The 72089-nt window shown below is 32.9% G+C and overlaps 3 protein-coding genes across 7 annotated transcripts; 2 read left to right on the forward strand and 1 right to left on the reverse strand.

The window, feature by feature from the left end:
- Window positions 1–4331: 4331 nt before the first annotated feature.
- LOC130934713 (uncharacterized) lies at window positions 4332–5888 on the reverse strand. The gene has a single exon (XM_057864255.1). It carries the CDS (start codon window positions 5886–5888, stop codon window positions 4332–4334), a length of 1557 nt encoding a protein of 518 aa, XP_057720238.1.
- Window positions 5889–11127: 5239 nt separating this feature from the next.
- Window positions 11128–16427, forward strand: LOC130932963 (wax ester synthase/diacylglycerol acyltransferase 11-like). 4 transcript variants are annotated; one of them, XM_057862436.1, is made up of 8 exons: window positions 11128–11350; window positions 12196–12426; window positions 13992–14579; window positions 14693–14762; window positions 14860–14954; window positions 15172–15381; window positions 15480–15617; window positions 16049–16427. In XM_057862436.1, exons 2-8 carry the CDS (start codon window positions 12223–12225, stop codon window positions 16229–16231), a joined length of 1488 nt encoding a protein of 495 aa, XP_057718419.1. In that variant the 5' UTR covers window positions 11128–11350; window positions 12196–12222; the 3' UTR covers window positions 16232–16427. The 4 variants fall into 4 exon arrangements, with proteins under 4 accessions (XP_057718419.1, XP_057718418.1, XP_057718421.1 ...); XM_057862435.1 differs by having other exon boundaries at window positions 11129–11350; window positions 14857–14954; XM_057862438.1 differs by having other exon boundaries at window positions 11132–11350; window positions 16067–16427.
- A 320-nt stretch (window positions 16428–16747) lies between these two features.
- LOC130935944 (wax ester synthase/diacylglycerol acyltransferase 11-like) lies at window positions 16748–28601 on the forward strand. Of its 2 annotated transcripts, none has more exons than XM_057865881.1 (7): window positions 16748–17148; window positions 20353–20937; window positions 25980–26049; window positions 26154–26248; window positions 26469–26678; window positions 26775–26912; window positions 28206–28601. In XM_057865881.1, exons 1-7 carry the CDS (start codon window positions 16960–16962, stop codon window positions 28368–28370), a joined length of 1452 nt encoding a protein of 483 aa, XP_057721864.1. In that variant the 5' UTR covers window positions 16748–16959; the 3' UTR covers window positions 28371–28601. The 2 variants fall into 2 exon arrangements, with proteins under 2 accessions (XP_057721864.1, XP_057721863.1); XM_057865880.1 differs by having other exon boundaries at window positions 16749–17148; window positions 26151–26248.
- Window positions 28602–72089: the final 43488 nt, after the last annotated feature.

Raw genomic sequence — 72089 nt, forward strand, 5'->3', positions numbered from 1 at the left:
GATGAATATAAAGAAGAGTAAAGTATTGTTTTTGTCCCCAACGTTTGGGGTAAGTCCTAAAATTGTCCCTAACATTTTAATAGTCTTATTTAAGTTCCTAATGTTTCAAAATTGACTCAATGTTGTCCTACCGTTAGAGATCCGTTAACAGAATTGACGATGGGACAAAATTGAGACGATTTTAAAACGTTAAGGACTTAAATAGGACGAAAACATTGGAGACAAAAACGATATATAAAAATAAATTTTAATTTTATCCTTTAATAATATTAATTTTTACTGTACATAATATTCAATTATTTTTTAAATTACAGTTAATCACATTACTTTCATTCTAAATAAATTAATTTTTTTATAATTTTATTCTTAAAATAATGTAATTTTTTATAAATAAATAAATTTTACACTTTCATTCTAAATAATGTAATTTTACTTTTATTATTTAATCACATTACTTGTAATTTTTTTTAGTAATTTTACACTTTTATTCTAAATAAATTAATTTTTTTTATAATTTTATATTTAAAGTAATGTAATTTTTTTCTATAAATAAATAACTTTTATATTTTTATTATAAATAATGTAATTTTACTTTCATTACTTAATCACATTACTTATATTTTTTATAATTTTACACTTTCATTCTAAATAAATTAATTTTTTTTATAATTTTACACTTAAGTAATATAATTTTTTATAAATAAATAAATTTTACACTTTCATTCTAAATAATGTAATTTTACTTTCATTACTTAATCACATTACTTGTAACTTTTTTTAGTAATTTTACACTTTCATTCTAAATAAATTAATTTTTTTATAATTTTACATTTAAAGTAATATAATTTTTTCTATAAATAAATAATTTTTATATTTTCATTGTAAATAATGTAATTTTACTTTCATTACTTAATCACATTACTTATATTTTTTTTATAATTTTACATTTTCATTCTAAATAAATTAATTTTTTTATAATTTTACACTTAAGTCATGTAATTTTTTTATAAATAAATAAATTTTATACTTTCATTATAAATAATGTAATTTTACTTTCATTACTTAATCACATTACTTATAATTTATTTTTTTTATAATTTTATACTTTCATTCAAAATAAATTAATTTTTTATACTTTTACACTTTCATTCTAAATAATGTAATTTTACTTTCATTACTTAATCACATTACTTATATTTTTTATAATTTTACACTTTCATTATGAATAAATTAATTTATTTATAATTTTACGCTTAAAGTAATATAATTTTTTTATAAATAAATAAATTTTATAGTTTCATTCTAAATAAATAATGTAATTTTATTTTCATTACTTAATCACATTATTTATATTTTTTTATAATTTTACACTTTCATTCTAATCATATTACATTATTTATTTAGAATAAAAGTGTAAAATTTATTTATTTACAAAAAAATTACATTACTTTAAGTGTAAAATTAAAAAAAATAAATTTATTTAGAATAAAAATAACGTGATTGAGTGTAAATGTGATTAAAAATAATTGAATACTATGTATAGTAAAAAATTGATATTATTAAAGAATAAAATTAAAATTTATTTTTATGTATCTTTTTTGTCCCCAACGTTTTCATTCTATTTAAGTCCCTAATGTTTCAAAATCGTCTCAATTTTGTCCCGCCGTCAATTTTATTAACGAATCCCTAACGGCAGGATAACATTGAGTCAATTTTAAAACGTTAGGGATATAAATAGGACGATTGAAACGTTAAGGACAACTTTGGGACTTATCTCAAACGTTGGGGACAAAAACGATACTTTACTCTATAAAGAATTAGTCACACATCCAAGAAAATAAAAAAAATAAAAAGTTTATAAAGATAAAAGATTTATTAATTTGATACTTTAAGTTTCGAATTTGATGTTAAATTTTTTGTATTAACGTCTATGTTTGACACCCAAATTTAACTGTAACCAAACTTATCAAGCCTTTTTTTTTCAGTCTCCAATTAATTTTAGTCCGCATTTCCATTTTTTTTGAAGGATAAAACCAAAAGAGTTAATAACGTGGCACCGAAATATACATTAGAACGCTAGAGCAAGAATATAAAGAGGAGGCACATATACATCAAGAGCATCTAAGATGAGTCTCTACTGGAGTCGAGAAGTAAGAGATTCGACAAATTGGTGTTTCAGTCGCACAATATATTCGAATTTGCATCCGAGTCCGAAAAGTTGATCGAAATTTTTCACCGAACGTTTGCAAAAGTCATGGCCGAGATGCAAGAATATTAAGAGAGAAGCAAAAGAAAAAGTTTGTTATCCCTCGAAGAAGCGACGTTGAGTGATGTGAATGACCTTCAAAGCCCGCCACGTGTCAAAACAAGAGGCCAGCCCAAGAATAGACTTGGATCAAACCTGAAAAAAAAAGATCTCAAATGCCATGAAGAAAAAAAAAAGACATCTTCAAGCAAGGTAAAATTTACTTGCTTTCGATTAGGTAAAAATTTAATTGTGCATTTTACTAATATATACTTAATTATGTTTTTTGTAGTTGAACCTTTTAGATGCCGGATCATCGATTCAGTCAAGCTCATCTCTTTACAATGCACCAGATATGAATTATCCAAGAGGATTATACGAGTTTTAGTTTTTATTAATATAAAGTTTTGTTCACCCATGAGCAAATTTTTGTTCACCAAGGTTATAGGAGGGTTAATTTCTGATTGTTGTTAGTCTTTAATGAATAGTCATTTTTTTGTGAAATCCTTTATTTCAAAAATCTATTTTTTCTTTATTGAATAGCCAATTTATTTTGCTATGTCAAAGAGTTCAAGTGTTTCTGAAACTGAATACTGATAGAAACATTTTTTTGTAATTAGCTCTCTGAATTTTTGTACAGTGTGTTTGCAACTTTCGATTCGACCAGTGTATTAATTTCGATTCACTGTGTTTTTTGGTATTTCTAATGTACTAGTAAATACACTGATTGCAATCACTGAGAATCTGGAATAAAATAGCAGGCAGACAGTTCCAACAGATATATAAATTAACATCCCAGACCGACAGGACAAGGAGTAATCCATCTTGAATCAGATATAAATATTAACATTTGATATATACATTGATATTAAGAATAGATATATACATTAACATTTACATTAATATTGACATATATACATTTGAAAGAAGCATTGTTTGCTTTTTTAACAAGTTAATCAAAATATTATTAATTACAATCAGTCAATCATAGTATATGCTATTTACTATCTAAATCCCCATATGTACATTTACAATAAGGGCAGTAGATGGCAGTAGATGATTTTGGGAGTTTTATTGCTTCAGATTCCTAAATCACTTGGTCTCTGATTTTATTCATTTCATGCAACAGAATATTCGGACCATATTGGTACCTAAAGTCATCAATCTCATCTTACATTTCAATTGAAAGGAATTAGTTACATAAGAAATGAATCTAACTGAAATAAGAAAAGAAAGAAGTTTATTAATTTAGAAAGTACTTACTTGTGTCCAAACTTTATATTTATGTCTTTTCCCACTTTTGATCTTTCGTGGATCAATTGTTTCGAGTCATTTCATGACGTATATGTCACAATTATAGCTAAACTATAATTGATTATAATACGATTAATAGTATTCAAAATAAAACACATTAAAAATAGCACTATAGAAGACAAAGATTCTTACGCTATATGTTGACCGTTTAACATGATATACTCTGCTTCCTCTCCCAATCCGTCCTCCAATAAGGATTCCGCTCTAACGTACACCCTCATCTGAAAAATTATTAAACTTTGAAAGGGACACAAAAAGTAAATAAAGAAAAGCAACAACAGTGAACCGAACTCCTCTCATGTACTGAATAATTTGAATAATTTACAATAAATTTGTTCAGTTTCACTCTTGATTTTTTCATTTTTCCGGTTTTCAATTTTAAAAAATGAAAAAAATAAAAAATATATATATAAACTCAAGGTTGCAAGAATTGGACTGGTCAATAAACCGATGAGGTCACTGGTTCAATGGTTCACTGGTTCGACCGGAGTTCAACCGGGATTCAACCGGTTTAATTAAATATTAAATAAAATTATTAAAAAAATTAAAATAATCTTAAGTATATAAATTCAATAATTTCTAACTTAATAAAATTTAATATTTCACATAATAAATTATCCATTACTTAATATTAGAGGTTCACAAACAACTTCAAACATCAAAGTTTATAACTAAACAAAAAATAAAACGTACATAATGACAAACCCATAATGTTCTACATTCAAAAGATACAATTACTAGCAAGTTTTCAACTAATCAAAGGTGCAACTCATCAAAAATCATAATTATCATTAAGTGTTCTAACATCTCCATCATAAACAGGTAATCCAAAGCCACCATCATCAGAAGTACCACCAAAAGAAGCTGTATTTGAAGAATCAGCAACATAAATAGGTAATCCAAAGCCACCACCATCATCTGGATTCAAAAAGTATGCTGCTGCATGGAGGTCACGCTTCAAATGCTTATCCCACCGCATTTTCAAGATACTTGTATATGGTGTGTATGCAGATTTCCTATTTTTAAACATTGTCTTGATATTAATTTTGGCTCTTTGCATGCCCGCATACACGATACCCAGAGAAGGTTTCTCATCAGCATCAACAAGCCTCAATAACTTAATTAGAGGACCAACAAGCATAACAGTAGTAAAACAATCCTCCCAAAACTTACTATCCAAGATAATTGAACTAACCATCTTCCCATTGACACTCTTGGATAATTTATGAGAAGTGAAATATTTGTCAGTCACCAATGATTGCAAGTCTTCTTTATGATCATATATACTTTTCAAAGTAATGAAAACAGTAGCAAAACGTGTTACTCCTGGTCGAACAATTTCTTTCCACTCTTTTCTTTTTCTAAGCCATGACAAGAAAATCATATGATTGTAAACAAACACAGTCACTTTTGAAGCACGAGAGGCAAGGTCAGCTATGTGAGGAAGACTTGCTATGTCTTTCAAGATAAGATTGATGCAATGAGCAGCACAAGGAGACCAAAAAATGTTTGGATACTTTTCATGAATGAGTTTTTCAGCAGATATATAATTCGCAGCATTATCAGTAACCACATGCACAATGTTACTAGACCCAACCCACTCAATAACCTCAGTAAACAATTTAAACAAGGTATCGGCAGTTTTTATCATATCAGAAGCATCAACAGACTTAACAAATGACATACCAGCAGGATAATAAACTAGAAAATTAATTAACGTACGCTGCCTTTGATCAGTCCGGCCATCTGCCATCAGTGTACAACCAGTCCTTTTCCACGAGCTCCTATAACCTTCAACAAGCAACTGACACTCCTTCTTAAGATCGGTCAGCAAATGAACTCTCATTTCGTCATACGACGGTCCCTTGAAACCAGGTCCAATTGCAGCAACGCCGTCCAAGGCAGGTTGAAAGTAAGGCGATTGAATTGCATTGAGTGGAATCCGTGCATCAATGATCCATCTTGCAAGCCCCAACTTAACCTTGTGTTTAACTTGTTTACTGGCCAAGACACTTTTCAAAGCTGGTTGAGAGCCTGGCGTAGTCCTTTCCTTAAAATAACTTCCAATTGGAGTAGCAGCAATCGCTCTTCTCTTTCCTTTGTCTCCCATTATTGCAGGAGCCGGAGGTTGTACAGGATTAGGCGCTTCACCCTCTTCTTCCGCTTCTCTTTCACTTTCCACATCATAACAATCAGATATAAATTTTCTTTTTTCTGCCTTATTTTTTTTGTTTTCCTCCAAAAGCCTTTTGAATTGAAGTTCAACATCCTCTGTTACTTTGTTACAAACTTTAATTTGTCCAGGAATTTTTGCAAGATGATATTTCATTCTATATATCCCCCCTCCATTGTAAGTATTCAAGCAGAAAATACATGTATATTGAGCCTTGTTATTTTTGTCATACTTCACTGTAAAATACTGCCAAGCTGGATCAGATTTACCTCTGGATGAACCAGTTTGAGAATTTTAAACAGCATTATCTTGTGGCTGTGAGTTACTTTGTGATTGTTCCATCTATAACAATCAGAAAATCAAAGACAAGAAATCAACTTCAGAAAACCATGAAAATAATGAAACAGCAAACAGAACAGGCAGCATAGAGAATCAAAAACTATTTTTAGCAAACAGAACAGGCAGTATAGATCAACTTCATGCAGCTTGACAGTCACAGAAATCAACTGAGAATCAAAAACTATTTCCAGCAAACAGAACAGGCAGCATAGATCAACTTCATGCAGCTTGACAGTCACAGAAATCAACTGATTCAGGTAAAATAAAAATTTAAAACTATTTCCATTCAGAAGCAACAAAAATATTCATGAACCAGCAAAGAGAAGTAGCAAACAGAACAGGCAGCATAGAGAATCAAAAACAAAAATTAAGATCAGAACATATTCATGAAGCAGCAAACAGAAGTAGCAAAAACAGATTGAAGATTCATGAAGTAGCAAAAACAGATTGAAGATTCATGAAGCAGCAAAAACAGAGAATCAAAAACAGATTCATGAAGCAGCAAACAGAAGCAACAAAAGTGTTTGAGACTCAACACGACTTGAAAAACAGATTGAACCTGAAGCATATTTAACTGGATTAATATGTTATTTTGTTTTTAACTCAGATGCCCTGTTATTTTTTTTTCAAACAGAACAGGCGAGCTCAGAATTCAGAAGGAAGCATGTTCAAAATCAAGAAGACAAAAAAATCAGTCTTACCGGCGAATGAGAGGCGGGCTCGGCGAGGTTCGGCGATGAGGAGGCGGGCTCAACGCGGTGGTGGTCGCGGCTGCTGTGGATTGGTTTGGGTGGCGAATGAGGAGCGCTGCTGGGTGGCGAATGAGGAGCGCTCTGGAATCTGGAGCTTGGTGGGCGGTGGCAATGGTGGCCTTGGTGGGTGAGGGGGGAAGAAAGGGGAGGCTGGGAGCTTGGGTGATTGGTGGCTAATTAGTGATTAGGGTTAGGTTAACGCGTACGCTAGTTTCTCTCTTTTTTAAAAAAAAAAGCCAAAACGACGTCGTTTGGCATCTGAATTTCCAAACCACTAAACCGCCAAAAAATCGGACGGTTCTTTCGATTTGTCGGTTAACCGCCGGTTCAACCGATTTTTTCACCGGTTCTTTGCCATTCGGTTTTTGAGGTTATCTGGACCGATTAGGTAACCGGTTCCCGATTTTCCGATTGAACCGGCCGATCCGGTCCGATTTTCAGAACCATGATTATAAACCCTCTCCCATTTTCTCTCTCTTTCACTCACGCACAAGTCCACGTAACCCAACTCCCCCTCTCTCTCTCTGCACTTCATGGAACTCTAGCCCCTTTTTCTTTCTCTCTCACAGCCAACAGCAACAGGAGGCCAGGAGCCACCGCTCAGTGCCCAGCGCCGACGTTGCCGATGAACTCGTCTCCTCAGCCAGCGTCCAGTCTCGTCGTCGCTGATCCTCTTCTTCTAGATCCCATCTCCTCGTATCGCTAGGTCTTATTGCCGAACGGGTGGAGGGTGTTGTCGCCACCGGGTGGAACTGACCGTGGTGGCATCAGGAATCATAGCTAAGCAATAATTGAGTATAATACGATTAATAGTATTAAAAATAAAACACATTAAATATATCATTATAGAAGAGAAAGATTCTTACTCTATACGTTGACCGTTCAGCATGATATACTCTACTTTCTCTACTAATCCGTCCTCCATTAAGGGTTCCGTCCCAACGTATACCCTCATCTGGGAAATTATTAAACCCTAAAAGGGACACACAAAGTAAATAAAGAGAAGTAACAATAGTGAACCGAACTCCTCTCATGTACTGAATAATTTGAATAATTTACAACAAAATAACTTACAACAAATTTGTTCAGTTTCACTCTTAATTCAGGTATATCTTTTTTTTTAGCTTATTGACTGGGTCAAGGACATAGAATTTCTTTTTGTTGACATCAGCAATCCACAACCACCAATGCGCTCCATTACTTATTTATAATGACTTTCTTTTTATTTTTAACATGACTAAATATTATTTTTTTATATATGTTCTTAAACAATTATTTTTTTTATTATCTCATATTTAATTGTCAAATCTACTTATTATAGTCTTTATAGTATAAATAAATTTTTTAACCAAAATAATTACAGTATATTAATATATAGATAATATGTTTTTATCTTAAACAATTTTTAGAAAATTACTAATAATTTAAGTTGTATTAATTAAAAAACTAAGTTTAATTTAATTATTAATTAATTAACTAATATAATAAAATTAATTATCACTAGTTTTTGAATTTATTTATTTATTTTTCATACTAAATCAAATTTAATAATATAATTTTATTATTACATGTTAAGTTTAACAAAATATTTTTTAACATAAAATATAAAAAAATTATTTATATTTTATTTTGAGACAAATATAATATAATAAATGATATATATAATAGTATTAATTTTTTTAAAAAAATTTGTGGGGTTAAATGTGGGTTTGTCCTGCAATAAACAGATGTTGCATCGACGTTTACAGATGAGAGAGAGGGTAGAAGTAGTGACATGCAACCATACCTTTAATCTTTTCTTTCTACATTTTTTTATTTTACTTCTTGAATTTGAGTCGTGCGTTCTTACTTTAACTCCAAGTTTAATTTTTTATAGTTGATAAGCAGCAAAGCACCATTGAGTCTTCATAGTTTTTAAAATGGTGCTTGTGACACAGAGAATTTTTTTAACAATCCTTAACGAAACATAAATGTAAAAATCTCCTTTTGTAATTTGTCCTTGGATGTGATCTTGTCTTTTTGTTATAGTCTTTTTGACATTCTCTTCTTACTTGAAATCGAAAACTTGCTTTTTGAACTTTGCTTTGTCCTAACTTTTATAAATTTTCTCATTCTTTCTTTTTGTTTGAGAGTGATGTGATGTGAAAAAAAAAAAGAGAAGATAGAGTTTTGATTTTGATGGATGTAAAGTGTGGTGTGTTTTAAATTGAAGTGAAATTGAGTTACCTTGTTAGTAATTAAGTGGAGTGAATAGATTTGTGTGTAGACCATCATTTGGGTTTGTGATGATCTTGGGCCAGATTTTTTTTTTGTTCTTTAGACTAGATATTTGTTTTTGTTTCTAATAATTGAAGGGATGAGTATAGCAAATATCTTCTTGAATTATAGAGTGTTTATGTGGGCTTGACTCAATTTAAACTCATTTTCATACTTTTTGAGCCAAATTTAATTAAATTAATTCTTGCACATTTAGCAAAACTAATTACCCAAACAATTAAATAATATTCTAATGGGTTCTGCTACACATACAAGTAAAAAGACCGTACAAGTTTTACAAGTTATCAACCCAAACTTTATTAACACGCACACTAACTCATTTTGAATGGAGCGTAACTACACGCGCCCCACTCAAACGGTTCCTCTTCTTCTTCTTCTTCGTCTTCTTCTTCTTCTTCTTCTCTTCTTCTTCTTCTCTTCGTCTTCTTCGTCTTCGTCTTCTTCCTCTTCCTCTTCCTCTTCCTCTTCCTCTTCCTCTTTCTCTTCCTCTTCTTCTTCTTCGTTTTTTTTCGATTTTCATGGTTTCTGAAATTCTTCTTCTTCTTGCTGCACGTTCTTCTTCCTCTTGCTCTTCTTCTTCTCCTTTTCTTTCATTTCTGCACGTTCTTCTTCCTCTTTTTCTTCTTCTTCTTCTTCATTTACGTCTTTTCTCTCTGTTTTCTCGTTTTTTTTTCAATTTTTCATGGTAAAATCGTTTTTGAAGAAGAAGAAGCAGCAGAAGATGAGGAGGAGAAAGAGAAAGAGTTCTGAATTATGCATAAGATGTACTTCAACGAATTTTGGGTGTATTTTCTTAAATTCTTTAGGTGTATTTTCTGTAACCCTTTGGGTGTATTCTATAATAGTTTGGGTGTACTTTCTGTAATCCTTTGAGTGTATTTCTGTAATCATTTGGGTGTATTTGAGTGATATCTGACTGATATCTATGGGTGTATCTGACTCATATCTATGGGTGTATCTTACTGATATCTATGGGTGTATTTTTCATTTCAAAAAAAATGGCAGGCATTACAGAAATACACCTAAACGATTACATAAAATACACCCAAGAGATTACAGAAATACACCCAAACGATTACATAAAATACACCCAAGAGATTACAGAAATACACCCAAACGGTTACAGGAATTCACCCAAACGATTATAGAAATACACCCAAAAGATTACAGAAAATACACCCAAAGGATTTAAGAAAATACACCCAAAATCATGCATAATTCAGAACTCTTTCTCTTTCTCCTCCTCATCTTCTGCTACTTCTTCTTCTTCAAAAACGATTTCAGAACTTGATGTCAAAAAACAATAGAAATCGAGAATAACGAAAAAAGAAAACAGAGAGAAAAGCACGTAAATGAAGAAGAAGAACAGAAAGAGGAAGAAGAACGTGTAGCAAGAAGAAGAAGAAGAAGGAGAAAGAGAAGGCAAGAAACGTACCTTGAATAATATTTCTTCGTTTTTTCTAGTGATTTTGATGAAGGAGAAAGAGAAAACGAAAAGAGGAGAAGAAATTTCAATAAAAAAAGAGGAGAGAAGAAGAAAAAGAGACACAGAGAAAGAAAAAGAAGAAGAAGAAGAAGAGGAAGAGGAAGAGGAAGAGGAAGAAGAAGAGGAAGCACGGAGAAAGAAGAAGAAGAAAAAGAGGCACAAAAAAAACGTGAAACGGCATGAATAAAGCGCGTGTAAGTGACGTAGGAGTTGCAACACGTTTTGATGGATTAGGCATTAATAAACTTGTAATAGTTACAAGCCCTAATCGCTTGTATACTGAGCTTTTCCCTATTCTAATAATGTTTAATTATCATCTTTATTATAGTTTAATTCTTTAAACTTAACCGCTACTAATTAAAACACTTATAAATTAAAGTGATTAATTATGATCACCGTATTACATCTCTCTTTTAAACAAAAAAAGCTTGAGCATAGTTGCAGACTTAGATACAAGAGTACTGTTTTCTTCATCTGTCTTTCTCGATTCTAATATAAATACTATTATTAAATTAAGTCAGAAATCGTATTATGAGATTATTTAAATCTCGATTTGTGTTTGGTCAAACATGTTGGCTCACGTTTACATCATTCGGTGGCAACTATTTAATAAGCGCCAAGCAAAATCAAGAAAACACAATGGGCAAAAGAGATAGAAGACAAAGATTCAGTTATTGTTTCTCATTTTCATCCATGGAGTATCAGTTTCTTCTTGATTCACCTCATACGGGTTAGTTGCTTCTGCAGCACAGCCATCTTTAAAAGTGAGTAAACTTTCCTCTTCTCCATGCTTTTGGTTTCTCTTTTTTTTCCCCTTGGGATTTTAAGGCGTTGAATATATTTGAATAGTTTTTTTAATTTTAAGGATAAATATATTTTGTGAAAAAAAATCGTTGATATAAATATACCCTATGTTTCTTTAAATGCATATGGAATTATATGGGTGGAGGGACATTAATGCTTCTAACTAACTGTTTCTTTCATCCATTAATTAAGTTGAGTAGGGAACCACCCATGTTCGGTAACGATAGATTTCACAGTACTAAAAGCACATCAAATTTCAGAACCCAAATAACATATCTAGCTTTCTCATTTGCAACATAAAAGACAGAAAAGCAAGGTCCTCGCGCAGTAAATTATAGTTTTGTTCTGTTTTATTTATTGTATAACATACTATATTGAAAGGATTCGTATAGTTTATATCTTCGTCCTTTTTTATTTTCTTAAAAAAATATTAATTATATCTTAACATCAATCATAAAAATTAACTATATTTATATATAAATATATATAATTTAATTCATTTAAATATATTTTTTTATATATATTTTATACTTATCACTGATTTTGATATACATCGGTAATAATAATTTTTTTTTTGGTTTCGGTGTGCAAAATGGCACAAGCAACCACCAACGTTAAAATAAACATTAAAAGAAGAATGGAGTACCTTAAACTATTGATTATGTTGATCAGCCATCTTCCCCTGCTTCACACGCACTAGGTCTTGATGAGGGTAGCAATAAGTCTTAATATTTCTTTTTCTAATGCAATAAAGCCTCAATGAATGTTGATTGTTAATTTGTTGGGCACTCATCTGTGTGTGCAGAAGAGAAAGGGAATTAGCAAATTAAAGATGGCATCATCAATGTCATCAGGAGGGGGAGGCGGCGGAGGCGGAGGCGAACCGATGAGTCCGGCATCGAGGTTGTTCCATTCGCCGAAGTTCAACTGCTATGTGATGGCGGTAATGGGGTGCAAAACAAGCGTGAATCCTCAAGTAATCAAAGAAGGATTGCGTGAAACTATTCTTAAGCATCCAAGGTTCACTAGCAAGCTCGTAAGTCATTCTCTATTTCTTCTATCTTACTACTATTTCATATTTCTAAATCTATGCTTATATGCGTAATGCCATACCCTGTTTTTTTTTTTTATTTAATTAAAAGAAAAAACTAAAAAAAATACCATTTATTGTTGAAAAATGTCTAGTTATAGTGCATTGATAGCCTGAGAGAGGTTCCTAATGAGTTTGCTAAAAAATTGGCCCGTCTAATAAAATGTATTTTGCTAAATTTCTGGTTTATCTTTTTTACTTCGTATCATTTTTGGATTGCGATTTGACTACTTGATTTGACTACTTTAGGTAGATTCAACTCCACCTGAATTATGTTATATAATTAAAATTATCATATTTTGTTTTATAGAAAATTAAGTAATAAAGTGTTATATTTTTATATTATATAACGTTATTTAGCCTTTAAAATAATTTTTTTAATATAAGATATATAATATGTATTAAATTTACCTTTTAAGAGTCATATTTTATTAACTTATTATATAAAAAAAATACTAAATGATACTTAGAATTTATTGTTATTGACTTTCAGTTAGTTATTAATATTTAAAAATATGGGATAAAACTTATTAGATTAATAGATTAAAAAAATAGACTCAAATGACTTAGTAATTGCAAAAAATATTAAATTCCGATAATTTATAATATTTTTCGTTATATAAAATTTACAAAATTATGTGGGTGGTGATGTTCTATTGCTCTTTTTTTGTGCAGAGATTAAGAATTTCGTTTATATATTTGGTTTGCAGTTATCTATTATTAAAATAATAAATATTTATTATTTTTTTATATTTATTGTAAATATTTACTTAATTTTTAAATCATAAAAGAGATTTCATCAAACAATTAGTGAAATAGAGTGGAGTATAAGTTTTTAAATCCACGACATAACTAATTAACTATCAAATCTATTAACAATAGTATAATAGCAATCTCATTCCCTTTCGCTTAAACACAGGAGTTCCTTTCTTTTCAATTCGTTGTTTTTGTTTTCTTTCAAATGAAACACAGGATATTCTTACTCCAAATTCCAAATGAAAGTCAATAAAAAAACAACTAGAATAATTTGAAAACATCACTCTCAAAGCCTTCATAAGATGGAGTAATGACTACGTTACTTATATTTTAGAACCTAGCTAGAGAAAAACAAATCAACTGAAATTTACAGGTACGACTTTGCTTAATGATTTAAAAAGGAAATCAATTAAACTAATTAACAAGAGCCTATTGTTTAATAAACAAGAAAAAACTATCCACTGATCTGTACACTACAATACATAAATATCGTCTAACGAACTTCTAACTATACTAACTAACACTCCACCTCAGCACTAACAGAATAACTAACTTCCTTTTCTACACTTACTACACTATCACGTGATAATCTTAGCGTGAGTTCTCAGAAGTCACGAACTCACGTCAATGAAAACGAGATTCAACATTCATGTTGAAATTCTATTGTTGAGCCAAGCCTGAACCTAAAAGAAACAAAACAATGGAAGCCAAGTCTGAAGAATTCATATATAGCTTTAATTTCCAATGTTGTTCAGGTTAAGAAAGGAAGGAAAACAAGATGGATCTCAACCACAATCGACTTAGACAGCCACATCATAGTTCCAGAAATCAATTCATCAGAAATTGAATTTCCAGATAGATTCGTTGAAGACTACATATCAAACTGTACAAAATCCCCACTGGACATTACAAAGCCACTCTGGGAACTTCACTTGCTCAACATCAAAACCGCAGACGCAGAATCCGTTGGAGTTTTTCGCATGCACCATTCAATGGGCGATGGTGCTTCCCTCATGTCACTCCTTATTGCCAGCACTCGTAAATCCAGTGACCCTAATGCATTGCCAGCGATGCCAGCAGCAACATCAGTAAAGAAGGATGAGAAACAGAAGAGAGGTTTCTTGATGGTGTTGTTTGGGCCGTTAATGGCGCTGTGGTGGGGTTTGGTGCTGATGTGGCACACTTTTGTGGACTTGATGATGTTTGTTTTGACTGTTTTGTTTCTCAAGGACACGTGGACTCCCCTGAAAGGTGCACCTGGAGTGGAGCTTCATACCAAGCGCTACGTGCATCGGATAGTTAGCATGGATGATATCAAGCTTCTCAAGAATCAAATGAATGCGGTAATAACTCACTTCTCCACCCATGTTAACAATTTCGAGATGAATTTATAGGTTTTGTTGGAAACAAGTTAATAAGTGGTGTTTGTTTTTTTCGGACACATTTGGATTAATAGACCGTCAATGATGTTCTGTTGGGAATAACACAAGCTGGTATCAGTCGCTACTTGAATCGACCGGAATTCGGTAAGTGTCTTCTTTTTGTTCTTTTGATTACCGGAAACTAAAGTTTTACAGAAAATGAATAGATTTGTTACCAACATTATTTTGCTATAATCAGTAGGTACTAATGCAAAGAAAGAGTCAAGTAGTGTCCTGAAGAAAATTCGGCTTAGATCAGCCATTCTTGTTAACATTCGACCAGTTTCTGGAATCCAGGTGAATTTTGTCATCAAATTAACACGAATAGATTTGTAGGTGTGCCATGATATATTCTCCGGTTAGTAATTGGTAGCTGGTTTTTAGTGTATATACAAGATTTTTTAAGTCATTTTGTTTAATCAGCAAGATTGCGCGTTTTTCTTTGTGTTGTAAAAGTAAGTTGTAAACTTGTAATATAACCATGCATTGGTGGAACATTAATTATGTTAGTCAGGATATAGCAGATATGATGGCTAAAAAATCGAAAGTGAGATGGGGAAATTGGATTGGATACATCATGCTTCCTTTCTCCATTTCCTCACAACAAGATCCATTGCAACATATTTGCCAAGCAAAGGCTACCATTGACCGCAAGAAACACTCATTGGAAGCTGTTAGCACCTACGCTTGTGCCAAATTAGTACTCAGTTTATTTGGGGTTAAGGTACGTTACGATAACAAGACATATATATATTGGTGGTATTGAGTTTTGAGCAGTAATTAATATATTGTCATAAAATATTTGGTTGGGTATATATATAGGTGGCGGCTTTCATAATACGAAGAGTTCTGCTGAATACAACGGTGGCGTTCTCTAACATGCCAGGGCCGGTGGAGGAAGTTAGTTTCTATGGTCATCCTGTCGCATACATTGCTCCTAGTGTATATGGACACCCTCAGGTATGTCTTCAATAATTAGATAAAGCATATTTTTTTGTTCTTAAAATTTTTATTATGTGAATTTTACCCCACCTCTTATGTTCAGAAAGTTTATAACCCCTTTTTAAAAGTATATATTTTATATGAAAAAGTCTATAGGACCAGTAATTTTATTGCATTTTGGCCAGCATGTAATCAGCAGAGAAAGGTGAGCCATAGGATGAAATCTCACACCAATTTCACACCATCAAATCATCATTGATGGCTAGTTGATGATTACCAATCACAAATATTGCTGGCCCTAACATTGCTAATTTTATATTGGTTCTTACCTGGTTATGCATTTGATAATATTGTTCTAGCTATAGTGGGACAAGTTGTAAGAACAGAGAGGAGTAAATGGTTGATTATTATTAGGCAGTGATCATTGAATCATCTAATCCACTCATCAGTTGGGATTTGTTTTGCAGGCGTTGACTATTCATTTCCAAAGTTATGCTAATAAGATGATAATTTCTCTATCAGTGGATCCAAGTGTGATTCCAGATCCTTATCTCCTTTGTGATGATTTCGAAGAATCACTCAAACTCATGCGTGATGTTGTTCAGAAAAAGCCCGTTGAAGATGCAGTCTGACAACAAATACTTTAATTATCAGCATTTGAGAAAGCTTATATTTGTTTAAGTAATTTCATTTATTATTCAATTATTCTGAAATTGATTTATTACACACACAAATAAATCATAGGTGCAAGATATAGAGTTTATACAAAAACAATTTGCAAACCAAAAACAAGCAATTAATAGATTTAAAAAATAGAGATTATATAATTGGAAAAAAAGGATTAAATTAATAGATTTTAATGAATATATTTTGTTAATGTTTAATTTGATACGTCAAGTATTATATGTATTATTAATGAATTTTTTATTATTAATTATTGACAAAAATTATTAATGAAGTTACTAAAAAATAAATATGATTAATTTATAATTTTTAAAAAATTAATTTAATTAAAAAAATTACGATTAAATTTAAAAAATATTTTATTTTTAAAAACTAATTTAATTATTAACTCAAATGATTGACAACCGACAAGAATGCATGGGAAATTAGAAAAACGTGATTGAAAAGCAACTAACAACGGTTAAAATAAACATTAAAAGAAGAATGGAGTACATATAACTATTAATTATGATCATCAACCATCTTCCCCTGCTTCACACGTACTGGGTCCTGACGAGGGTAGAAAAGTCTTAACATTTCTTTTTCTAATGCAATAAAACCTCAATGAATCTTCATTGTTAATTTGTTGGGCACTCATCTCTCTGTGCAAAAGAGAAGGGGAAGAAGCGAGCTAAAGATGGCATCATCATCGTCAGGAGGAGGAGGCGGCGAACCGATGAGTCCGGTGTCGAGGTTGTTCCATTCGCCGAAGTTCAACTGCTATGTGATGGCCGTAATAGGGTGCAAAACAAGCGTGAATCCTCAAGTAATTAAAGAAGGATTGCGTGAAACTATTCTTAAGCATCCAAGGTTCACAAGCAACTTCGTAAGTCATTCTCTATTTTCTTTATCTTACTATAAAAATGTTATTTGTACATTAAAATTAGTTATTAAAATCAGTCACTAATATACTAATGTATTAATATATAAGAAAAAGTATAAAAAATTAATAGAGTATTTATACAATGTGTATAATAGAAATATAGGAATATTTGATTCAGTAGGATATTAGATGTTTATTATTTTTGATATCCGAATAGTTTGAATAGTCTAAGTGTAGTGTTTGAAAAATTAATAATATTTTATTCTAAATATAAATAACCCTTTATACACATTATACAAATGCTCCTTTACCTCTCTAACGAAATTCATACACAAGACGACGAAAATCAAACCCCACCAACTATTCTTTCTTAACACTTCTTCTATATGCTTCTAACTAAGAGGTTGGGATGCTTCTCTTTTCTAATGGGTGTGAAACACCCGGCCCACTTCAAAAATTGGTCCCCCTTAAAATATATTTTGTTGAATTTGAGTTTATCATTTTTGTTGAGTTTGAATTATATTATAATAAGGTAAATTTAATTTCATGATTTTGTCTAACAATTACTAATAAAATATTATTTTTATTTTTAACGTTTAAGACAAATCTTAATTTAATTTTTAAGGTTTTAATCGTTTTATTTCTATCTCAAAAAATTTTAAACGAATTTAACATTGTCTTATCATTTAATTTGACACAAATAGTTAATAAAATGAGTGACATAGATGTTAATAATATTATTGTTAATTCATATTTTTTTCTGTGTGTTAAAAAAACATAATCAAAATATTCGTATAATATCTCGTCTTCTTGATCTTTTCTTATAGAAAAGAGTCAAAAGGCCACAAATTCTAATAATCAATTATCAATGTTGTAAAATCTAAAGAAAATCTTTATATTAGTGATCATTGGTGGATCAATTTTATTTACATACTAAAATCAAATGTTATTGACTTTTTAATATGCTAATTATTCATGTCAAATTTAATAGTGGAGCAATATTAAACCCATTTAAAACTTTTTAAAGTTGAAATAGAATTTTTAAAATTTAAATAAAACGTTTAAAATGTTATATAAACAAAATTAAGCCTGGTTCAAATGTTAAAAATTAAAATAATATTTTTTTATAATTAAATATATTTTTTATTTTATATAAAAATTAATAACAAAATATTATATTTTTATACTTCAATTAATAATTCATATTTTTAAAATAAATTTAATAAAATATTAAAATTTATTTCAGGTCGGACAAAACCTGGCCTGATCATGAGTAAAAAACTAAAAATACGTGGGTGGTGATGTTTATTTCTGTGTAGAGATTAAGAGTTTCGTTTATATATTTGGTTAAAAGTTAACTATTATTAAAATAATGCATATGTATTTTTATATTTACGTAAATTTGTATTTATTTTTAAATAATGAAAGAGATTTCACCGAACAATTAGTGAAATAGAGTGGAGTATAATAAGTTTTTAAATCCATGACATAATTATCAAATCAATTAACAACGGTATAAAAATTTAATTTTAATGTACTAAGATAAAATATTTTATATAATTACATAATTATATTTATTTTTTTAATAATTATTCACTTAATTACTATAAAAAATAATTATTTTTATTGATATAATATTATATCATTAAATATACGTATAAAAATATTTCATATTGATGATATATTAATATTAAATTCACACAGTAATAACAATCTTATTCCCTTTCTCTTAAACATGGGAGTTTCGTTTTTCTTTCTTTTTTTTTTTTTCGCGTTTTGTTTTTATTTTTTTTCTTTTTTTAATGAAATATATAAAAATTAATTTGTGTTAGTCTAACAGTTCATTCGTTAATTTGATTAAGTAAATGATAGAAGTTTAAATTTTGTCATATATGTATAACAATCAATTAATCAATAATAAATGTTTAAATAAAACTAATTCTTTAATTGCAGAAGAGATACGGTAAAAAAAACATAAAAAATATTCTTTAGTCCAAATTCTAAATGAAATTTAAAAAAAAACTAAAATAATTTAAAAACATCGTCCTCAATCATAGTTGTAAGAATCGGATCGAACCGGCCAATTCAACAAAAAAAAATTGTGATTTAAACTTTGATTTTTTTAATTTGTACCTATATGCTCTTCTTGTCATTAAATTATATTATTTCTTATTATTTTAAACGCTAATTATTATTAATTATGTAATATAAATGTACACTAATTTTTTAAGTATTATTTTAATTTTATACTCACTTATATTTAAATTAATTATATTTTTTATTATTCATAATTATTAATATAAATATAAATAAATATGTATAAATTAAAAAGTTTAAATATTTTTATTATTAATTATAATATAATTATTTTTTTATAATTATATAATATTTATTAATATTATTTTTTAATAAATATATATAGTATACAACAACATAATAAATATAAATTAATTAGTTAGTTATTAAAATAAAAAATATTTATTTTAATATAAAATAAAATTAAAAAATATTTATTATGAAAAATACTAAAATTTTATATATTTATTTAATAATAATTAAATTATAATTTATTAATTATAATTTATTAAAATTTAATTATTTTTAAATTATTAATAAAAATATATTTTTTTTTTAATTTTAATTTTAAATTTTTAATTATTTTATATTTGTTTATATAAGTAAAATTGATTCTGCCAATTCAACTAATAACTTATTAATTAAAAACCGATTTAATTATTGATTCAATTTTAACAACTATCCTCTCAATGTCTTCATAAGATGGAGTAACCAAGTTACTTATATTTTAGAACCTAGCTAGAATCAACGTATTATATCATCAAGACATCAACTGAATTTTACAGGTACGACTTTGCTTAATGATTTATAAGAAATCAATTAAACTTATTAACAACAGCTTATTGTTCAATAAATAAATCTGATTTTAACCTTAGCATCAATGAAAACATGATACATACAACATTCATGTTCCCTCAGCCAAAGTATGATATTCTATTGTTGAACCAAGCCTAAACCTAAAAGAAACAAAACGATGGGTTCAGTTATGAAAGTTGAGCTAATTTATTAATGGGTCAATATCCAACCCAATTCACACGGGATACGAACACTAGGCCATTATTTTTACTAGTGAATCAGTAGGCGCGTTTTTTGAAAAATTCATATATAACTTTAATTTCCAATGTTATTCAGGTTAAGAAGGGAGGAAAAATTAGATGGACCTCAACCACAATCGACTTAGACAGCCACATCATAGTTCCAGAAATCAATTCGTCAGAAATTGAATTTTCAGATAGATTCGTTGAAGACTACATATCAAACTGCACAAAAACACCACTGGATATTACAAAACCACTCTGGGAACTTCACCTGCTCAACATCAAAACCTCAGATGCAGATTCCGTTGGGGTTTTGCGGATGCACCATTCAATGGGCGATTGTGTTTCCCTCATGTCACTTCTTATTGCCAGCACTCGTAAATCCAGTGATCCTCATGCATTGCCAACGGTGCCAGCGGCAAAAATAAAGGAGGAGGAGAAACAGAAGAGAGGTTTCTTGATGGTGTTGTTTGGGCCGTTGATGGCGCTGTGGTGGGATTTGGTGCTGATGTGGCACACTTTTGTGGACTTGATGATGTTTGTTTTGACTGTTTTCTTTCTCAAGGACACGTGGACTTCCCTGAAAGGTGCACCTGGGGTGGAGCTTAATACCAAGCGCTACGTACATCGGATAGTTAGTATGGATGATATCAGGCTTCTGAAGAAGGAAATGAATTCGGTAACTGAATTCTTCACCCATGCATTCATGAATTTATATATTTAAACAAACATGTGCCAAAAATAAGTAACTAAATCAGTTATTTACTTATAAATACATTTGTCATTTTATTTATTTTTAATATTTATTTTATATTTTATTATATATTTTATATTAATAATTAATTTAATAATTAATTTTTTACGTATAAAAAATATAATTGATTTAATGACACATTATTAATTTAAGATTAATTGAATAAATAAGTTATTAAAAATTTTGAGATGAATTATGTTTCGAGGCTTACCTAGGACCAGGATGATTTGGGTCTGAATGTGAGATCCAGATGCATTTGAGTGAAAGATTTGACTTCTTCTCTTGCAAGGGATAAAGTCGTTCGAGTTTCTCGTGAGGAGGTTGGAGGTGGTACTTATATAAGAGATTTCGATGCTTAAGTTAGTAAGGATTTAGACAGATTTTTAGTATATTGGAGTTCGAAAAATACCTGGGGGTGTTAGGATATTTATAAATGTAGAGGTGTAGTTAATAACAAGGTTGTGAGAACCGAACCAGTCAATAAACTGGTGAGACGACTGGTTTACTAGTTTAATAGTTCGACCAAAATTCAACCAGAGTTCAATCGGTTTAGTTAAATATTAAATAAAATTATTAAAAATTTAATATATAATTTTAAATATTTAAATTTAATAAATTTTAAGTCAAAAAATTTTAATATAAAAATAATTTTAGAGAGATAAACACAATGGATACAATTTTTAATTAATGCATAATATAATTTTCTTCTACAATAAAATCAGCACTAACATTGGATACATTAAGGATTTGTTTGGGCACCATTCTTAAAAAAGATATTTTTTAAATGATATTTTTTTAAAAGATGAAATCTAAAGGTGTTTCTTCCCGATCAATGCGGGGTCTTCTACTCTTTAAGTCGGATTCTAACTTCAAGAGTTTTCTTCTAATTCCCTTCGTCGTCGTACCTCCCTTCTCAGGGCTTTTTTGGATTTTTGTTGTCGCTCTATCTCCTGTTCGAGTTGTTCCAGCAAACCTTGATGTCCGTGTTTTTGATGAGCCCCATAATTTCTGTAGGATGTATTGACCCGGATCCTTCAGATCGATGAATTTCTGAGTTTATCCTATGTCCTTTTGGGTTTGATTGATGTGTGTCTCTGGCATATCCTTTTCCTTTATCAATTCCAAGAGGTATGACTAACGCTTGTTCACATTATATTGCTCTTCTTCTCGGGCTTCAGAATCGGAAGCCATCTGTCCATCTTTTGGAATGTCATCCGCTATCGAACGGTGTTAATTATCAGGTCCCGACAACGACGTTAATGTTCCGAAGCATACCTAGAACCAGGATGATTTTGACCTAAACGTGAGGTCCAGATGCCTTTAGGTGAAAGATCCAATGTCTTCTCGTGCAGGGATGAAGCTGTCTGAGTTCCTCATGAAAAGGTTGGAGATGGTACCTAAAAGGGACTCCGATACTTAAGTTAGCAAGGATTTTAGACATGTTTTTAGTAGACTGGCATTCGAAAAATAATTGAGAGTGTCAGGGTATTTATAATTGTAAAGGTGGAGTCAATAACCATCTTTTGAGTAGTTCCACCTTTGATTGTGGGTTGGTTACTTTCTTTTGGTAAGGAGATTGTTGAGATCTTCTTTTTAGATGAATAGCAGAGATAATAGGGTGTGTTTGGCAAACACGTTGGGGAGGAGAGAAGCATGTTTGAGCTTCTTGAAAGTTTCACTTTTTTGTTTGGCCATTTTTATCTTCCAGAACGCAAAATTGATTCTGCTTCTAAACGCACGTTCAGGAGAAGCTACAAGCTTCTGCGTTTCACGTTCATGGTTGCTCGTTGTCTTTGGAAAATTAGGTGAAATTTTATTTTTTTTTTACTAACCCTACCCTTCATTTTCTTCTATAAAAGGATACTAGTAACTATTACTTTCACAATAATTCTTTATAGTTCTTTGTTCCAAATTTTTTTTTTCATTAAAATAGTTCAAATTTGTTTTAATCACTAGCAAATTGAATATTTTAATTTTTTATTATTTTTAATACTCATTTTTTATATTTTAATTTTTATGTTTTTTATTGTATTTTTTACTTATATTTTTTATTATATTTTTTATTTATATGATAAATATTTTTATATTATTTGTGTAGTGTTCTGATTTTTCATGTTATGTTTTTATGAGTTTTTTTATCATTTATTATACTATTTTTTATATGTATATTTTTTTATGAAATCTTTTTTTTATTTTTGTTTGGCTTTTTTATTTGTTTTATTGTATTTCTTTTATTCATATGACAAATGTTGTTGATTTTTTTAAGGATATTTTTATTATTTTTTTATATGAATTCTTTTTTTTCTATCCTTAACTGCATTATATTTATGTTGTGTATGAAATTTTTTATTTTTTTATTTAATTTTAGTCATACGAATTTTATTTACTTTTTATTATATTTTTTTGTTCATATGATATATGTTTTTGATTTTATAGAATTTTTATTATTTTTTATGTGTATGATTTTTTTTCTATTATTTGAAGTACTCTATTTTTGTTTTGTATTAATTTTTTTATTCTAACTTTGTAAAATTTGTAATTATAATTATTATATACTACGTTTATTATCAAAATTTTGTATAATATAAATTATGATCCTATAAAAAAGGATAAAATAAATAAAAAATTAATTATAAGTAACAACAAAACTAGGGCAAAACACTAAAATAAGCCAATGGGAAGAAATTTTTACGTAAATCCGCCAAACCAAAATTTAGTTCATGAATCAACCAATGCATGTTTATATGTAGTTCGAATCAATTAGATTCGAACTCAATCTACACATAATTCGAATCATATTGATTCGAATTATACACAAAACTCACACACACACTAATTCGAATCAACTTGATTCGAATTACACACATAAAATAATTCGAATCAAGTTGATTCGAATTACACCCTGATTTATTAAAAAATTTATTAAAAAATAATAATTTAAAATTAAAAAATATATATTTTATTTCATGCATTAAAAAAAATCTAACAAAATATTTAATTACGAGACTTTTTTTAAATATTAATGAGCTATCAATTCAAATTTCATAAAATACTCTTTTGTCCATTTTTAATAGCTCATGAATATTTTTTAATAAATTTTTTTAAATTATATGGTGAGATATTACATGATTCGAATTACGCATGGGAAGTTGAATCACTCTGATTCGAATTATACGGTGAGCAATTCGAATTCTATACAATACTCTTCTGCCCATTCTTGATAGCTCATGAATATTTTTTAATAAATTTATTTTAATTATATAAACCACAAAAAAATAATGCAAAATAATTTAAAAAATGACTTAAAAAATATTATGAATACTATAAAAATTTGTAATGTTCTAATGATTTAGGTAAATACATGCATGTACACAAATTTTAAATAAAATACTCTAGATAGTCAATAATAATTTAAAAATTAAAGAAAATATTTTATTCCATCCAAAATAATTAAAAAATATATTTTATTCTATACAAAATAATTTAAAAAATGGCTTAAAAATGTTACGAGTACTATAAAAGTTTGTAATATTCTAGTGATTTAGGTAAATACATGATAAAAATATATTTTCTTTAATTTCTAAATTATTAATGTCCTAAGTCATTGTAAATTTTATAGTACTCCTAACATCTTTTAAGCCATTTTTAAATTATTTTGCATAGAATAAAATATTTTTTGTGGTATAATTAAAATAATTTATTAAAAAGCATTCATGAGCTATCAAGAATGGACAGAAGAGTATTGTATAGAATTCGAATTGCTCACCATATAATTCGAATCAGAGTGATTGAACTTTCCATGCGTAATTCGAATCATGTAATATCTCACCATATAATTTAAAAAAATTTATTAAAAAATATTCATGAGCTATTAAAAATGGACAAAAGAGTATTGTATGGAATTTGAATTGATAGCTCATTAATATTTAAAAAAGTCTCGTAATTAAATATTTTGTTAGATTTTTTTTAATACATGAAATAAAATATATATTTTTTTAATTTTAAATTATTATTTTTTAATAAATTTTTTAATAAATTATTAATTTTTTTAATAAATCAGGGTGTAATTCGAATCAACTTGATTCGAATTATTGTATGTGTGTAATTCGAATCAAGTTGATTCGAATTAGTGTGTGTGTGAGTTTTGTGTATAATTCGAAGCAATATGATTCGAATTATGTGTAGATTGAGTTCGAATCTAATTGATTCGAACTACATATAAACATGCATTGGTTGATTCATGAACTAAATTTTGGTTTGGCGGATTTACGTAAAAATTTCTTCCCCTTGGCTTATTTTAGTGTTTTGCCCACAAAACTATAAATAATGAAAATTTATAGTAAAAAATAATGCTAAATTAAAGAGTACTAACAGTACTAGAAAAATTATAGAATATTTTCTGTTTGATTGACATTATAAAATTTATAGTACTCTCTTTTATATTTTTATTTTTTATTGTATTTATTTTATTTATATGATAAATATTTTTATATTATTTTTGTTAGTATTCTGATTTTGCATATATAAAAAATTTATTTAAATTGATGTATCTTTTAGTAATTTTTCATCTAAAAGTGATTTTGAGTAGTATAATCCAAACAATATTTATTTTACTACAATTAATTTTGATATAAAGATTGCCAAACAAAAATTACGTTAACCCAAACTTACTTTTCATCAAAATTAATTTTACAAAATCAATTTTATACAAACTCCCTTTCGCAAACTGTAATCCAAACACACACACATAGGAGTTAGTTACTTATTTGGATAAGTAGGTTTAAGTCTCTATGTCGTCATGTCCGACCTCTATGAGATTGTGTAAACCTGAACAATACTTGTATAATGTTGACTGGGTTTTACCCTTTTTGAGTTCTTATAAATTGTGGGTCAGGTATGAACAAATTTATAGATTTTTGTTCGCATCAACTTAATAAGTGTTTTTTTTTACTCATTTCAATTAGTAGACCGTCAATGATGTTCTGTTGGGAATAACACAAGCTGGTATCAGTCGCTACTTGAATCGACAGGAATTCGGTAAGTGTCTTCTTTTGGTTCTTTAGATTACCACAAATTAAAGTTTCACTGAAAATAGAAAATGGCTAGATTTGTTACCAACATTATTTTGCTATAATCAGTAGGTGCTAATGCAAAGAAGGGGTCAAGTAGTGTCCTGAAGAAAATTCGGCTTAGATCAGCCATTCTTGTTAACCTTCGACCTATTGGTGGAATCCAGGTGAATTTTGTTATCAAATTAACATAAATAGATTTGTAGGTGTGCTATGATATATTCACCAATAAGATTATTAATTTGTGGCTGATTTTTAGTGTATGTATAGATTTTTTAAGTCATGTTTGTTTGATCAGCAAGATTGGGCGTTTTGTTTTGTGTTGTAAAAGTAAGTTGCAAGTTGTAAATAACCATGGATTGGTGGAACATTAATTACGTTACTCAGGATGTAGCAGATATGATGGCTGAAAAATCCAAAGTAAGATGGGGAAATTGGATTGGATACATCATGCTCCCTTTCTCCATTGCTACACAACAAGATCCATTGGAGCATATTCGCCAAGCAAAGGCAACCATTGACCGCAAGAAACACTCATTGGAAGCCGTTAGCACGTACGCTTGTGCCAAATTAGTACTCAGTTTGTTTGGGGTTAAGGTACGTCACGATAACAAGACATATATATTGGTGGTATTGAGTTTTGAGCAGTAATTAATATATTGTCATAAAATATTTGGTTGGGTATATATATAGGTGGCGGCTTTCATAATACGAAGAGTTCTGCTGAATACAACGTTGGCGTTCTCAAACATGCCAGGGCCGGTGGAAGAAGTTAGTTTCTATGGTCATCCTGTGGCATACATTGCTCCTAGTGTATATGGACACCCTCAGGTATGTCTTTCATTAACTAATCACAATTATCGCTACCATCATCATGATATTAGAACTAACCAAATACCTCTGTTAATTTGACAATACATAGATAAATGTTTGTGCAAAATCCTTTGTTAACCAATGCCTAGTCAGTCAAGAAGTAAGCACGTTTCTTTCTCCTCAATAATCTTGGATTTAACATATTTAGAGGCAAGTAATTTGCTTCGAAAGAAATCATCATAGTTTTTTGAACAAAATTAGTTACTTTTTCTAGTTAGTAGAATCCAGATAACATTATTTAAAAAAAAGCTCAATTTGCACGTGATGAGCATAACTGGCAATAACTGATTCTGTTAATTCAGTTTACATGCGAAACAGAATTGGTTGCTTGTGTGCTAAGTAACAGCTTCACTAGTTGATGATCATCTGTGATTAGCTTCATTAATTAATAAGAATTCGTCAACACTTTTGATTCGAGTTGTCCCTTCTATTAAGTTCGAGTTTGGATAGACCTTTTTAAACGAGAATTTATTTGATTTCTTTGTTAAGCAATAGCTAGTTAGTCAAGTATTACGCAAGTTTCTGTCTTCTCAATAATCTTGGATTTAAGTTAGAAGCAATAACTTGCTTTGAAACAAGCCATCATAATTTTTTGAGTTAATACTCAATTTGGTCCCTAAACTTACACGCAAGTCTCAATTTAATTCTTGAAGTTTCAATTGTCTCTATTTAGTCCTCAAACTTTATAAACGTATCTCATATTAGTCCCTAACACGATTTTCAGTACAAAAACATTAATGGAGCATTAATATAGACCGTCAGATATCACGTTGAAACTTGTAAAATGATGCAGTTTTGGTTTTAACATTCAAATAGCACATAAACGGTGTCATATCACTTATTTTGTTAGATAAAATTTTAATAAACACCACTTACGATGTTGTTTTTGGGTTATTTGAGTGTCAAAACTAAAACGACATCATTTTACAAAGTTTAGTGTGGCATTCGACTGTCCACGACAGTGTTCCGTTAATATTTATACGTTGAAAATTGTTTAAAGGACTAACATGAGTTATGTTCGCAAAGTTTGGAGACTAAATAAAGACAATTGAAACTTTAGAAACTAAATTGAGGCTTGCATGTAAATTCAAGACCAAATTAAGTATTATCTCTAATTTTTCGAACCAAATTAGTTACTTCCGATACAATTTTTTTTTTAGAGATCAAAATAAAATAGGAGTTTTACCTTTGATTATTTATAGCCAGAGACCATTGAATCATTCCACTCATCAGTTGGGATTTGTTTTGCAGGCCCTGACTATGCATTTCCAAAGTTATGCTAATAAGATGATAATTTCTCTATCGGTGGATCCAAGTGTAATTCCAGATCCTTATCTCCTTTGTGATGACTTCGAAGAATCACTCAAACTCATGCGTGATGTTGTTCAGAAGAAGCCCGTTGAAGATGCAGTCTGACAACAAATACTTTCATTATCAGCATTTGAGAAAGCTTATATTTGTTTAAGTAATTTCATTTATTATTCAATTATTCTGAAATTGATTTATTACACACACAAAAATAAATCATAGGTGCAAGATATAGAGTTTATACAAAAACAATTGCAAACTAAAAACAAGCAATCTCCAAGTCCAAATCATATAACAAGCAATCCATAAGTATTATTGTCGCTGCTAGGACCATTATAATTCAAGACTATGTTCACTCACTTTTGTTACCAGCGTAACACACCGGTACCACTTTACTTTGTCTACACAAAAAATAGGCAAAATTGTCATTAGGAACATTTTAGACCAACCATACAGATCAGCAATAAAAGCTACCAAATTCTTCATATGATAATGACTCCACCAAGATCTTACAAATCCATAAACACCCTCACCAAACACCTCCAAGAAAGGCAACGAGACAAAACCGCATCAACCAACACCTACCCACAATCCAAAGCTCTACGTGTTAACTAGCAAGTGTGAGGAATATAAAGAATTAGTCACAAATAGAAGAAAACAAAAACAAGTGAAAAGTTTATAAAAATAAACGATTCGTTAGTTTGATACTTTAAAGTTTTGGATTTGACCGTTGAATTTTCTGTATGAAGGCCTATGTTTGACACCCAAATTTAACTGGAGTTAATATTCAAAATGGCCCTAAAATTTGACTCCCAATTTAATTTAACCCTTAAATTTTCAATTGACTCAAATTATCCCCTAAAATTTTATCGCGTGCCTCAAATTGGCCCTTTGCAGTGGCACAAGAAAAACGACGGCGTTTTTCGAAACCCCAATTCTCTGTTCCTTCATCACTAAAAGGGCGTGTCAAATTTCCATGGTGTCAAATCCAAAAAAACCAACAAAAAGCTCCTGCAACATCCTTCCACCACCACCGTATTCGTAATCGTTGCCACGTCTTTCTTGATCGTGCAACCTTGGCCACTGCACCAATGTGCACCGTTCGTCGCCTCCTCCTTCTCCTCCTCATCCTCTTCCTTATGCTATATCTTCCTATTTTTTCTTTTATTCATTTTGTCTTGACCAGAATAATCAACCTCTGAATCAGCCACTTCAATCACATAAAAAGCTTCCGGATAATAGGGGAGGGAACACTGGTTCTTGCGTCGACGACTTTGAGAACATGGAGGAGACTCCCGATGAAGAAAGAGAATGAACAAAGAAGAAGAGATGAGTCTAAAGTTGAGGATGAGACCATACTTGAGGTTTTTAAAGCTCGAAGTAGTACCCAAGCCATGGTTGCTTGAAGAAAAGGAAGAAAAAGAGGGAGAGTCAAACGACGTCGTTTTAGAATAAATAGCAAACCGATATCGTTTAATTTTGCCATATTAGTTTTCTGGTGATGAAAATGGACAGAAGAATCAATTTGAGACACGCATTAAAATTTTAGAGTATAATTTAGGTCAATTAAAAATTTAAAGACTAAATTAAATCGAAGGTCAAATTTCAGAGATCATTTTAAATATTAACTCAATTTACCTGTAACCAAACTTATCAAGCTTTTTTTTTTTCCCGTCTCCAATTAATTTTGTCCGCATTTCCATTTTTTGCTTAAAGGACAAAACCAATGATAGTAATGATTATATCTTTCACACAGTCTCTCATGTAATAGCATCTTTTAATATTATATTATGATATTATTTTTTTTAAAATTTAAATGAATAGAAAGAGACATACTAATGCTTATATCAAAAAATTCAGATTGAGAGAGTCGAATCCCTTTCTAAGTTAAAATTTTACCGAAGAATAGTACGTCTCCTGAATGATAAAAGACAAGAAGGTTGAGGACCTTAACGCATGCAGAAGAGGACAAACGGTGGAAAGAGTGCCAATAAATTACAAGTCATCATCATTTATCTTTATTTGTATGAAAATAAGCTTGAAAGAGAAATTCTTGTGTATATTCCTATATTTGTATTCATTTTTATATTAGGCCAAATTACTTATTATTCGTCTAATTGTTTCTTGGTTTTATCATCACCCTATTAATTTATTAGTTTATAATTTTAATTATTTAAGATTTGGCATACTATTTTTATAGAAGGTTACATTACTTAAAATGTATATTTTTCTTCTTTTATATTAAAAGATATTTTTTTATTCTATGATCTTTTTAACTTTTCCTTTAAATACTAAAGCGTAAACCATTAAAAATATATTCGAATAATTTTGTCATTAACAAAAATGCACTCAAATTTTATATCAACAAAAATGTCTTGAAATAATTTTAAAATGTGACAAAAATGTCCAACAGTAAATATTTATTCTCAAAAAATATTTTAGAGATTGAATTTTGATGCAATTTTTTGCAAACATAATTTAAAAAATGAGTTATTTTTATCTTTAAGATTTGGTAATTTTTTGCTAAATATATATTTTTTTGTGATTTTTTGTCAGCAACCAATAATACTTTTAAAAAGTCACAAAAACATATATACTTAATAAAAAAATACTAAATTTTAAGAATAATAATACCTCATTTGTTTAATCATGTTTGTGAAAAAATTGTATTAAAATTCAATTTCTAAATTATTTTTTTTTAGAAATACATATTTAATATTTAATATTTTTGTCGAGTTTTTAACTCATTTGAGTACATTTTTGCTGATAACAAAATTTGAGTATATTTTATCAGCGGCAAAATTATTCAAATGTATTTTAGGTGATTTATCCAATACTAAAATATAAACTATATATAGAACATAGAGAAAAAAAATAGTGCATATAATAATATTTGTTAAAGTTACTACAAAAATTATTGAAAGAATAATGTTTGGCTAGGGAGAATGACAAGAATGCATGGAAAATTAATTAATTAAAATAAATAAGGTCACGTGTCTGAATGTGTTTAATTTGATAGTTGCATCCATTTTGCCATTTTTTTCACATCCAATAATAATATTCAAGTCAAGATTCCCCCAGCTTCAAGCTATATATACCGTTCCCTCAATTATTGGATTTTAAACAGAATAAAATTAAAATGTGAGTGAGACAAGTAGGAACCCCATGAACTTAACCCTCCATATGCTTTGATGAACACACAGACAAAATGGTGGAGTGAAGGGCCACCAATAAATCATTTCACACCACAAAATTCGGAAGCTTAGAAAAGAACAAGATGATAATAACAAAAGTAAGCAAACAAAAAGCTAGTAATAATTGAAGTAAAATCACAAGGGAACGGAAAGTACCAGTGATAATGTGAGTGTGAAGGTGAAGCTGTACCCGAATTAGTTAAAACAGTTTAATTAGGTATTATTTAAGAGTGTTTTTTTATTCAGCCTTTTATTATACTAATTTAAAAAAATTAAAAAAATGCATCTAAATAGATTTAATATTTTTTTTAAATTTAAATACACATTAAAAAAAACACTAAATAAAATTAAAATTAAAATTTTTTATTTTAAAATCCACATTCCAGTTTTAAAATTTTTAATTACTAACACATCCCAATTTGAATATACATCTAAAAAATAAACTAAGTAAAACTAAAATTTGTTATAAAATAACTAAATAAATAAATAAATAATAGGTAACAAATAAAATAAAGAAATATAATGAGAGAGAGAATTGTTATTGATATTGTGTTATTAACGGAGGCTTAACCTCTTATTTATACACATAAGCGGACTTCATTTTCAACTCTCAATTAATATGAATTTATCTTTGGAAAGATGATTCCTTCAATTAACTGCCCAAGTCATAAATGGGCATCTACACATTTGTTCTTATCACAACACTCCCCCTTAGATGACCATTTAGGATTATACCTCGTTAAAACCTTACTAAAGAAAAACCCAATGAGAAAAAATTTTAGTGAAGGAAAAAGAGTACAATATCCTTTGATGGGGACTGCCTCGTTAAAAACCTTATCAAGAAAAACCCAATGGAAAAGAACCTGACCAAGAGAAAAAGAGTACAATTTTCCCCTCTTGTCGACATCATTTAATGTCTCGAAATCGGCGCATCCCAATATTAGGTATCAATCTTTTAAAGGAGGATTTTGGGAGTGACTTTGTGAATAAATCTGCCAGATTGTCACTTGAGCGGATCTGTTAGGCATCAATTGTCCCTTGATTTTGAATATCATGAGTGAAGAAGAATTTGGGAGAAATATGCTTTGTTCTATCACCTTTGATATATCCGCCCCTAAGTTGAGCAATGCATGCTGTATTATCTTCAAACAAGACAGTTGGAGCTATCTTATAATCAGTCAGTCAACATGATGACAGAATATATTGGATCAGACTTCTGAGCCAAAAACACTCGCGACTAGCTTCATGTATCGTTAGTATTTCAGCATGATTAGAGGAGGTTGCTGCTATCGTTTGTTTTGTGGACCTCCATGAATAGTTGTACCATCATATGTGAATAGATATCCTGTTTGAGATCTCCCTTTGTGTGGATCAGACAAGTATCTAGCATCTACATAGTCAACAAATTGTGATTTGGATCTATAGGGATAAAACAACCCCATATCAATCGTTCCATGAAGATATCGAAAGATTTGTTTGATTCCACTCCAATGTCTTTTGGTTGGATAGGAACTATACCTTGCTAGTAAATTCACAGCAAATGATATATCGGGTCATGTGTTATTAGCAAGATACATTAGCGCTCCAATGGCACTAAGATATGGTACTTCAGAACCAATGATATCTTCATTTTCTTCTTTTGGACGGAATTGATCCTTTTCCACATCCAAGGACCTTACGATCATTGGGGTACTTAATGGATGTGACTTATCCATACAAAATCTCTTCAAGATCTTTTCTGTGTATGTTGTTTGATGAATAAAGATCTCATTTTTTATATGCTCGATCTGTAGGCCGAGACAAAATTTAGCCTTTTCAAGATCTTTCATCTCAAACTATTCTTTTAGAGTTTTTATAATTGTTGGAATCTTTTCACGAGTTCCAATGATATTTAAATCATCAACAAACACAGCAATTATATTGAACCCAGATGCAGATTTCTTTATGAAAACACATGGACAGATATCATCATTCTTGAATCCATTTTTTGGCCAAATACTCAGTAAGACGATTATACCACATTTGTCCAGATTGCTTTAGACTATATAAAGATCTTTGTAATTTGACTGAGTCTAACCCTTGCGAATATTCATTGGATGGTTTAGATATCTTTAGTCCTTCAGGGGCTTTCATATAGATATCTCGATCTAATGAGCCGTATAAATAGGCTATTATCACATCTATTAAATGCATATGCAGTTTATGATATGCAGATAAACTGACCAAATAACGCAATGTTATCGCATCCACTACAGGAGAATAATTTTCTTCAAAATCTATACCGAGTCTTTGTGAAAAACCTTATGCTACAAGTCGAGCTTTGTAGCGTACAACTTCATTTTTCTCATTTTGTTTTTTTATAAATACCTATCGATATCCAACAGGTTTTACATCTTTTGGTGTACGGACTACAGGTTTAAAGACTTCACGTTTTGCAAGTGAGTCTAATTCAGCCTTCATTACTTCTTCCCATTTTGGCCAATCATTTTTTTGTCAACATTTTTCGACTGATCTTGGCTCAAGATCCTTACTTTCATGCATGATATTTAATGCCACATTATATGCAAATATTTCATTGACAATTGTCTTATTTCGGTTCCATTTCTCTCCTGTAAAGACATAATTTATCGAAATCTCGTCATTTTTACAATTTTCAAGTACCTGAACGTCTTCTGGCATTAAAACTATATCAGAATTTTGGATAACTATAGGTGTCTCTACTATGTCTTTTTCAATAGGAATCGTATTTACCTCTTTTTTTTCAAGGATTTTTGTCTTTGGAATCGACAGGTCTGCCACGCTTCTGGCGTGAATTTGCTTCAGTGGCTACTTGTCCTACTAGGACATCAATTCGAATTGGGGCATTTTCTGCTGGTATATAAGATTTGGTTATCCTCTTTGTATCGGAAAATGCATTAGGCAATTCATTTGCTATTCTTTGCAAATGTATAATCTTTTGAACTTCTAGTTCACATTGCCCTTATCGAGAATCTAAATGCACCAAGGATGATGCATTTCAATTAAGTTCCTTTTCAAGAAGCTTATTCTCTCCCCCTAATGTTGAAAATTTTGATTTATCAAAATGACAATCCGCAAACCGGGATTTAAATATATCTCCAATTTGTATCTCAAGATACCTCACTATAGAGGGAGAATCATATCCAACATATATCCCCAATTTTCTTTGGGATCCCATTTCGGTGCGATTAGGTGGTGCAATGGGAACATATATCTCACATCCGAATATTCTTAAGTGGAAAATATTTGGCTGCTGGCCAAAAGCTAATTGCATATGAGAGAATTGATGGCAACTCTTTGGCCTCAAACAAATAAGTACCGCGGCATGTAAAATAGCATGTCCCTAAACCGAGGTTGGGAGATTTGTTCTCATAAGTAAGGGTCTAGCAATTAATTGGAGGCATTTAATAAGTGATTCTGCTAACCCATTTTGTGTGTGAACATAAGTTACTGGATGTTCAACACTTATTCCATTAGCCATACAATAAGCATCAAAATCTTGGGAAGTAAATTCACCAGCATTATCAAGACGATTTGCTTTAATTGGATTTTCTGGAAATTGTGCTTTTAATCGAATAATTTGAGCCAGTAATCTCGCAAACGCCAGGTTGTGAGAAGACAACAAGCACACATGTGACCATCTCGAAGATGCATCTATTAGGACCATAAAATATCTAAAAAATCCATATGGTGGATGAATAGGTCCACATATATCACATTGAATCCTTTCTAGGAATTCAGGGGACTCAAATTCAATCTTTAATGGTGATGGCTTTAAAATTAACTTCCCTTGAGAACATGTAGCACAACAAAATTCACTAGATTTAAGAATCTTCTAATTCTTTAGTGAATGTTCATGGGAGTTTTCAATAATTCTCCGCATCATGGTTGTTTCCGGATGACCCAATCGGTTGTGCCAAATTATAAATTCATTTGGGCAAGTAAATTTCTAGTTTACAATGGCATGTCATTCAATCGCACTAATCTTAGTATAATATAACCCAGATGAAAGTGAAGGTAACTTTTCTAATATAACCTTTTTATTTGAATCATGAATTTGTGATACATAAATTCTCATGATTTCCCTCTTTCATTGTTTCAATATGATATCCATTTCGGTGAATATCTTTGAAACTCAACAAGTTCCTCGGAGACTTGATAGATAATAGTGCATTATTTATTATAAATTTTGTTCCTCCAATAATAGTATTAATATATTCTTCTTTTGGCACAAGATGGGTAAAATATATATTACTTTTAAGAATAGTGTGCGAACTTGCACTATCCGCAAGGCAAATATCTTCACAATATGTCCTTGCCATTTTTCTTCAAAGACAAATAATAATAATAATAAAATGAGTCAAAGTACATGCACAGTAAAATTATTCACATGAATACTTAACAAACACACATATTAAACTATTCTATCATTGATCAAATAGCCAATATTTCCTTCAGGATCCTCAAAGAAATTAGATACATCATAATGAATGGTGAAATTTTTATCATTTGAAACAAAATTTGTTTCCTTTTCTTTGTCATCGTTTTTCAAGGATGCTTGATAAAGATCAACTAGGTGCCTTGGGGTACGACAGCTACGTGACCAATGGCTCTTTCCACCACAACGGAAGCATTTATCCTCAATTGATTTACTTTACCCATTGTTTCTTTCTTTATCCCATTTCTGGTGAGATCCTTTATTGTGAACATAATTCCTTTTCCTTACATAATTTTTCTTATTACCAAAATCTTGCCATTTACCTCTTCTGGAGTTATAATTTGCCGCATTTGTTTCAGAAAATGGGGCGGCGTCAGCTGGGCGCACTTCATGATTTCTTAAGAGTAATTCATTGTTGCATTTAGCAACAAGAAGGCAAGAAATTAGTTCATAATATTTTTTAAATTTTTTTCTCGATACTGCTGCTGCAGGAGCACATTCGATGCATGGAAGGTTAAAAATATTTTCTCTAACATATTGGGCTTGAGAAAGTATCACCGTCTTTTGATGATTGTACCTTTCTTCAAGATCTTTTCACAGATCTATAGGATCTTTTAATGTGAGATATTCATTTTTCAATCATACGTCAATATGAGAACGAAGGAAAATCGTGGCTTTGACTTTATCCTTCTGGGATGTATTATTTTCAGTTTTAATGGTATTTCCAAAATTCATTGAATTAAGATGGATTTTAGCATCTAGTATCCATGATAAATAATTATTTCCAAATATATCAAGAGCATTAAATTCAAGATGAGAGAGTTTTGACATAATGAAAATTTGTTACCTGGAGTCTTTCTAAAATTTCATTAGAGTTTCGTACTGATAATGTGTTATAAAATAACTAAATTAATAAATAAGTAAGATGTAACAAATAAAATAAAGAAATATAATGAGAGAGAGATAATTGTTATTGATGTTGTATTATTAACGGAGGTTTAAACCTCCTATTATACACATAAGGAAACTTCATTTTTAACTCTCAATTAATATGAATTCATCTTTGAAAAGATGATTCCTTCAATTAACCGCCCAAGTCATAAATGGGCATCCACACATTTATTCTTATCACAACAAAATTCAAATTTTCAATTCTAAAATTTTTAACGCAGAGTTAAAGCTATTAATTATTAACACATCCCAAATAAAACCCGTAAAATCCAAAATTACACCTCACTCTTCATCCACCACTGCGGCCTAACTCTCGTTTTTCGTGGCGCTCATCATCTCCGTTGCCGCTTCCTCCTCTGCCATGCTCGTCATTCTCATCGTCGCTTTTTTCTCTGCGTTGCGATCACAAAAAAGTAATATCAAAAGCAAATCTAAATAAAATCATTGCAATTAAAATAGATGTATCACTCTAATCTTCTCTTCTTCTCATTTACGTTCTTTCCACATCACATCCTCCCTTTCTTCTTTGTTGTATTTTTGTTTAATTTGTATTCGAATAAAAAAGCTTTATTCTTGTAAAAAAATTTTAAAATTATCATAACTAAATTACGCTTGATGGTATCCACTTTTTTTATAATTTTTTTATATTTTTTTGATAATTTTTTTTTTGAACAAAGAGAGCTTAACACAATGAAGTGGAGCAGTATGGTTAAAAGACACAAACAACAAGACAAAAATACAAACAACAAGGAAAATCCGTTGTCATCTCCGGCATTGCCATCAACAACCAAACGGATCAAGTCCACACCACTCCCTATAACTCGAGAATGACATACTCTGAACACCTTCAACACTTGTCTCTGAGCTCTCAAATACTCTTCTGTTCCGCTCCACTCAAATGTTCCAGATAATCGCAAAGAAGCCTATTAGCCATTTCTTTTGCTCCAGTTTTCCACCTGCTACGCTAGACCAACTCTCAAAGAATTCTTTAACGGACCCTGGAATGACCCATGCTCTACCCGCATACTTCAACCATGCACTCCACACCTGCCACGTAAACTCACAGGCAACAAATAAATGATGTACAAATTCTACATCCTTTTTACACAAAACACATATAGTATCATTATGATTAATAATGCCCAGTCTGCTCAGCCTCTCCTTTGTGTTGACCCTGCCTACTAAAACAAACCATGTAAATAGTTCAACCCTTGGAGGAACCAAGCCTCTCCAAAGCGAACTAGTGAAGCTGTAGCTCGTGATATCCTCTGGAAGAGTCTCTTTCTGAATCACCTGCACAAAAGAATTAGTAGAAAAAATACCTTTCTTGTCAAATTTCCATACAACTGAGTCCTCTCTATCACTCGATAATCTTATAACCCGTAACCTATCATGAAGCTGATTAAGCAACTCAAGCTGCCATTGGAAAAGTTCTTCTCCATTGGAAGTTCCATACCCACTCTAGCCCGTCCCAAAATCCACAATCCCCAATTACGAATCCTTGTTGATTTGAAACAGAGAAGAGTCGCGGAAAACTATCTTTCAAAGAGCCACCTTGTATCCAAGTATCCTCCAAAAAACGAGTTCTCCTGCCGTTTCCCACTTCCATAGACAATCCACTTATCATCTTGTCTCTTATATGTTGTTCCTTAATATTAAGCTGGCAAATATCTTTCCACAGACCTCCTCTTGATGGTAAGGTTTGGCTGGACAACATTACAGTTGGGTCCAACTGATTACAGGAACAAATAACCTTCTTCCACAGCGGGCATTCCTCCTTTGAAAAGCGCCACCACCACTTGAAAAGGAGTGATGCATTTCTTAGGAGAGCATCTCCCACCCCCAAACCTCCTAGTTTTTTTGGAGCTTGAACTACCTCCCATTTCACTAGTGGTATACCATTATTCCCATCCTCTTTACTCCATAAGAATCTTGTCTGAAGTCTAATTAACTTTTCTGCAACTGCTTTTGGCATCTTATACAAGCTCAAGTAGTAGACCGGCAGGCTCTTGAGAACAGACTTTATTAGTACCAACTTACCCGCTTTGTTGAGAGACTTAGCTTTCCATAGGCTGAGCTTGTCTTCCACCTTGTCTATGATTGGTCTCCAGGTCTTCACCAACCGAGGATTAGCTCCAAGAGAAATTCCTAAGTATCTGACAGGTAATGCCGCCTCAGCACATCCCAACAAACCACACATAGTCGTCACCCATTCCTTCTCACAGTTGACTGGAATTAAGTTCGACTTATCAAAATTGATACTCAGGCCAGACATTAGTTCAAAACAACGCAGGAGCCTCTTATAATTCACTAACGTCTCCGTTTCCTGTGGGCAAAATAACATCGTGTCATCTGCAAATTGGAGGTGCGACAATTCTATATTGTCCCTTCCCACCAGCAGTGGAGAAATTCACCCATTCCTTACCGCCTCCCCCACCATCCTGTGCAAAACGTCAACAACAAGAACAAACAGAAAAGGAGAAAGAGGGTCTCCTTGTCTGAGTCCCCTCTCCATCTTAAACGGCTTGGATGGTGACCCATTGATTAAAACTGACATAGATGCTGTAGTCACACATTCCTTCACCCATGTCCTCCATCTAAGACCAAAGCCCATCTTTTGTAGCACTATATCCACAAAGCTCCACCTCACTCTGTCATAAGCTTTCTGGAAGTCGAGTTTAACAATTGCCGCCTGCTTTTTTCTCTGCTTCAACCATTGGACCGTCTTACACGCAATAAGAGCACCATCATGTATTTTGCGCCCCTTCACAAACGCAGACTGAGTCTCCCCTACTAAGTGTGGCATCACTACCCGCATTTTTCTTACCAGCACTTTGGATATTACCTTATAAACACAGCCAACCATACTAATTGGCCTTAAGTCTTTTATTTCCTTGGCCCTCACAAATTTTGGAGCTAGTGCCACCCAAGTAACATTAGCATCTGTTGGTAGCTTCACATTTTGGAAAAAGCCCATCACAGCTGCAGTAAACTCCTGCCCAAGCTCGCCCCAACACTTCTTAATGAAGTTCATGTTATAGCCGTCACTACCTGGTGCTTTACTGGACTCGCAATCCCAGACTGCTTCTCGTATTTCCTCAGCCGATGGTATTTCTTCTAACACTACTGCCTCTTCGTCCTCAATCTGCTTAACCAACCCATCACGAATCCCAACCACAGGAGAACGCTCTTGTCTATATAGTTCTTTATAAAAATCGGTAATTGCATTCTTTATTCGGGCCTGATTTCGTACCAATCTTCCATTAATCACTAGGGACTCAATTCTGTTGCTCCTCCTTCTCGCCGATGCTATGTTATGGAAGTACCTAGTGTTCTTATCCATATCTCTAGCAAGTCGAGATCGGGACAATTGCTTCCAGTGAATTTCTTTTTTGACATACCACTTCGCACAGCAAGTCACCAGTGCCTTCTGTCTAGCTTCCATTGTTCCGTCATAGCTACCAACACTAACCATATCATCAATCTTCTTGATCTCATCCTCAAATTTCTTAATTCTGTTGTCCATGTCCCCAAAATTATCCTTATGCCACTTCCTTATTGGTACTGTCAAAGCCTTTAGCTTGTTTGTGAACATATCATCTCCCAGTTTTCTCCACTCATCCTTTACCAACTTCAGAAACCCTCCATGTGTAAACCAGGAGTCCAAAGTACGAAATGGTCTTGGACCCGCCCAGAGTCTAGAATCTTCTAATATCAGCGGGCAATGATCAGATAGGCCTCTAGGACCTCCTTTCAAACGAGTATCTGGGAACTCCTCAAGCCACTCCAAACTAACCAAAATTCTGTCAATGCGACTACAAGAGCGACCTCGAAACCAAGTGAATTTTCTATCGGTTAACGGTAAATCAACCAGCTGAAGGTCTTGCATCCATTCCTTAAAATCCTCCGCAGATGCCGGTAAACTTACAGCTCATTTCCTTTCCTCCAGGCTTGTGATCTCGTTGAAGTCTCTCATGAAACAAAACGGAACCTGACATAAGCCCACGATATAACTTAATTCCTCCCACATCACCAACTTATCACTCCGAACATGTGCACCATACACCAGACAGAAAGCACATTCAAAATTATTTTTCCCCAGCACACCTTCCACACACAGCCAACCATCCCCTTTATAACAAGTCGATTGTTTAAACAGAAATTTATCCCACATTAACAGTAAACCGCCAGAGGCACCAACAGACTCAACAAATTCCCAGTCCACCGTATCACAACCCCACAAGCGTGCAACATCAAACTTAGTAATCACCTCTCTCTTAGTTTCAATCAAACCTAGCATATTTAACCTGTACTTTTTCTTTAACTCTTTTACCACACTCAGCTTTCCATACCCTCCTAAACCTCTAATATTCCAGCAACTATAAATCATTTTAAAAAATTTCTACACACCTTGTTATGTTGTTTAGGTCTACTTCTTCTAGCTTTCTCCTTTTGTTTTGCTATCTTCCTCTTTGCTGCTATAGCTTCATTTTGACTCTGTAGGATCGCCATAATATCTTCTTCATCATCATAGAAAACCGCACCTGACTCCACTGCTAGCTTGCAGATTTCCTTGTTCTCCAATAATTGCCCTTCCTGCGTTTCCCTTAGGTCATCCTCAGGTCTTCCGCTTTCAATATCCGTTTCAGGTTCAATATCCTCCGTAACCTATTTAAGATCATTGTCGTGAACCGCCCCTTTTCCTTCACCCAACTTTTCTTGGCCCACTAAGTGTTGATCCCCATTATTATCACCAACACACCCCTCCAATTCCGGGCCATCCTCGAAGCCTCCCTTTATATTCCGTGCCATCTCTATCTCTCTCTCTGTTGCAACGTTGCGGTGAATCGTGGCTTGGTTGTGTTCCTTCGTCCCCCCGCTCTCCCCACATGTCGCAATTTTGCTTGGCACACATGGATGGAAGTCGACCGCCTCAAGTCTTTCCAAGTTTGCCGTTCCGTTTGCTACATGTTCAAACACTCCGCTTTGCTCCTGGATTGCTTCCCTGCTCGTGTGGCCCTGAGTAGTCCCGCACCTTGAACTGCTTGGGCGCATCTTACCCAGACTAGGTAGGAATGGGCCGCTGCAGCATTGATTAGCTCCCAACCCAGATCCACTCTGGCACTCCTGACCCAGCCCAGTTTTTGCTAATCCGCTACAGCAGGGAGCTACTCCTGAGGCGCTGGACTGCACGTGACCCTGGCAAGCGCCTTGTTGGTGTTTGTGGACTTCATCCAACAGCCCAAGAATCAAGGTCTTCTCCATAGGCCTTGTAGTTATGTGGCCCAAAAGGTGTTTAATCTCGTTGCACAGAAAATGGGCCTCCCTCCTTTGGATATTCCGGTTCAACTCATCCCCACCATACACTTGTGCCTCCCTTTGTTTGGCCCCACTTCCCTTGTCTAAACATGTCTCGGTAACCGTCCTCTCAGAGTCACATACTACACAATCATCAAATCCCCCAATATTAGCCATTTCATTAATTTCATTAAGATTGATTGGAGTCGTTGGCCGTTCTCCTCGCATTGCCATTAAATTACCTTTATAGCATTCATTCAAAAAAATATCTGTTAAGACCGTTGTATCCTTATTTTCATTTTCGTCAATAGCTCGTGCCTTGAATATGTCAGCCGCCGGATCCCAAGCTGCCGCCGGCAACTCCATTCCACTGGATTGTGAGCAAACGTTTTCGCATATCGACTTTGCACTAGCATCTTTCAGAAAGCATTCATCTCCATATACTTCGCGTCCTATTTCCTTCACAAACACATCGAATTCACTTGTGCCAACCGTGACATGAATCCATTCCTTAATCTCATCAAAGATACAGGTATCGATTAACACTCGTCCAGCACTGAAAGATAAAGCAGACCTCGTGACATCATCACACTGGACTATCTCTCCCCATAGGCCGCCGATCGTATTAAAATTCTCTACTGACCAAACATGTAGAGGCACTCCGTGACATTCTAACCAAACTCTTCTAGTCTCAACGTTCGGATTCCTCCCATCTCCAGACATTGGAAAAGAACTGTAGAAAACTATTCATTTTGAAGGTAAATGCCTCTTCCGCATTCTTCACCGAATCAAACACTAGTAAGGCTTTGTAAGCTCCCATCTCTCTTACTTCAATGACCTGAGGAAAGTTCTTAACAACGGCTTTTCGCAGTGATTTGAAGTCAATGGCTTTTGTCGTACCGCCAATTAAGCTTCTCAGCAGCCACTCGAAATTCTCTTTTGCTACTGGCACTTCAACCTTCTTTGTCGAACCATTTCCGCGGGTATCCTTGATAGGCGCTATCTTTTTAGTTACTTCCACACTTGCAGAGCTTTCACCCTTCTGAGGTTGCATACTCCCCCCTTCTGTTCTTGCAAGATCTTCTTTCCGAACCCTGTTATTCTCCCCTCCCATAACCCTTATGTACTTGGCCTCACCTACATAAATCATCTTACCCCTAATTCTTGTATGGTGCATTTCAGTTATGGCTTTCATGGCTCTCCCTTTTGTCGTATATCGTATGAACGCAAACATATACACCATTCCATTTTTCAATTTCCGAGTCAGATAGATGTCATTGATTCGTCCTGTCCAATGGAACAAGTGAAATAACTACTTCTTTGAAATATCGTTCGGCAAATTGTTAACAAAGACCGAAAAAGACACGTTTTCCAGGCGTTGGTACTCTTCTCGATTCCAAATCCTAGGATCGCTTTTCTATAGAAACCTATTTCTACCCCACTCAGTGTTCCCCCCCCCCCCCCTCTCTCTAGATCTCCATTTTTTTTATTTAGTTTGTTATTTATTATTTTAGACGTATTTATTTAATTTTACCAAATAAATCTATATTATATGCATTTCCAAATGTTGTTCTATATATTACTCTTTCAAATAAAAAAAATTCAAACTCTAAATTCTAAAATCTTAAATCCTAAATAATAAAATTCCATATTCAAATCTCATCAAAACTTTTATTTCAGATAAACTGATGTGTTCTTCCCATTCATTTACTTAATTTTACAAAAAAAAAATCATTCGATCATTTTTAATGTATTTTAAAATTATTATATTTGTTATTTGCTATTTTAAATATCTCTTAAATATATTTATAATACTACATTAAATCTTCATAATACGTCTAAAATAATTTAATTGCACAAAAATAAATTATAAACACGTCCAAAACTCAAAATATATATACACGGAAAAGTATAGGGAGCCAATGGCTTAAACATACAATGCGTACAATGGAGGTTTAGAAAGTATTAGAGATATAATTATTAGTGTTACATTGTCCTATCAGGTTACGCTTTTGGGATGAGTGGTTTCATGATATGACATTAGAGTTCTAGATCCAAAAGGTCAGGGGTTTGATCTTTGATGAACCCCAAAATCAGCTTAAGTTTTTAGGATGAGTGGTTTTATGACATGAGATGTTTATTTATCCTGGTATCCGGATGGTTATTCTGGATAGTATAGGTAATCCGGATGGTTATTCTGGATAGTATGGGTGATGTTCATTCTATTCATGGATCAAAGATTTAGCCCATTGTACACATTGTACACTTAGGCCATTGGTTTTCTAGCACTACTCATACACTTAAGATGATCAACTTAATTGGTATTCTTTCTTTATTAATCTCGTGCATAAATACAATCTGATAATTTTTTGAATTTTCTTTGACCGTCAATTGAAGTAGAGAGCTTAACTCAAAAAAAAAAAAAAATTTATTTGCGGTGGTGAATATTTTGAATTGTTTGGAAATGGAAAATGAAAAATGCTACCCTGTAAAGCCATAAAATGTTTTTGTTTGAAAACTAGAAAAAATGAAGTGCTTACTATTTGAATTGTTTTAAAACTAAAATACTATTCGGCGGTTACACAAGCATCGGGCGTATTATTATATATAAAATTAAAATTAATTGTAATTCCTTAAAAATAAGAAATATAATTAATTAAAAGATTAAAATAATAAAATATTAAATTTAAAGATTGAATAAAAAATAATATTTAAAAGACAAGTAGTATTTTTACAGTTAAAAAGGAATAAATTTAGTTATATTGTGTTCTAAAAATATATTCTAAGATACTAATAATAAAAAAATTTTAAATTTTTATGTATTCAATACATTTGAAATATAAAAAATTTATCTTTTCCATTGTTTTTAATGAAATATTTTTTGTGTTATTCTTAAAATATGTCTTTATTATACATATTAACAAGACCCAAAATGAATAAAACGCGAATGGAATACCTAAACACATGGAACTCTCACAATTTTATCATCTAAGATTTTGTGTCAAGATGCAAAAGTGTCATGATACCGAAACTTGACTATAAGATCAATAAATTATATCACATCAAATTAAAATTGCAACGGATTTAATTGGCTCCCATGAACTCAAATTCAATCAAATTTAAGTCGACTAGATATATAGTTAGTTTATTCGTATGCTTAACTATTTTGTATATGTAGCAAATTATTAATCAATAATAATTATTAAATAAAATTTAGATTTATAATTAATTAGTCAATTGTTTGTTGAGTTAGGAAATACAGTTAAAAAAACTAAAATTCAAATTGAAACTATTAAACAAAAAGAGAAAGTATAGAAAAACAAATAATGTAATTGTAAACAATGTGAACTATGAATTTAAAAAGAAAGGTAAATTAAAAATTAAAAATCAGATTCTTAATTAATTATTTAATTTTAGATTTTGAAATTTGAAAAAATAGGATTAGCAATTAAACACATTTACACTATATACGATTATTTCTAATTTTACCATAATTTCTCAATCTCTGGTCTACGCTCAAAACTCGCCGTCAGTGCTGGAAACAGCCGTTCGAACGCATGATAATTCCACCGTTCCCCTTAACACCGTTCAGTCGCTGCCTGTGCACGCCGCCGCAGCCTCATCCCGCGCCATTGTCCCCCCGCAGCCTGTGTCGACGCCGCCGCACCCCAACACCGATACCGCCGCAGCCTGACCGCACGCCGCTGTCCCTCCGTAAATACGCAACTGTGAAGAGAACCAATTCCGTCCAATTGGCTAAGCCTAACTATAAGTTATCACATCTTTCCTTTTCGCACTTCTTTCTACACCATCTAGACAATGGAATTAGCAGAAAAAATATATATTTTTTATTTATCAAACTCATATAACATATTCTCGCTATTCATAACCAATTTAAAAGAAATAATTTTTCATGAAGCTGATTTAATCCATCTCTATAACTCCATTTCCATTGAAAATTTCACATTCATTACTCTTCAAATCATTTCAAAAACCATTATACTTTATAAATCCATCTCTATAACTCCCTAATTCTTTAATAGACTAAGAAGGTTCTACAGCCCTATCTTCCTACATCATATACTCACAATTAATGAATGCTAAAAATAAGGTAAATTATGGCTGTTTTTGGCTAATTTTTTTTTGTTACCAAACATTTTCGTAATTATTTCTATATTTATATCCATTCCTTTAAACGTTTAGAATAAAAGATTCGACGCCTTAAAGAACTACAACACAAGAATGGTTTTGTAGTCCATCATCTTCACATAACTAACTCAAGAATTCTTAGAAGCCAAGTATATATAATGCCATTTTAACTCTCTCCTTGTTTATTTATGGAATTAGAAGAATAGTTTAAATAATACTTTGAACTACTTGATGATCGTCAAATAAAATTTTCCTTAAGCTGTATGACCTCTACATACGTTTATCAAATCTTATCTTCTGGTTCCACACCAATGCAACATTTTTATGTTACCCCAATCCAACATTAGGGCATTATTTTTTAAATGATATCATTCTATTAGAATATTAACGTCAACTAATTATTTTGTCCTTATATAATACTTATTAGAATATCATTATTAATCCACCTTTTTATTATCATACTTATGTAATAATAATAAAATATAAAATTTCTTAATATATTAAGTATTTTATATTTAAATAAAAATTTAAGCTTAAGTTTTAAAAATAACAATACATATATTATATATGATTTTTTTTCAAAAAGTTATATACTAAACTTCTTTCAATTATATATGAATGTGATATATAGATATCCATTTTAGTTGATAGATTTTCTTACCATAGATATATCATTCAAATTTCAAAGGTGGTTTACTAATAAAGTAATTAAGCCTATTTTACACCCAAAAAAAAAGTGAACTGACAAGTCCGAGAGTATCAAGATCAGAACCAAAAAAAAAAACAAAAAAAAAAACAAAAAACAAAAATATAACAAAAGTTAAACCCTCTATGTCAAATATAAGACTCTTATCAGGATATCTTGTAATATATATCAAAGAAAACCACGTTCTACTAATGAGAATCAAACACACACGACATTCTATTTGCAATAAGAAAGAGAGTCAATAATACACTGAACACTAAACAGTAGTGGAAACGAAAAAAAATCAGAAAAAACAATAATGTAGATAAGGGATCCTCACATCAATTTGCTGAATGTGACTAATAAGTGTTGTTCATCCACAATTAGTATAGAATTTATGATTTAAAATTTATTAAAATATATACAAATTACATAATTTTGATTATATATCTTCTATTAAGAATTATTTTTGATAAAAATAAAAATTATAGAGAAAATTTTAATTTGGAGAAAGAAACATGGAAAATACTCCCAATAAATTTAATTTCAGACTCCAAATAATTGGAAAATAATATTTATACATTTAAATAATGATTTTACTTTTGTATATACTTATTTTGCTAGTATTATTTATTAGAATGTGTTCCTCACATATTTTAATTCTACACATATTTGAGTGGCCAACTATATCATGATCTTAATAATTACAAATTAAACTGGCCATATATAATTTTATTTGGATTCCTGAAAATAACTAAAGATTATTAAGTTAAATAAAACTGAGAAATACAAATATAAGAATTGGTTAGAGTATGAAAAATTCAGGTGCTCCTTAGAATATATAATTTGTATATAAACAATTAAAACAAGTTTTAGTGTATGTGTAAATAGAGAAGTATCAAAAAATATTGTCAAATTAAAAATAGAAGCAGTAAAAGAGAATATAAAGAGACAAATGATGAAATTTTTTTCAGATATTTCATTCAATAGTAAAGAGATGCTTTGCCACCTAATATTACTATAGAACTGGATTTTTTAGGGAGCGCACCGACTTTATCGTGCGCAAGGTCATTTTTTTTGGCAATCATAACCTATAAAAAAATTGAGTTTGATTTAACTGAAATAGATACTATAGATGTATATGTGATTTTGTCTTCACTATTTATTTACCTTATATTATCTTTTTAAAATTTGTAGGTAATGATACACTACTTATGACAAATTGCTATTATATATTATTTTTTAATATATATTTGTTTACTTTATTGACATTTTACTTTTTAATTTGATTGGATGTTATTTATTTTAATTACTTTTCAAAAAATTAAACATAAATAAAAATACACGAAATAAAAGCTAGAAAATTATTGGTTATGAAATAAAAAAAGTAAATTAAACCCAAAAAAGAACCGATAACCAAAAAAGAACCACTACTAAAATATATATATATATATATATATATATATATATATATATTTTGTTTTTAGTAGTGGTTGTAAAACAGTCAAATACAAATGCTAAATTTTTAAATACTGTTAGTATATCGTGTCGGTTTGACACTGCCACTAAAAAGTAAATAACTTTAATTTCGAATATAGTTGCAGTTACAAACCACTGCAAAAGGGGATCTACAACTAATCCTACTTTGTGGTGGTTATTCTAGCAGTTTTCCAAAATTGTCGCTAATGGTTTAGTGATACCTAATATTGAAACAGTTATTCATTGTTATCTATTTTATGACGGTTAAAAAACTGTCGCAATCTGAATAATAACATAATTACTGTTGAAACTTGAAATACAATACATGAGTCCTAATAATTTTTTACAAACACACGAACAACCAAAAAAATAAATAAATAAAATCTTTATTTATCCTTGAAACTTGAAAGTTGATCATATATCAGATATTGTTTACTCCCCAATTCTTGTAAATTTCAATTAATATGGTGTTCGGATGCGAAATTTGTTTTCATTTCAACACATACATTGTAGATCGAGAGAGGGCGCATGTCCCTTTTATTCAGTGCAGTGACATTTGTTTCCAACAATTAGAATTGACATTCTATGATCGCTAATGCAAAAGGACGAAATGTCATATCATAATAATAATAATAAGATTGAGGACAAAGTGTGCGCACTTAGAATAATAATACTGAGTTGTTTTTAATTTAAAAAAAGTTCATCATATATAACACAGTAATTTAGATTTTGTTTAAAAAAGAATATGATGGTTGAATCTTAACCCCTTTTTGCTTAGTAATATTTACTGTCCTTTTAGAAAACTTCTTTCAGGAGATATTTCTTGTTTTTGTCTCCTGTCTAGTCAAGAGACTTTTTCTTTTTATCTCGTAACCAGTCAAGAGATATTTTTCAGTTTGTCTCCTATGCAGCAGAAACAGAAATAGAGTAAAAGAGAGAGAAATCACACCAAGATGTATCATGGTTCAGCTACTAAGTGCAATGCAGTCTACATCCAGTCTCCATCACAATAATGATGGAATTTCACTATAATCATCTTGATTACAAACACCAATTCTCCCTAGGAACTACCCTTCTTATCCGAGACAAGTCCAAAATCTAACCCCAATCCTGAACTTGACTTGGTCATCTACCAAACTTTCAACTGCTAAGTGCTAACCCAACTTGCAAGGGGATTCCCACAGAATCATGAAACACAACACAGATGTACAAAGGCCCTCTAAGGACATCTATGCCTTTTTATTTTAATTTTGTGCACTCTGCCTTTTTTTGCTCTATGGCTTTTTCTTACAAACCTCACTATTTGCCTTTTTCCATGAGACTCAAGACAGACAAAATTAAACAGAAAAATACAAAATGAAGAACATTGAAGGAGAAGAACTACTGTTAGCTGGGGTAGCTATAGGAACACTATGCTTTCACTTTTTTCCTTGCTTCAAGCCCTGGCTGTTCTCCCTCATTTATAGAAGGAGAAGCCTCCACGGTTGAAACTGTTGAACCAAGCTAATCTTCTTCTTCTTCAAACCAAAAACCAGTTCGGCCAGAGAGAGAGAGAGAGAGAGAGAGGAGAGATAACCGAATGTAAAACCCAACATGTAATTACCTCTGTGTCTTTCCTTCACACCAAGCTTCATCAATCCGGACCTTCCATTTTGACTTGCACTCCAAGAAGGATTCCTAGCCCTTGATGCGTTCTTGATGATGATAGCTCCATCTGCTCTGACTTCTGCCTCTTTCATCACGTAGCTACAGTAGCTACCTCCTGTGGTGGTTGATCAAAAGTTGAGACGAGCCATCCTTTTAAGGATCTTCTTCCTCTGACCGAATGGATCTTCTTTCATTTTTGGGTATGGAGAGCTTAAGCTTACTTCACCACATCTTACCTTTTGTAGTAAAGATCTCAGCCACTCCATACTTCAGATTTTCTTTTTCTTGATGCCATTAGCATAATGGCCTTGCTACTAGCTTCTTCTTCTTTCTGATGGTAGCTTGCATTAGCTTCCATCTTCTTCTCTGTGAAGTGACCGAAAGAGAAGAAAGAGTAGAGAAAGAAGAGAAAGAAAAGCAAAGCGATGGGAGTAATGAGTGTTATCAAATGAAATCAATTAAGATCAACTCCCCATGCTTTCTTTCTAGTAGCGTGTAAGCTACACTTAATGCCATTAAATCACTTTGCATTTTCTCTTTCATGTTTTCAATGTCTGCATTAACTTCTCTTAATAAAAATTTGAATTCCATTAAAAGATGAAAGTGAAATCCGTTGAAAGCATGCAACATTGGCTCTCTCTCCTTTTTTTTTCAATTCGAACCAACCCTTTTGGTCTTGTAGCAAATAATAATTTTGGGCTTGTTTAAATAAATCTAGCCCAATAATCATAGCAATAATTCAGCCATAACAATCAAGACATTTTTTTTAAAACCAAGGCTGAATTTTAATTTCACATGGGGCTTGCTATTTTAGCCCAAAACAAAATCTGCAAGTAACAAAAATTGTTAATTAGCAAATATGAATTAAGGATCAAATTAATAATTTTGTAATTAATTGTTTTAATAATGTTTGATCATCATCAATCTTAAATTAGAATTTTCCAAACTCATCAAAATGCATGATCGGTTCTATTATTACTATATTTGTCATTTAAGAAAATTAATGACGATTAGAGTAAATTAGACAAAGCAATATATTCAACAACATTATTAAGCCTTTATTAAATGGGGAGTGGATCTTCTCCAATGAAAAAAAAAAATTGGATGGTGTCTAGTGTTTAATTTTACCATTCATTACTCTCTCTCTTTTATTTATATTTGGTCCCACTTATTGAATTAAAGGTGAGAGATCACACTTTATTCTCATAAGTGTTAAAAAAAATGAAAAGAATCCATTTCCTATTAACCGTGCCTTTGAGTTATTTCTTTAGTGTCCTGTGATTTACCACAACATATATTGTTATGGAACTTATAAACAAAAATTATAGACACTTAGCAAGTTTTAGTGATATCTAGTACATGTACCAATTTGTGTACTACTGAGGATTTTGAACTCAAAATCAAAATTAACGTATGAGGCTAATGAGCAAATATGCTCTATTACCAACTACAACCAATTCTAAACCTTCATGGTGTGACTTAACCAAATTATTCTCATTTGGTTTCATGTGACATATATAGTCCCTGAGTCAGAATATCAATTCTTATCATTTTAGGTCAAGTGTTTCCAACTTGGATTCTAGCGTTGTGATTAGTGTTGCATGTTTCTTGAATTCTGAATTTCAACTTAAACGTTAATGATATTATATCTTTAAGATTTTTTTACGAATTTTTGACAGAATTTTTTCTTAAAGTAGAGACATTTAGCAATCCATTTCTTCATTTTTCAAGGACTAAACAATTTCAAAAACACGAATTGGAATCATGATTATACAACCTGCAAACAACCTAAACATTTATAACATCGTAACTTAAAAACTTTGTATAAAATTTTGACAGAATTTCTATTTAAATTACAAGTAACTACTAAACAATATCTTCAATTTTTATAGAGTAAACAATTTTAAAAATGTGAATTTAAATGAATTATACGATGCTAACGTTCTATTGTACATTGTCTTATTACTTTACAATTTTCAATAAACAAATAGTCAAAAAGACGTCATTAGACATTCTTTTCCCAGTTCCGTCCTATAAATTTATCCGGTGCAAATAAGTCCAACATAAGGTTGGTTGGGGACATGGCAACAATAACGGCAACAAGAAAAAAGGTGACGAGGGAAGAGAGGGAGGGTGTTGGGTGTTGCAAATGAAGTGAGAGAAGTGCATTACATTGCGAAGATATAATTTAAATTACCGCCAAATTTTGTGTTACATTAAAATTAGATGTTTTTAAATTATTGAGTTTCGAGTTACCGTAATATTTTGTCAAATTTTTCCTTAGGTTACCATGAGAAAATCCAATAATAAATATGACATGCTAATTTAAAAGACTCTTGAAGCCATATTTTTTGTCTGATTTAGCGGTGAACTAATTATTTCAATGGCAATGAACAACAAACTTGGTATTTTCTTGTTCAATAATGTTTGGGAGATAATAAAAAATTAGTTTAAACAGTCGAAAGTTGTTGTCAATATTTTTTTGGTTTTCCTAGATATTTTCCATCATGACAGGTCAAGGACTAAGTTGTCGCAAATCTAAACTCACAACTAGAAAATGGATTAATACAGACAGATTTACAAACGGATTTAGTCTTTGTTACAGACGGATTTTTAGTTACCGACGAAATTACCGACAGATTTTGTCCCTCTGTAAAAGCCCCGTCGGAAATTATTTACCGACGGATTTTTTCCGTCGGAAAATTACAGACGGATTTTTACCAGTTACCGACGGATTTTCCCTCTGTAAATTTTCTATCCATTTTCCAAAGGTGACAAACTTTCCGACGGATTTTCCGTCTGTAATTACATATGGATTTTCAGACGGATTTTTAGTCTGTAATTACAGACGAATTTTTCGACAGATTTTCCATCTGTAATTACAGACAGATTTTCTGTCTGTAATTTGAACTTTGGAAAATCATCTTCCACTCTAATTACAGAAAAAAAATTCGTCTGTAAATTCGCAGTAAGGTAAAATAGAATTTTTTTTATTTTTCTAATTACAAAATAAACTTATTTTCATACAAAATAAATATAAATTTAATAAATACAAATTTTTATTGATGGTATAAATAGAAAAACACACTAGTAAGTACAAAACGCTTTCTTTATAATAAGAAGTAATTATTTCCATGCAATAATACAATCTAAATACATTAGATGATAAATAACTACTAGTGGACTCATCAAGATTCAATATCCTAATTTATGGATAGCTTCATTCTTTCTTGAGCTTTTTAGTGATGATGGCAATATACTTGCTTCTTGAGATTCTTGGTCCATCAAAATTATTCACTGTTTCCCACTTTCTGAGCAGAGGATGTCTACATTACTATATCTGATCTACACTCAGACAACAAATAAGGTAATTATTAGAAAAAAGAACCAAAAAGGAGTTATTACCACTGCAGTTACTTTTGATTAAATTTCAAGTATCTGCCTGCAATAATTTGGAACTCTTCCATAGATTTCTCAGGGTTAGTTCATGGATGCTGCCAAATAGCAATAGCAGATTTGGAACATGTAATGCACACAATGCAATAAACCAGAACAAGTCTAAAAGCAAGTGATTCAGATTTAATTCAGTGACTGGATACTTTATACAAGTCTTTGATCAATTAAACAATCAAGAACTGTCATTGAGTTGAGGAAGAGAAGAGGCTTCAATTCACAACAAGTATATGAACATGAAAATGCAGTGTCTGAAGAGAAAACAACATAAATGAATCAATTAAATAAATAAAAAAGAAAACAGTAAGAATTGAAGTAGAAGATGATGATGGAAAAAGAAGAATACCTCTTCCCTATGTGTTACTCTCTCAACAGCATTAAAGTTCCTTCTTGAAGAAGCATTCTTCTTTGCCACCACACAATCCACAGAAGCAGAAGCATGATCTGATGCGAATCCAATTCCAGGGCCACACCATACATCCTGAAAAGAAAAAGAAGAAGCATGTTTATGGTGACATGTTATGCTGCTTTTTTCAGTGTTCCTCCTTCTGCACTTCTTGTTCTTCCTAGTGTTCTTCCAATCAGCAGAGGATCGAATCACAGTAGAAACTGAGAGGTTTCATTAGAGAAAGAGGAGAGGATGAGAGAGGATATGGTGGATTTGCAGCTTGTGGTTTAGATCATGGGGAAATAATGTTGAATCATTATGAACAAAGAAATAATGTTGAATCATTAAAAAGAACTAACCGTTCCATGATCTTTTAGCCACTATCCTAAAGGTCTATTAGTATTCTGAGGATCATAGGGTTCACCATAAAAGAAGTCCGGAACAACCACATAGTAACCAGAAGCTGCAATCTTGTCTGCAAGCTTCCTAAACAACAAAAGATGAACAATGTTATTTAGGATAGGAGCACATTGAGATGGAAATAGAGATAATTGACAATAAGAGCAGATTGAATCAGATTAGCCTCCTGCTTCTATTGGTGGTAAAATTTATCAAAACCTTCAGAAATTTTAAGTGAAAGATAGCGAGGCTTTAATCTTAGCAAGTAACCTCAAATAAGAAAAGCTTATACCTTCCTTTCTTGTCAATTTTTGTTCAGTCAACTGTCAAACAAGAACACATTCAAATAATTAGAATAAAGCAACAAAATTTGGTTTAACGAGGAGAAATAAGCTACAAGACATGTCCTGAATATTAAATTAAATTACCTTATCCATTAAACTCCAAGGAAGTAGTAGTAGTAGTAGTAACAATAAACAAACATAATAAAGTTGTTGAAGTTGAAGTAAGATATGGCCTAATCTATCATTAAAATGCAATTGATGAGAATCTTGTTCTACATTATTCATTCCACCTTCTTCTGAGGAACTCCCATCCCATCTCCATAACTTCTCACACTCACTATCATCGCTCAAGGTATCACTACATGAATCCCTTGTTTCACACTCTCCTGTCTCAAACTCTTCCATGAAATTCAATATCAATTCATCAATTAACTAACCTACTACTAAATCATTATGCTCACAAACATAATCCCCTAAACCAACAAAAAAAGAAAAAGTTTTTGAGAGAGAGAGAGAAACCTGAAAGTGTTGCTAGTGAAAATCTGAATTGTAGAAAATAGTTTTTGATGAATATATAGTATTCTTCTCTCTCTCTCTCTCTCTCTCTCTCTCTCTCTCTCTCTCTCTCTCTCTCTCTCTCTCTCTCTCTCTGATGTATATGAATGAGGCAATGGTGGCAAAAATGTATAAGATTTTTACACTATTATTATCAATATACTACTTCTATAATGTGGCAACGCATAATTAAATATTTGTACAGGTGTAACAGAACCATAGTTCATTACAGCCAACGTTAGTCAATCCACTGAGCGCACTCTTGGTCTAAGTGGAATTCATCCCCAATTTAACTCTAAAAATTCAGTCCAAGTATTGTTCTAGTTCAATTGTATATATCAATTAGGCCAATTTGATAACTATCTCGTGATGGAAATATAAAGATACTGGATGACAAATCAATGTAGAGAAGAAGATAATTACCGAAACAGGCAAACATTTCTCTATCTGGGACAAAATTTACCGAATTTCTTATTTGCACCCAAAAATTAAGGACACTGAGGACATGGGACACAACTTCCTATCTTATATTTCCAATTCCTATCCTGATAGACTTACCAAACAAAGCCTTAACTACTACAACGAAAAATGAGAGGGGAAAAATTAGTGTTCCATATCATTATCTTGTTTCTGTACCCTCTTTATTTGATCAATTGGAACCCCTAGCTGGGCTAGTTGGTTTTGTAACAGAACCACTAAGCTCTAAGTTGTTTGATAAATAAACCTAGGGTCAAGTTTCAGAAACACAAAATGATAGCAGTAACAATGAGTAACCATCATGTTAATCATCATACTAATAACATAAAAAGCCAATTACATGAGAGCTTAGAAGGAAAACAAAACCAAAAACAAATAACACAGTTAATTTAGTAGGTCGATGTGAATACCGAAGGGAGAAACATAACAGCAACAGGGATTTATCAAAAAAGAATAAATGGAAGGAAAAGGGAAAGGGAAGAACCAACCAGCTTCTTATATTCATTTCCCTTCTCGAGCTGTTGGGTCCATGCATCAACGGAGTGGCAACCGATAACCTATCCCTCTTCTGATGAACCAGCCATTCTCTCTTAACTCGCTCTTTCCCTTTCTTTTTTTCTCTTTCTCAAATAAAATATTGCACCAACAAACCACAACAAACACACAGCGCAAGATAAATACCAAATTAAATAATACATGCAAATTAAATAAATACCAATAGAAACTTTTATAAAATGATGTACACCAAATTAAATTCATAAAAAAGTGTGAAATTTTCATGGATAATCTCACAGAAAAGATAAATACCAAAACAAGGAAGGAGAAGAGGACACTGCAGAAAATAGGGCAAAGAAACTAGTATATTACCAACTTTTGAGGCCAGCCTTGGGAACATATTGCCTCCTAAACTCTTGCTGAGGTGAAAATAGCACCTCCTCTCAAGTTTTCTTCTATTTGCTCAACTGCTTGTGTCCACTCAAGAAAATCCCTATAATTAGGTTAGTAGACTATTGCTGTAAAGAACCTGTTTGATAAATACAAAGGAATATGAAAAAAATTTAATAATTGGAAATACAGCACAGCCAATCTTCCTTTGTATCATCTCATCTTCAAAGAGACAAAATCAGTTTGAGGAAACTTGACAAAGAAATAACAATATTGCAGTGAAAATTGAAGTTGACATAAACAAATAAAGAAAAAACCAATTCCATAAACAATACTCTTGTTTTATCTTTGTCATTATTAACCAAATTATATCATTTTGCTGTTAATTATAATGGCAAAAGTCTACTATCCTAGGTGGCAAGGCTCTTGTATCTCAGAATTTGTGGCCATGTAAAGCAGAAAAGCAAACATTAGATCCAATGTTGAAGTTTGTTCATGAACTTCATAGAAACTTAGAACTGGGTGCAGCCAGCCCCACAACTGTTGAAAACTAACAAATTTGAATACAAATATACAAATTTTATAAATATATAAAATTGTTAACTGTCAATGTTCAATGGTATTGTAACAAAAAGTACATCATACAGATTTCAAAAACAGTTAAAGAGCCAAATTTAAGTTGCTATATACAACTTAGTTCAGCATAAACATCACACAGTGGCAAAGGCCATTTTGTCGAAAAGTGCATATAACTAATTCTTTCTCAAATCAAGCTTTCATAACTTTTTCCTTTTTTCCAAATAAAACAGCAAAGTAAATTCTAAAGTATAATAGAGTAATCATACCAACCTGCAGCTAAAAATAGAAACCACCTCCTCTGATTCCTAACATACAACTCCAGTTTACTGCCTCGAACAAACTCAGGATTATTAATTCCTAACATAAGGTGAAATCCTAGCCATCTGCATCCTTTTACCTCTGAGCGAGTAGCGATATGCAAAGAGTATAATAATATTTAAATAGGCACAAGTCACTCCAATTCAATGGTAGAATTGAATAGGAGCCTCACATAGTCCATTGACCTAGTAGATAATACCTTAAAAACTGAATCAATTGAGTAATTATCTCCAAGCCTAAATTATCTCCAAGCCTAGGATCCACCAGTTCTTTAAGACCACCTTTAGGATCTGGTTGATCAAAAACTTGATGAAACTGCCACAAAAATCACCATAAAAATTAGAAAAGAAGGAACATAAAGATAATCTGAATTACTTATGTAAAGCCACTAGGCCCTCTAATGTTATCAATTATCACACACAAAAGAAGAAGTAATGCATAGTAGGGTATCAAAATTCACCAAAGCTATAAGTTCATTGATTTCAGCACCACCATTGATCACAACTTCTTTAGCAAAAATAAGCTCATAAAGCCCCAAAAGCAAAGACATTTAATTTAGGAGAAACTCTACCATATATATACCTGTAAATAAGAGAATAAAATGGTTTAATGGTATAATTAAATTTGATCCCTTAAGTGCATGTTCTGTTTTGCCATATGAATGTGTCAATTTAAAGTAACAAACATGATTCATCATACTCTGGTGGCTATCGGTAAATACCCAGAGATCGCACGAGTTCACTCTCTTTAGACTATCGCGACAAAAGGGCCACGAAGATAGAAAGTAACAAGAAAGTAGAAACTGCGAAGATAGGAACTGCATCAACAGCAACAAGAAGATAGAAACTGCGAAGAAAAATTGATAAACTTAAAATTGGCACAGAAAAATTGAGCCCTAAGCACCAAAATCACAAAATCAGATTATACCTGATATTCACTAAGGGAGCAAACGCGACAAGAGCGGCGGCGGAGAGAGCTCTGTGACGACGGCGATGAAGGGAGCAGACGCGACGAGAGCGGCGGAGGGAGCTCTGCAACGATGGTGACCACGGGAGCAAACGCGACGAGAGTGGCGGCGGAAGGAGCTCGTGCGACGCAAGGGATGACAGAGAGATCGTGCGATGCGAACGGCAGCAACGGCGGAAAAAGCTCGTGCGACCAGAGAAGAAGCAGCTCGTGAGGAAGAAGCTCATGTGTGAAGTGTGAATGAACGTGTGTGAATTGTGAATGAAGTTCGAGGCACTAGGGTTAAGCTAGGTTTACATCAATATTTTTCGACGGAAATTTTTAAATTACAGACAGAAAATTTGTCTGTAATAATTTAATGAAATGCATCGTTTTTGTCTATTTAATTACAGACGAATTTTCCGTATGTAACCATTTCTCACGAAAAAAATTTAATTTTTCTAACAAAATTATCGACGGATTTTCTTTTCCATCTGTAATTTATGCTAATTCATTTTTTTTGTTTTCAGACGAAAAAAATCCCTCTGAAATTCCGTCTGTATTTCCGTGGGATAAAATCCGTCGGAAATATCCGTCTGTAATAATTAGTGATGAGTTTGGAAAACTCTTATTAAATTTTGATGATGAATAAACATTATTAAAATATTAAATTACAAAATTATTAATTTGATCTTAATTCATATTTGCTTAATTAATAATTTTGTTGTGCAGATTTTATGCTGGGCCAAAACAAAAGAAAATTAACAAAGCCCAACTGTTGCATTATTGTTTCAGCTTTGTGTTTGTAATTAAGGCTAGTTATAATTGGGCCAGAATAAATATTATTGTTGCAAGCCCAAACAAAAGCTTTCTTGTGTGCTTTCCATGCTAGATCCGAAATCAATTTTATCAGGAAAGCAAATGTTATCTAAATGGGCCAGCTTTGATCATAAAGTCACAAGCCCAAATTATATTAAGTAATAATAGGTTCCATTCTTGGTCCGAAACAAAAGGAAAATGAAAGCTTAGTGCTTCCAACGGAACCAAGCCTTTAACCATGTGATGGATTTCAAAATCTATTACATTGTTAAAAAATGCATGGGGAACATGAGAGAGAAAATTCAGATGAATTGATTGATGGCTATTATGTCAAACACGCCACTCTATGTTAGGGAAGTAAAAGCAAGCTATTCCCAATTAATTTGCTTAACCACTTTGCTTTGCTTTTCTTCAGATTCTTTTCATTCTCTCTCTCTCTTTCTTCTTCTTTGTTCGGTCCTTGTCCAGGAAACAATGGAAGAAATGTTCTTCAACCAAGAAAAAGAAGAAGTTGCATGCCTCAAGCTAATGATGGCAAGAAAACATACTAAAAGAAAGATGAGCTGTGGCTGAGATTTTCACCAAATGTGGTTAGATTTAGTGAGGTAATCTTGAGCCTTTCATACTCAAAAAGGGACGCTGAAGATTCGGCCAAGAGGGAGATTCTTGAAGCATGGCTTGTCTTTGATTCTGATCAACCACCACAGGGAGTAGCTAGAGTGGCGAAGTGATGGTTGAAGGCAGAGATTGAAGCAGATGAAGTCATTATCATCATGAGGCATCAAGGGCCAGAAATCCATCTTGGAGAGCAAGCCAAGGATGGAGAGCCCGGATTAATGAAGGGTGATGATCAAGAAAGGACTAGAGGTAATTGCATGTTGGTTAATGCATGGTTATCTCTTCTCTCTCTCTGTGTGGCCGAACCGGTTCTGTGTTTGTTGAAGGAGGAAGAAAGTTGGTTCGGTTTTGGCTTCAAGTGTGGAGGCTTTCCTCTTCTTTAAAAAGGGGGAACAACCACTGTTTGAAGTAAGGAGAAAATTTGAGAGTGCAAGGCACAGAGTTCTCAGAGCTACCTGAGCTAATAGATTTCTCTTCTCCTTCAATGTTCTCTGTTTTGTATTTTTCTGTTTAATTTTGTCATGTCTTGAGTCTCATGGAAAAAGGCAAACAAGTGAGGTTTGTATGAAAAAGCCATAGAGCGGAAAAAGGCAGAGAGTGCAAAATTAAAAGAAAAAGCCATAGATGTCTTAGAGGTCCTTTGTTCATCTATGTTGTGTATCATGATTCTGTGGGAATCCCCTTGTAAGTTGGGTTAGCACTTTACAAGTTGTAATCAGATTGATTATAGTGAAATTCCATCATGGTTGTGATGGAGACTGGATGTAGGCTGCACTGCACCTAGCAGCCGAACCAGGATATATCTGGGTGCCATCTTCTTCTACTTTCTACTCCATTTCTGTTTTCAAATACACAGGAGCAAAAACCAGAATTATCTCGTGCCAAGTGACGAGACAAAAAGAAAAGTCTCGTGGCAAGGGACGAGACAAAACAAAGTTGCTCGTGTCTATTGACGAGCAAAAACAGAAAAGTCTTCTCTGAAGGTCAGCAAGTGTTTCAAGTGAAAAGGGGGCTAAGATTCAACCCCCCCTTCTTTTAGCCACTGAAACCATCAATTGGTATCAGAGATTGGTCTCAAAGAGAACAAGCTTTGCAGCTTGGAGTAAAGATCCTCATGGCAGAAAACAGTGGCGCAAGTGTGTTATCATACAATCTGGCTGAAGGTCAATCAAGCAACAGACCTCCCCTCTTCAATGGGAAAAATTATACCTATTGGAAGGAGAGGATGAAGATATTTGTACAAGCCGTGGATTACAGACTTTGGAAGATCATCTTGGAAGGTCCTAAATTTCCAACTACCACAAATGCTCAAGGAGTAGTCTCTCTTAAACCAGAAGCAAGCTGGACCGAGGAAGATAGGAAGACGGTGGAGTTAAATGCCAAGGCAACCAATCTGCTCAACTGTGCCATCAGCTTTGAGGAGTACCGACGAGTATCACGATGCACAACGGCAAAGGAAATCTGGGACAAGTTGCAAATCACTCATGAAGGAACTACCATTGTAAAGAAGACTCGGACAGACATGTTAAACAGGGAATATGAAATGTTTGCAATGAAGGAAGGAGAGTCCATTGATGAACTGTTCGAACGGTTCAATACCATCACTGTTGGCTTAGATGCTCTTGGAATCACACATTCAGAATCTGTGCTTGTGAGAAGAGTGTTGAGATGTCTCACAAAAGAGTGGGAAACAAAAGCCTTAATTATTTCTGAGAGTAGTAACTTAGATTCCATGACACTTGATGATTTGAGAGGAAATCTTCTTGCTTTTGAAAACTCCTATTTGAAAAGAGATTCAAAAAAGAAAGGAATTGCTTTTTCTTCTGTGACTAACCCTCTGGATGATGAATCCAGTGATAACTCTTCTGAAAATGAGTTTGTGTTGTTTGCAAAAAAATTCAGGAAAATGGCAAAGCTCAAAGGCAAAGGCAGCAGCTCAAGGAGGATGAAGAAAGACCCTAGCAAAGTAATCTGTTTTAATTGCAAGGAAATGGGGCATTTCAAATCTGATTGTCCCAAATTGAAGAAGGAAGAAAAACCGAGAAAAGGAAAGAAGAAAGGACTAATGGCTTCATGGGAAGAGTTGGAAAATGACTCAGATGATGATGATGAAGAATCTGAAACCAAATCTCAACAATGCCTTATGGCAGATCATGTAAATCAGGTAGTCTTTCATAACCCTGACACTGAAGATCTTCATCTTATGATAGACCACCTTTCTGAAAAAATAAGATGCTTTCTGCTGGAAAATCAAGAACTTGAACAACAAATCACCATTCTTCAAGCTGAAAACAGTTTTCTAAAAGAAAAAGTGAGAGAGGCCGAAACTGCTTGTGATCTTGTTGAAGAGAATAAGCAGTTAAGAGCCCAAGTTAGAGGTTCTGAAAGTGACCATTCGGTACTTGCATATGCGGATTGTTTTAAGCAAAATGAAGAGTTGCTTAAAGAGGTTAAAAGACTTAAAGAAGACTTAGCCAAGTTCACCCAAAGTTCTGAAAATTTGAATCAAATCTTGGCTAGTCAAAAACCTCTTTATGATAAAGCTGGGTTGGGGTTTTATAAATCTGAAAAATCACATTTTGAAAACATTGCTTCATCTTCAAATGATACAAAGTATCAAAACCCAACTCACTTTAACAAAACAGAAACTCCAAGATTTTGTAGGCTATGCAATCGAAATGGACACTTTCCTATTCAATGTTTCTTTGGTGAAAGAATGATTGGTGATAAAGTTTGTAAAGTTGTTTTTGATTACAATGGCTTAGGACATAGAAGATGGTTTAACGTAAAAGGATCCAAAAGGATTTGGATACCTAAGGTCTCTTAAGCATTGTTTTGTAGGTGTGCCTAGCATCCAAAAGAAAGGAGAACATGTGGTATATGGACAGCGGATGTTCTAGGCATATGACCGGAAAGACAACATTCTTCATAAAGCTAGATGAGTATGATGGAGGACTTGTCACTTTTGGTGATGATGCAAAAGGAAAAATAGTGGCTGTTGGGAAAGTTGGTAAAAATTTTTCTTCTTGTAAATGGTTTGAAACATAACTTACTTAGTGTTAGTCAATTGTGTGATTTAGGTTTTGATGTTATCTTTAAAAAGTTTGTTTGTTTGGTTGTTTGTGAGAAAACTGGGGATATTTTATTTGAAGCCAAGAGATGCAACAATGTGTATGGATTAACTCTTGAGGATTTAAAGGAACAAAATGTAACATGTTTTACATCTTTTGAATCTGAAAAATGGCTTTGGCATAGAAAGTTGGGACATGCTAGCATGTACCAAATTTCTAAGCTAGTTAAAAGGAATTTGGTTAGAGGAATTCCAAACATCAAGTTTGACAAGGATCTTACTTGTGATGCATGTCAATTGGGCAAGCAAGTAAAATCCTCTTTTAAATCAAAAGATGGAATCTCAACCAAAAGGCCATTAGAAATGTTGCATATTGATCTTTTTGGCCCTACTAGAACTCAAAGTTTAGGAGGTAAATACTATGGTCTTGTAGTGGTAGATGATTACTCTAGATTTGGTTGGGTACTTTTCCTTGCTCATAAGAATGATGCATTTTATGCCTTTTCCACCCTTTGCAAGAAAATTCAGAATGAAAAAGATTTAAAAATTGCCCATTTGAGAAGTGATCATGGAAGGGAATTTGAAAATCAAGATTTTGAAAAATTTTGTAATGATTTAGGAATTTCTCATAACTTTTCATGTCCTAGAACTCCCCAACAAAATGGGGTGGTTGAAAGAAGGAATAGAAGCCTTCAAGAGATGACTAGGGCTATGCTATGTGAGAATGAGATTCCTAAATTTTTATGGGCTGAAGCTGTGAATACAGCATGTTATATTTTGAATAGAACAATCATTAGAAAAGGGTTAAAGAAAACTCCTTATGAGCTATGGAAAGGAACCCCTCCAAATCTTAAGTACTTTCATGTTTTTGGATGCAAATGTTTTGTGCTTAATAATAAAGAAAATCTTGGAAAGTTTGATCCAAAATCCTATGAAGGAATGTTTGTTGGATATTCCACCACAAGCAAGGCTTATAGATTTTATCTCAAGGAGCATAGGACAATAGAGGAATCCATACATGTTACCTTTTGTGATTCTAACTTAATTCCCAGTACTGTGATAGATAATGATTCAGATGAAGAAGGAGCTGGAACAAGTAAAGAAAATCCCAAATCTGTCCAGAATGAAGAATCTGCCAGTCCATTTTTGTCTCGTCAGATTGGAGGAGAAACTTCCGTTTTGTCTCCTGAGCAGGCACGAGCAGCTGAAATAGTGAGACCACCAGAAGTTCATCAAAGCTCTACACCTGTCCGAAAGCCTAGAGAATGGAAGTCTATGAAAGGTTATCATCATGACTTCATCATTGGTGATCCCTCCCAAGGAGTAACAACAAGATCATCAACCAAAAGGCCAACCGAACCTAGCAATCTTGCTCTCTTGTCACAAATAGAGCCCAACAATGTCAAACAAGCTCTTGAGGATCCATCATGGGTCAAAGCAATGCAAGAGGAGCTTGCTCAATTTGACAAAAATAAGGTTTGGACACTAGTACCTCACCCGGATGGTAAGAAGGTAACGGGTACTAAGTGGGTTTTTAAAAATAAACTTGGTGAGGATGGACAAGTTGTTCCTAACAAGGCTAGATTAGTGGCTCAAGGTTACGATCAAGAAGAGGGTATTGATTTTGATGAGTCTTTTGCTCCGGTAGCTAGAATGGAAGCAATTAGGTTGCTTCTTGCCTATGCTGTCCATAAGGGTTTCAAAATATTTCAAATGGATGTTAAGTGCGCTTTCCTTAATGGCTTTATTGATAGGGAAGTGTATGTGGCTCAACCCCCCGGTTTTGAACATAAAGAATTTCCAAATCATGTTTTTAAATTAACTAAGGCTCTTTATGGTCTTAGACAAGCTCCAAGAGCTTGGTATGAAAGGCTTAGTGCCTTTTTGTTGGAAAATCATTTTCAAAGGGGAACCACCGACACTACCTTATTCATTAAAACATCTAATGATGATATCCTTCTTGTTCAAGTTTATGTTGATGACATTGTATTTGGTTCGGCCAATGTTTCCTTGTGTGAAGAGTTTGGAAAACTCATGACTAGTGAGTTTGAGATGAGTTTAATGGGAGAGCTTACTTTCTTTCTTGGCCTCCAAATTAAGCAAACTCCTAGTGGTATTTTTATTCATCAAGGAAAGTATGCAAAAGAACTTATCAAAAAGTTTGGCCTAGAAAATTCCAAATCAATGGGCACTCCTATGCATCCCAATACTAAACTTGAAAAGGATGATGATGGCCAAGATGTGGATGAAACAAGGTATAGAGGAATGATAGGTTCACTCATGTACCTTACCTCCTCTAGACCGGATATAGTCCAAAGTGTGGGTGTATGTTCAAGGTTTCAATCACATCCAAAAGAATCCCACCTTACGGCTGTTAAACGTATCATTAGATACATTAAGGGAACTTGTAATTATGGATTATGGTATCCTAAATCTGATGACTTTTGTGCAGTAGGGTTTTGTGATCGAGTGGATAGGAGGAGCACTTCCGGCATGTGTTGCTTCCTTGGAAACTCACTCAACATGTGGTCAAGCAAGAAACAAGCCACAGTGGCTCTATCCACTGCTGAAGCCGAATATGTTTCCGCATCTGCTTGTTGCTCACAATTAATTTGGTTAAAAACACAATTGGAAGATTACAAATTAAAAATCAATAGTATACCCTTATTTTGCGATAATATGAGTGCTATAAACATTTCAAAAAATCCTGTTCTGCACTCAAGAACTAAGCACATTGAGTTAAAATATCATTTCATTAGAGAACATGTGCAAAAGGGTACTATTGATATTCAATTTGTAAAATCTGAAGACCAAATTGCTGATATTTTTACAAAACCTCTCTGTGAAGACAGATTCTGTACCTTGAGAAAAAGTTTGGGAATGTTTGATTTAAGTTTCATTGAAAATCTGTGAATTTGTGACTCTGTTCAGTTTTGCTCGTAGGTTTGGACGAGATGAAAACTAATTGCATAATGGAAGAGCTGTGGTCAAGGGGGAGGCAACGCAGAATTCAAAATTTATGGGCCCCACCAAAATTCCATGACCCCACAATAACAGTTTTGTTAATTATCTCTCCATACAAATAAGAATCTTCTTCCTTGTGTCACCATATCCTCTTGGAAGTGGTTATTGTCAAATCAAATCCCTCTCTCCATCTAATCCCTTGATTTAAGGCAACAACTTTTCAGTTTTAGATTTCAAAAGTTAAAAAAAGGGAAATCATCTTTTTGGGTAATAACCACCCCATAATGGTCATTAACCGCCCACTAATGATCATCATTTCCATCATTCTCTCTCCAAGCCTCATTTAATGCGTCACCCACCTTGCTTCTCTCCCACTCAACTCGGCTATCAACCCTTTCATATTTCATTCCTCCATTACCATGAAAAAGAAAACCGCGCCAAGAAAGAGTGAAAGAATTCTTCTATCTCAAAAACCATCAACGCCTCAAACCCACACTCACATTCACATTCATTCAACCTCATCATCTTCTCTTTCACCACCGTCCAAACAAACAACCACCATGAGAAAAAAGGTGATTGCCCACAAAAGTTCAGGCCGAGGCAAGAACAAGAAACCTGTAGTTGAAGAAGAAGAGCAAGAGTCTCACACTTCTCCCACTCCTTCACCTCCACCCTCATCACCGAAGAAGTCTACCCCCGGAAAAAGCTCACAAAAGAATCAAGGGTTTGCACTCAATGACACTACTGAACCTCCAAACTTGGAATCCATGGAATTCCGAGACAAGTATGGCAAGACTCACTCTCATTTTGATCCAAGCAGATTTAACTCCTGTACTTCTTTTGAGTTTCACAAAGAGGTTATGGAGAAGCATCATTTGTGCACCACCTATCTTGTCAGTCTCGAAAATCTCAAGAATACCAACATTTCCTCTCTGTTTGAACTCCTCAACTGGAAGCCTCTGCTCCTCATCAAGAAACCAGTCTACCCAGTTCTTGTTCGAGAGTTCTATGCTAATATGAGACTTATTGACGGCACCCTTCATTCCTATGTCAAAAGGGTTCAAATAGCCCTTGATGCTGAGACAATTGGAGCGGCCCTGGGCTTCAAGGATGAAGGACCGCGAGCATACATGGTGGAGAAATGGGACACACAAGTCGGCGTTTCTCACAAAACTGTTCTCCAGCACATTTGCACAAACCTTTCCGGATTGCATGGAACCACTCCAATTCACAAAGCTATTGGACCAGTCAATTCCTTGCTTCACCGAATCATCACTCATATTCTGACTCCCCAAAGCGGCTCACACAACCGAGTAACATTTTCTGACTGTCTCATATTGTTTGCTTTGGTTACCTCTACCCCTATTTCCTTTGGTTACATCATGATTAGGCACATGTGGGATTCTGTTAGAAGCACCAGAAAGGCTAACCTGCCTTATGGTATGTTTTTAACTAGAATCTTTGAGTACTTTAAAGTTGATTTGTTAAATAAGAAGGTAGAAAATGAGGTGTCTACAATCCGAGGAGGAGGAGCAACTAAGGAAACCAAAGGGCAAAAAACTGCATCGGATAGTGACCATGAAGGCAGGCCAGAATCTACCAAAACAATCAGATCCATCCAACAGATTTTGGGAGAATTTTCAAACATGGCAGACATGATGTTTTGATCTCACAAAGAGGCCCGCAAGCAAGCTTATGAGAGTGAGAAAGCCTGGAAAAACTGCAAAGAAAGAGTCAACCTGATGCTGGAACATCTTACTAAGGATTTGGGAGATGATAGTGAAGGAGGCGCTGAGGAAGAAGACTTTCATTTCTCTGATGATTAGCATTTGTGTTTATTCTGTTTGATATTGGCTCCATTAGGCTCAATCTGTTTTTTGTAGGAGCATGACTTGATACTCACTGCTCTAGGAATACTGAGATATACCTTCACTGTTTTATTTTAAATATTTTGCTATGTTAATCACATTTTGTGCAGGTGCCCCATGATGACAAAAGGGGGAGGAAATTTAGGTTCCAAAATTGAAATTGGAACGAAACAGGGGCTGGAAAAACAAGGGAACAGGGGTTGAAATTTTCATTTTTGAAAATTCATGATTACCCTTGTTCAAAGAATGCATGTTGTTATTGCATTTGTTTTAATATGGTCATTGCTGTTTGAACTGCATTTGTTTATCATGATTAGTCTATTTGGCATTTGGCATTTGGTTTATAATGATGTTTGATTTATTTTGATGCCTGGCTGTTGATTCATCATTGATAAACTTGTTGGATTGAAAATTTATTTTTGGCAGTTCCTTTAATTTGTGTAAAAATATCAAAACTGCCTTGTTTTGTTCTTCAAATATTCTTCATCATGTTGTTTTGCTCTGATATCCTAAACAGGAAAATGTTCGAAAAATATTTGGATACTTTTTGTAAGTTTGAGCAGTAAATCAGTTTATGATATCAAATGAGTTTTGATTATCAATTAAAACTGCTCATAAATCAAGCATTTAGCATCATGTATAAAAATGCTAAATAACATTGTTACTTGAAGCTTGATTTAAATGTTACAGGTTAAGTGCTTCCCTTGGTAAAACTGCATATATTAAGGGGGAGCCATGTGACATTTTGAAAGGGGGAGAAATTCAAATCAAAGGGAGTATTCCTTACTCAATCTTTAAATTTCTTTCCATTTCAATTTTAATAATGTTTGTCATCAAGGGGGAGATTGATGAGTTTGGAAAACTCTTATTAAATTTTGATGATGAATAAACATTATTAAAATATTAAATTACAAAATTATTAATTTGATCTTAATTCATATTTGCTTAATTAATAATTTTGTTGTGCAGATTTTATGCTGGGCCAAAACAAAAGAAAATTAACAAAGCCCAACTGTTGCATTATTGTTTCAGCTTTGTGTTTGTAATTAAGGCTAGTTATAATTGGGCCAGAATAAATATTATTGTTGCAAGCCCAAACAAAAGCTTTCTTGTGTGCTTTCCATGCTAGATCCGAAATCAATTTTATCAGGAAAGCAAATGTTATCTAAATGGGCCAGCTTTGATCATAAAGTCACAAGCCCAAATTATATTAAGTAATAATAGGTTCCATTCTTGGTCCGAAACAAAAGGAAAATGAAAGCTTAGTGCTTCCAACGGAACCAAGCCTTTAACCATGTGATGGATTTCAAAATCTATTACATTGTTAAAAAATGCATGGGGAACATGAGAGAGAAAATTCAGATGAATTGATTGATGGCTATTATGTCAAACACGCCACTCTATGTTAGGGAAGTAAAAGCAAGCTATTCCCAATTAATTTGCTTAACCACTTTGCTTTGCTTTTCTTCAGATTCTTTTCATTCTCTCTCATCTCTTTCTTCTTCTTTGTTCGGTCCTTGTCCAGGAAACAATGGAAGAAATGTTCTTCAACCAAGAAAAAGAAGAAGTTGCATGCCTCAAGCTAATGATGGCAAGAAAACATACTAAAAGAAAGATGAGCTGTGGCTGAGATTTTCACCAAATGTGGTTAGATTTAGTGAGGTAATCTTGAGCCTTTCATACTCAAAAAGGGACGCTGAAGATTCGGCCAAGAGGGAGATTCTTGAAGCATGGCTTGTCTTTGATTCTGATCAACCACCACAGGGAGTAGCTAGAGTGGCGAAGTGATGGTTGAAGGCAGAGATTGAAGCAGATGAAGTCATTATCATCATGAGGCATCAAGGGCCAGAAATCCATCTTGGAGAGCAAGCCAAGGATGGAGAGCCCGGATTAATGAAGGGTGATGATCAAGAAAGGACTAGAGGTAATTGCATGTTGGTTAATGCATGGTTATCTCTTCTCTCTCTCTGTGTGGCCGAACCGGTTCTGTGTTTGTTGAAGGAGGAAGAAAGTTGGTTCGGTTTTGGCTTCAAGTGTGGAGGCTTTCCTCTTCTTTAAAAAGGGGGAACAACCACTGTTTGAAGTAAGGAGAAAATTTGAGAGTGCAAGGCACAGAGTTCTCAGAGCTACCTGAGCTAACAGATTTCTCTTCTCCTTCAATGTTCTCTGTTTTGTATTTTTCTGTTTAATTTTGTCATGTCTTGAGTCTCATGGAAAAAGGCAAACAAGTGAGGTTTGTATGAAAAAGCCATAGAGCGGAAAAAGGCAGAGAGTGCAAAATTAAAAGAAAAAGCCATAGATGTCTTAGAGGTCCTTTGTTCATCTATGTTGTGTATCATGATTCTGTGGGAATCCCCTTGTAAGTTGGGTTAGCACTTTACAAGTTGTAATCAGATTGATTATAGTGAAATTCCATCATGGTTGTGATGAAGACTAGATGTAGGCTGCACTGCACCTAGCAGCCGAACCAGGATATATCTGGGTGCCATCTTCTTCTACTTTCTACTCCATTTCTGTTTTCAAATACACAGGAGCAAAAACCAGAATTATCTCGTGCCAAGTGACGAGACAAAAAGAAAAGTCTCGTGGCAAGGGACGAGACAAAACAAAGTTGCTCGTGTCTATTGACGAGCAAAAACAGAAAAGTCTTCTCTGAAGGTCAGCAAGTGTTTCAAGTGAAAAGGGGGCTAAGATTCAACCCCCCCTTCTCTTAGCCACTGAAACCATCAATTGGTATCAGAGATTGGTCTCAAAGAGAACAAGCTTTGCAGCTTGGAGTAAAGATCCTCATGGCAGAAAACAGTGGCACAAGTGTGTTATCATACAATCTAGCTGAAGGTCAATCAAGCAACAGACCTCCCCTCTTCAATGGGAAAAATTATACCTATTGGAAGGAGAGGATGAAGATATTTGTACAAGCCGTGGATTACAGACTTTGGAAGATCATCTTGGAAGGTCCTAAATTTCCAACTACCACAAATGCTCAAGGAGTAGTCTCTCTTAAACCAGAAGCAAGCTGGACCGAGGAAGATAGGAAGACGGTGGAGTTAAATGCCAAGGCAACCAATCTGCTCAACTGTGCCATCAGCTTTGAGGAGTACCGACGAGTATCACGATGCACAACGGCAAAGGAAATCTGGGACAAGTTGCAAATCACTCATGAAGGAACTACCATTGTAAAGAAGACTCGGACAGACATGTTAAACAGGGAATATGAAATGTTTGCAATGAAGGAAGGAGAGTCCATTGATGAACTGTTCGAACGGTTCAATACCATCACTGTTGGCTTAGATGCTCTTGGAATCACACATTCAGAATCTGTGCTTGTGAGAAGAGTGTTGAGATGTCTCACAAAAGAGTGGGAAACAAAAGCCTTAATTATTTCTGAGAGTAGTAACTTAGATTCCATGACACTTGATGATTTGAGAGGAAATCTTCTTGCTTTTGAAAACTCCTATTTGAAAAGAGATTCAAAAAAGAAAGGAATTGCTTTTTCTTCTGTGACTAACCCTCTGGATGATGAATCCAGTGATAACTCTTCTGAAAATGAGTTTGTGTTGTTTGCAAAAAAATTCAGGAAAATGGCAAAGCTCAAAGGCAAAGGCAGCAGCTCAAGGAGGATGAAGAAAGACCCTAGCAAAGTAATCTGTTTTAATTGCAAGGAAATGGGGCATTTCAAATCTGATTGTCCCAAATTGAAGAAGGAAGAAAAACCGAGAAAGGAAAGAAGAAAGGACTAATGGCTTCATGGGAAGAGTTGGAAAACGACTCAGATGATGATGATGAAGAATCTGAAACCAAATCTCAACAATGCCTTATGGCAGATCATGTAAATCAGGTAGTCTTTCATAACCCTGACACTGAAGATCTTCATCTTATGATAGACCACCTTTCTGAAAAAATAAGATGCTTTCTGCTGGAAAATCAAGAACTTGAACAACAAATCACCATTCTTCAAGCTGAAAACAGTTTTCTAAAAGAAAAAGTGAGAGAGGCCGAAACTGCTTGTGATCTTGTTGAAGAGAATAAGCAGTTAAGAGCCCAAGTTAGAGGTTCTGAAAGTGACCATTCGGTACTTGCATATGCGGATTGTTTTAAGCAAAATGAAGAGTTGCTTAAAGAGGTTAAAAGACTTAAAGAAGACTTAGCCAAGTTCACCCAAAGTTCTGAAAATTTGAATCAAATCTTGGCTAGTCAAAAACCTCTTTATGATAAAGCTGGGTTGGGGTTTTATAAATCTGAAAAATCACATTTTGAAAACATTGCTTCATCTTCAAATGATACAAAGTATCAAAACCCAACTCACTTTAACAAAACAGAAACTCCAAGATTTTGTAGGCTATGCA

This window comes from Arachis stenosperma, chromosome 6, assembly GCF_014773155.1.
Source record: "Arachis stenosperma cultivar V10309 chromosome 6, arast.V10309.gnm1.PFL2, whole genome shotgun sequence".
Lineage (NCBI taxonomy): Eukaryota > Viridiplantae > Streptophyta > Magnoliopsida > Fabales > Fabaceae > Arachis > Arachis stenosperma.

What these genes read in the sequence shown, in the direction of transcription:
- LOC130935944 (XM_057865880.1), top strand. Translation starts at nt 16,960, where the DNA reads ATGGCATCATCATCGTCAGGAGGAGGAGGCGGCGAACCGATGAGTCCG. An exon ending in CAAGGTTCACAAGCAACTTC is followed by an intron (nt 17,149 to 20,352) that starts GTAAGTCATTCT and finishes AATGTTATTCAG; the next exon opens with GTTAAGAAGGGAGGAAAAAT. An exon ending in GTGTATATGGACACCCTCAG is followed by an intron (nt 26,913 to 28,205) that starts GTATGTCTTTCA and finishes TTTGTTTTGCAG; the next exon opens with GCCCTGACTATGCATTTCCA.
- LOC130932963 (XM_057862435.1), top strand. Translation starts at nt 12,223, where the DNA reads ATGGCATCATCAATGTCATCAGGAGGGGGAGGCGGCGGAGGCGGAGGC. An exon ending in CAAGGTTCACTAGCAAGCTC is followed by an intron (nt 12,427 to 13,991) that starts GTAAGTCATTCT and finishes AATGTTGTTCAG; the next exon opens with GTTAAGAAAGGAAGGAAAAC. An exon ending in TCAAGAATCAAATGAATGCG is followed by an intron (nt 14,580 to 14,692) that starts GTAATAACTCAC and finishes TTGGATTAATAG; the next exon opens with ACCGTCAATGATGTTCTGTT.
- LOC130934713 (XM_057864255.1), bottom strand. Translation starts at nt 5,888, where the DNA reads ATGAAATATCATCTTGCAAAAATTCCTGGACAAATTAAAGTTTGTAAC.